At 37.6% G+C, this 72,089-nt stretch overlaps 2 protein-coding genes across 2 annotated transcripts; both read left to right on the top strand.

Annotated features, from left to right (window-relative positions):
• The first annotated feature begins 40,821 nt into the window (after positions 1-40,821).
• On the top strand, positions 40,822-41,417 carry LOC145113553 (uncharacterized). The gene is made up of 2 exons (XM_079049622.1): positions 40,822-41,247; positions 41,373-41,417. The coding sequence occupies exons 1-2, from the start codon at positions 40,822-40,824 to the stop codon at positions 41,415-41,417; spliced, it is 471 nt and encodes a 156-aa protein (XP_078905748.1).
• A 5,121-nt stretch (positions 41,418-46,538) lies between these two features.
• Positions 46,539-47,923, top strand: LOC145113552 (secreted RxLR effector protein 161-like). Its single transcript, XM_079049621.1, has 2 exons — positions 46,539-47,018; positions 47,753-47,923. The coding sequence occupies exons 1-2, from the start codon at positions 46,539-46,541 to the stop codon at positions 47,921-47,923; spliced, it is 651 nt and encodes a 216-aa protein (XP_078905747.1).
• Positions 47,924-72,089: the final 24,166 nt, after the last annotated feature.

Raw genomic sequence — 72,089 nt, 5'->3', positions numbered from 1 at the left:
TTACAATATAACATTATGCCATATACATATCAATATGACAGAAGCAAAGAGGGACAAGGAACAAGAAAGACAAGTGAGTATCATATGACAGGCTTTCCATATCAACAAATAATCTGATTCAAAGATATTCGATCAATGAGACATAACAATTTCAATACTTGATATACATCAATAAGACTTCAGCTCAAGTGACGCAGAAAATATAATTTCAGAATATCAATTTGCTAGAATACACAGGCTTTCGGCTCTGTCCTTGTATTTTGCTATTGCCAAAGTGATGCTTATGTCATACACTTCATGGCCACAGACTACATACCAGTACCCAAGTGATGCTTATGTCATACACTTCGTGGTCAAAGGTATAGCTCATTATCATAATAACATGGGAAAGCACATTGAACATATAACACATAACATAAAATTGTCCCTATATTGAACTCACCGTGAAATAACCGGGGGTTAAAATAGTAATTTGGGCAGCACTTCGGCTCTAAATATAACTTCCTTCGTTGAAAACCGAGAGATTTATTGAAAACCGGGCCCTGCGAGGGTTGGGCTTCAAAACTGAAAAAAAAAAATTCGGGGTCTTCGGGAACTTCGGGGCGTGTTTCGGGCGTTGGAAATAATCTCGGGGCTTCGGGGGAAGTGGAAGTAGTGGAAATATGAGTTTAGGGGTGAAAAAGGGGTAATTTCTCAAAATTAGCCGGGAGGTCTCGCACCCTTTATATAGGTGCGAGCCTCGGATCCGAATCAAGAGGAAAGGGGCAGGTGGCTGCGAAGCTGCGAGGCTCGGTACACATGGCAGAAGGGCGAGGCTCGGATGCGAGGGTCGGAATAGGTGTGCGCTTCGGACTGAGACACGCGTCGGTCTCGGATTGGGCCACGCTTCGGATGCGGGGGCTCGCCACCAAGGCCACACGCTTCAACATCTGATTGGACCGAACCTCGGACTCGAGAAGAACGCGACACGCGGTCGGACATGGGGCAAGCTGCGAGAATCCGGGTGACGTGTCCGAAATCTGACCTTATCCATGCGAGATTTCTCGGTTTTTGTGTCAAAAACTTTCAAAATTCATAACTTTCGCATACGAGCTCCGTTTTTGACGTTCTTTATATGCACGCGTAGGTAAAATTATTCTCTACAACTTTTGTTTAGACTTCGTCGTCTAATTTTGAATTTATTTTTAATATTCTTATTTTTAACAGAACGGGACACGAAAATCAGTTAAAAATTCATAACTTCTTCATCCGACATCCGTTTTCGTCAGTCTTTTTACCGTTGTACTACTAATGACGAGACCTTCGATTCTCGTTTAGGTTGTGTTGGCTAAAAATCACTCGATCTAAAATTCGAGTTTTTAGCTGTCTACTACTAAGCTGAAACTTAGAAAAATCATAACTTCCTCATACGAAGTCAGATTTTGGCGTTCTTTTTATCATAATTCTCGGTTTAACAAATACGACGACTTTCATTTAGATTACTAAGGCTAAAAATTAGTTTATCAAAAACTCACTTTTTACGTCATTCGGTGCGTGTCGGTTTTGTCGCAGATCTTCGATTAGTCATAACTTCTTCGTTATAACTCGGATTTCGATGAGGTTTTCGCCTAAATGTTTCTAACGAGATTCTTTACAACTTTCAATAATAAAATTCTACTTATTTCAAATTTTATATTCTCGTTAAATTTCAATATTTTAACTTTTAATTGGAATCTCATAAGACTTCCAATATTTTCCGAGTGATTCTAAACATAGTTTTACTTCATTTCTAGTAAAAACTATCTGTTAGAACTCAATACTCAATATCGCATAATATTTCATAATATTATTCATTATAAAACACGATAACTAAACGTGTATGTTACAACTCGCACAACCATTTCACGTAGATACTGCGGGAAATATATCATTACTTGCTGATAAAATCTATAGGGATTGTGTCATAGAAATTGAAGGCTATAATTTCCTTGCTAATCTGATTCCTATCTCCTTGCCCAACTTTGATATTATTCTCGGCATGGATTGGTTGTCAAAGAACCATGCAAAACTCTTATGCTATGAAAAGATAGTACGCATTCCTATTAAAGGGGAGAATCCTATTTATGTCTACGGTGAACAAAGAAGCTTAAAAATAATCTCTTTCCTAAAAACTCGTAAATTCATATCGAAAGGGTGTTCTATTTATTTGGCTATACCGTCGATATCTCAAAAAAGGAGAATAAAACAGTAAATGACGTTCCCATTGTTAATGAATATCCTGATGTTTTTCCCGAAGAATTGCCTGGACTTCCTCCAGACAGGCAAGTAGAATTTCGAATTGACCTTGTGCCTGGTGCTGCTCCGATTGCAAAGACTCCTTATCGTCTTGTGCCAGTTGAGATGAAAGAAATGATGATCCAACTGCAGGAATTACTTGACAAAGGCTTTATTCGACCAAGTACCTCTCCTTGGGGTGCTCGAGTATTGTTTGTCAAGAAGAAGGACGGATCGATGCGAATGTGTATAGATTACCGTGAGCTAAATAAGGTGACTATCAAGAACAAATATCTACTACCTCGCATTGACTATTTGTTTGATCAACTTCAGGGTGTTAGCTATTTCTCGAAGATTGATTTGAGATTCGGCTATCATCAGCTGAAAGTACACGAGCAGGATGTACCGAAGACTGCTTTTCGTACTCGTTATGGACATTATGAATTCCTTGTCATGCCATTCGGTCTGACAAATGCTCCTGCCGTATTCATGGATATGATGAATCGGGATGCCGTCCAATGCTCGATAAATCTGTCATCGTATTCATTGACGATATTCTAATCTATTCCAAGTCTGAATCTGATCACGCCATTCATATTCGTGAAATATTAGAACTTCTTCGAAAGGAGAAATTATATGCTAAATTCTCGAAGTGTGAATTTGGCTTCGCTAAGTTCAATTTCTCGGCCACGTGATTTCTGGTGACGGTATATCTGTAGATCCTACCAAAATCGAAGCCATTCAGAATTGGGAAGCGCCTTGTAATGCTTCTGAAATTCGCAGTTTCTTGGGTCTCGCGAGATATTACCGGAGATTCATTAAATATTTTTCGCGTATAGCCGTACCTCTCACGAGTCTTACACGAAAGGAAGCAAAATTCGAATGGGGTGAAGCCCAAGAAAAAGCTTTCTCAACTCTAAAAGATCTTTTGACTCATGCTCCGATCTTATCACTTCCAGATGGTGATAATGATTTTTTCGTATATAGCGATGCTTCAAAGTTAGGACTAGGTTGCGTATTGATGCAGCGTGGTAAAGTGATAGCCTATGCCTCAAGACAACTGAAGGAGTATGAAAATAATTATCCCACTCATGATCTCGAACTCGCTGTAGTGGTATTTGCCCTAAAACTTTGGAGGCATTATATTTTTGGTACAAAATGCCAATTATTTACCGACCACAAGAGTCTCAAGTACATATTCAGTCAGCAAACTTTGAATATGAGACAAGAACGAGCCATGGAGCTGATCAAAGCTTATGACTGTGAAATCTTGTACCATCCTGGAAAAGCCAATGTAGTTGTCGATGCACTTATCAGAAAGGTTTATCGTAATGGTATGTGTTATACTATTACTCACACCACAGTAAAGTTCACTATTCTTGATGAACTAGAGAAATGGCAAGAAGAGGCCTTAAAGCCAGAAAATGTGAAGAAGGAAGGGATGATACATTATAATGATGCTTTACTTGATGATCCACGATGATTGAAGGTATTTAAGAATCGGCTATGGATTCCAAAGATTGGTGGATTAAGACAGAAGATTTTAGATGAAGCCCATAAATCTAAACTGTCAATACATCCTGGTACAAGTAAAATGTACTATGATGTAAGAGCTGATTATTGGTGGCCTGGATTAAAGAGAGACATTGGAAGATATGTACAGGAATGCTTAGTATGCTTACAAGTCAAAGCAGAGCACCAAAAGCCTTACGGAACCCCAGAAAGTCTTAGTGTTCCTGTATGGAAATGGGAAGAACTGTCCATGGATTTTATTACCAAATTACCAAAAACTGCTAGACAGCATGATAGCATTTGGGTAATCGTCGACCGCCTGACTAAGAGCACTCATTTTCTTGCCATGCGTGAAACGGATCCAATGGAGAAATACGCACAAATATACTTGGATGAAATTGTTGCAAGACATGGGGTGCCACTAAAGATCATTTCTGATCGTGATACTCGCTTCACTTCTCACTTTTGGGCGAGTATGCAACGTGAATTGGGATCTCGAGTTGCTCTCAGCACATCTTATCATCCCCAGACAGATGGTCAGACGGAGAGAACAATCCAAACAGTAGAAGATATGCTTCGTGCATGTGTCTTGGAGTTCAGTGGTAACTAGGGATAAACACTTACCTCTTGTCGAATTTCCGTATAATAACAGTTACCACGCTTCAATCAAAATGCCACCATATGAAGAATTATATGGTCGTAAATGTCATACGCGATTATGTTGGCGAGATATAGAACAGAAGATCCTTGGAGGCCCTGAAATATTCAAGACACCACCGACAAGATTCAAATTGTACGAGAAAGAATGAAAGCGACCCAGGATCGACAGAAGTCCTATGCAGAAAAGAGGAGACGACCCATAGAATTCCAGGTGGGTGATTTCGTAATGCTGAAGGTATCCCCGTGGAAAGGCATTATGCGATTTGGGAAGAAAGGAAAACTAAGCCCTAGATTTGTTGGTCCTTTCAAAATCATCCAGAGAATTGGTAAACAAGCATACCGCTTGGAATTGCCGGAAGATTTGGCAGGTATTCATGATGTGTTTCATGTGAGTTATCTACGTAAATGTTTAAGCATATATGATGAAGCGGTTCCGTTATCCGAGGTGAAACTGGATAATAAGTTAACATATGTAGAAGAGCCTAAAGAGATCGTAAACGAAAGAACGACTAATCTATGTAATAAAGAAGTGGATTTGGTGCTTGTTAAGTGGAAACACCATCGAGGCCCAAATTATACTTGGGAAAATAAGAATGAGATAAAAATGAAATATCCTCATTTGTGTAAATCGTTGTAATTTTGGGGACGAAATCCTCAAAAGGAGGAGGTATTTGTAACATACACGTTTAGTTATCGTGTTTTATAATGAATAATATTATGTGATATTGAGTATTGAGTTCTAACAGATAGTTTTTACTAGAAATGAAGTAAAAGTATGTTTAGAATCACTCGGAAAATATTGGAAGTCTTATGAGATTCCAATTAAAAGTTAAAATATTGAAATTTAACGAGAATATAAAAATTTGAAATAAGTAGAATTTTATTATTGAAAGTTGTAAAGAATCTCGTTAGAAACATTTAGGCGAAAACCTAATCGAAATCCGAGTTATAACGAAGAAGTTATGACCAATCGAAGATCTGCGACAAAACCGGCACGACACCGAATGACGTAAAAAGTGAGTTTTTGATAAACTACTTTTTAGCCTTAGTAGTCTAAATGAAATTCGTAGTATTTGTTAAACCGAGAATTATGAGAAAAAGAACGCCAAAATCTGACTTCATATGAGGAAGTTATGATTTTTCTAAGTTTCAGCTTAGCAGTAGACAGCTAAAAACTCGAATTTTAGATCGAGTGATTTTTAGCCAACACAACCTAAACGAGAATCGAAGGTCTCGTCATTAGTAGTACAACGGTAAAAAGACTAACGAAAACGGACGTCAGAGGAAGAAGTTATGAATTTTTAACGGATTTTCCTGTCCCGGTCTGTTAAAAATAATAATATTAAAAATAAATCAAAATTAGACGACGGAGTCTAAACGAAAGTTGTATAGCATAATTTTACCTACGCGTGCATATAAAGAACGTCAAAATCGAGCTCGTATGCGAAAGTTATGAATTTCGGAAGTTTTTGACACAAAAACCGAGAAATCTCGCATGGATAAGGTCAGATTTCGGACACGTCACCCGGATTCTCGCAGCTTGCCCCGTTTCCGACCCACGTGTCGCATTCTTCTTGAGTCTGAGGTTCGGTCCAATCAGATGTTGACGCGTGTGGCCTCGGTGGCGAGCCCTCGCATCCGAAGCGTGGCCCAATCCGAGACCGACGCGTGTCTCAGTCCGAAGCATACACCTGTTCCGACCCTCGCATCCGAGCCTCGCCCTTCTGCCGCGTGTACCGAGCCTCGCAGCTTCGCAGCCACCTGCCCCTTTCCTCTTGCTTCGGATCTGAGGCTCGCACCTATATAAAGGGTGCGAGACCTCCCGGCTAATTTTGAGAAATTACCCCTTTTTCACCCCTAAACTCATATTTCCACTACTTCCACTTCCCCTGAAGCCCCGAGATTATTTCCAACGCCTGAAACACGCCCCGAAGTTCCCGAAGACCCCGAAAATTTTATTTTTTTCGGTTTTGAAGCCCAACCCTCGCAGGGCCCGATTTTCAATAAATCTCCCGGTTTTCAACGAAGGAAGTTATATTTAGAGCCGAAGTGCTGCCCAAATTACTATTTTAACCCCCGGTTATTTCACAGTGAGTTCAATATAGGGACAATTTTATGTTATGTGTTATATGTTCAATGTGCTTTCCCATGTAATTATGATAATGAGCTATACCTTTGACCACGAAGTGTATGACATAAGCATCACTTGGGTACTGGTATGTAGTCTTTGGCCATGAAGTGTATGACATAAGCATCACTTTGGCAATAGCAAAATACAAAGACAGGGCCGAAAGCCTGTGTATTCTAGCAAATTGATATTCTGAAATTATATTTTCTGCGTCACTTGGGCTGAAGTCTTATTGATGTATATCAACTATTGAAATTGTTATGTCTCATTGATCGTATATCTTTGAATCAGATTATTTGTTGATATGGAAAGCCTGTCATATGATACTCACTTGTCTTTCTTGTTCCTTGTCCCTCTTTGCTTCTGTCATATTGATATGTATATGGCATAATGTTATATTGTAACTGTTATTGAACTCACTAAGCGTCACCCGCTTATCCCTCTCAATGTTTAAACTATTGCAGGTGATAAGCATCCAGTATAGTTTTATACTGGTAGAAGATGTAGAATAGATAATATTATAACTTTTGTAATGTATTCCTGGGAATATATGTAATATATAAAACTTTGTAAAAATCTTAATAGTCGGTTTGTATCCAGTCTATGTAAATAAATTATCAATGTAAAATATTGTTTTATGAATATGCATGTAGCATGTTTTTGAGTAACAATGTTTTTAGAAATACGAAAGTTTAGAAAGTTAGGGTCTCTCAAAAACAGAGGGAACAGTCCAAGGAGAGTTATTTATTGTAGGACAAGTATCAATAGACTTTTTGGGAATGGGACTGACAACTTTATTTTTGAACTACGAAACTAGGAGAAATGGATGGCCTTTTAAGAATCTTAACAAGCGCAAATGTGTTATGGTTACTAGTGGTTGAGCTTACAGTCTGAGATACTTTCTTTTTGAAGTTCTCAATGAACCCGAAGTCGTTTCTTGACCTAATTTCCTTTTTGAGGGCATTTCTGGCTTCTATCTTAGGATCGACGACATCTCTTCTATCCAATGAACGTTTCTTCCTGGAATCAGATGATGACTTGGAAGTTTGGCCAGTAGATGGGTTGTTAAACATGGGTATAATTGGCACTATGGTGGTTTTTGAAATCACTTGAGAATCAGAAACAAAAGAATCAGATAAATATTCTACTACAATTTCTTCTTCAGCGTCACTATCAAAAGATGCCCAAACAAAATCTGATTTATCCGAGTCAGGTCCAGTTGTCTCCGAAATAATTTCATTAACAACACAATTATTAGGAGGATTGTGGTTCAGAATTTGAACTACAGTATTGGGAATGCTAGGGGAAAATTATGAGGGCTGATTCAGGTCAAGGGGTATCAGAGGCGGAAGAGGTGTGGAATCAGGACATTTGACAACTATTGGTTGAAACTCAGGAATCAGGGATCAGAATCGGTCCAAAGTCTTAGGAAGGGGTGACAGTGGTGAGACAAGGGTATCCGAATGTTTGTGGTTCAGAATGTCTCGCATATAAGTTAGATTTTGTAACTCCTTCAAAGGACGAGCAATAGTTTTCGGAAACTCTCTTCCGAGACCAGATACTGTGGACCAAGGATGACAAAAATTGTGAGTCCTCCGTTCATTTGCGTCAAGAATATCTATGGCATTATGCAAAGCATCTATTTTGGCATTGAGACGTTTGTTATCAAAAATTAAAACATTCTTTTCAGAATAAGTGATTTCACATTTTTCCTTAAGAATGACACATTCATCTTTTGACATTACAAGTTCATGTTCTAAAGACTCAATCTTAAGCTTCTTATCCTCGAAACGTAATCTAATACGACTTAGTTCACTCTCCATCTTCTCACTAGCTCCAATTGCAGACTCATAGGCTTTATAAATGATGTTCATATCTGATTGGATCTGGGTTAGATATGGTTCAAAAAGAGATAAATCAAAATTATTATTAGTAATCATAGATTTTACCTGTTGAACGATGCTTCTACCAGGTGGGTCGTTGGTCGCCATGTAGCAGTGGTTCGGTTCAGTATCATCATAATCTTCCTCTGATCCAGATGACCAGTAGCCTTCATCACATTCGATTGTTTGTCTTGCCATGATACACGTGTTTCTACCAGTACTCACATCATCTTTATCACCAGATGACCAATATCCTTCTACATCTCTCGACATAGTGATAACAAATGCTTTCTCACTAGCAGCAATCTCTTGGGCTCGACGTGCATAGTATGCAGAGTCCTTGATCTTGGGTTTTTGTGGCGCTTCTGCCAAGCAGTCTTTGGCATAGTGATTTGTGTGACAACACTTGTGACAAACGATCATAGGTTTTTCTGACTTCGGAGTTTCGTGAGATTCTGAGGTATGGTTTGGTGTGGAGATGTTAAGTTTTTAAGTAGGTGGATTTTCTGAAGTTTTGGGAAATGGATGGGGATTACTTTGACGAGGAGCCTGAAAGCGGTTGTGATATGGTTTGTGAGTGGGATTGAAATCATGCTTATATTTCATGGAAAGTAAAGGAAGCTCTTGTTGAAAATGTAGTTCGGAGTCCATTGCTTCAAGGTCGAGGTCTCCATGAAACTGATAGTTGGAACTGGCAGGAGCAGGTCAAGTTGGTGGAGAGGGTTGAATAGTTGTGATAGGTGGGATAACATCTTTGAATGGGTCCGAGACAGAGGGGTTCGGTACATGAGGATCGAAAGAACTAACAAGAGCAAGAGGACCTCCTGAGAGTTCTCTAATAGTTTGTGCAACATTTAATTCATGACCTTGAAGTTCGTCAAACAGCTGGTAAAGCTTCAACTTCTTCAGAGATTCATTACACCGAAGACATGATTTCACATTTCCCCATCCTTTACCAAGACTATTGATGAACTGTAGATTGTATTCTAATGGAGTTCGGACAATCCCATGAGTTGTCATGTTGTTGATGACGATTCGGTATTTGTTAGAGGTCAAGGCAACTTATTCACCGGGAGTTGTGGTGAAAGTATCGAACTCGTTGACAACGAAAGTCAAACACTTATCCGTAATATTTTCTAATCCCTTGAACAGGTCTTGGAGTGTGTCCCAAATCTCTTTAGCATATTTACACAAATTAATGTGCTTAAAGAGAGAAGGAGGAACACCAAACACCATTTCGGAAAAAGCAATTTGATCTACGTGCAATTTCTCGATAACATCAACAATGAGAGGTGCTTAACGTTGTTCTTCATGTCCCATGAGAGTTGTACCAACATCTCTCACAGTTTTTCTAACAGGAACATGTGGACCTTCTTTCACAGATCTCCAGATAGCTTCACCTTTTTCTTTACCAAGTAAAAACCTTTCCATTCTGACTTTCCAGTGATGATACTCTTCAACAAATAACAATGGGGCACGAAAAGGGAAACCCACGCTATTTTCTAGTTTCATTGAATACATTTGTTGAGAATTAGGAACAACCATTAAAGTTAAGATATTAGAGCAGAAGCGGTATATAGAAGAAGTTTTATCCTGAACACAGAAATGATCGGAATACCAAGGTAATTTCGAATCAAGTATAATCTGTTATTATTGATTCAAAGTGCAACCACTCAAGTTCTGATACCAATTGTGAGTACTAGAATCAATGGGCAAGGACAAGGCTTGAAAACTCAAACCTTGATTTAATCTTTAAGATCAATGGCTGCTCTTAATTAGATGTTCCAGTCGAGTCTGGTAATACCAGTCAAGACATGAATGAAATATTCAACAAAGTACTCAATATTAAATGAAGTAAACTAGGAGTATAATCAATGTAAAGACATTTAATGAACAAGATGAATGTTGTGAAAGATCTTCATTTGAGAGAAAAGTGAAAGTGAATTAAAGAGAAATTTTGCTATCTTTGGAGTAACATTTCACATATTTCTTGTCATTCAAAACACTCCTTAAATAGACTAAGGAGGTACACCGTACATATGTTGGAAACATTCCTATGACTGGTTAATAAACAACTACTGACAACTGATTATCTAAAAGATACAAATAGATAAGTCCTATGAAACGTTACATCAATATTAAGACAAGAAATATTAAATGTTCAAACAGACAATCTGATCTCGGATCTTCACTTCATTTCAGAATGATCTTCATTTTGGACTCCATCTCTATTTTGAACTTCATAAATCTCAGAAACTGCTGACTTCGGATCTTCATTCTTGTGTTTCCTAGAGGTTCACTTTTCATGTTTCAACAATATCAAGTGTCCATGGTTGTGTAGAATCACGATATATTGTAGGTCAGAACCGACCAAGCGACAAAAGTATACCTTCTTAGGTATAATATATGTAAGGAATTGGTCCATGTAGGACATTTTCATATACCCGTTGTCATAGAATAACTTGGCGTATTTGAATCTGAGACCATTCTCGGGTCTTCTTAAATACTTACGTTAATGATAACATGAAAACTGTCGAAGTCCGACAAAGGTTGAAACTCAAAAGGGACATAGAACGGTTAAGGTCGTGGACCCTATTATCCTTGGAGAAGGAAGAATAGTTATGAGAAGTCACTTAAGTAAAGGTGGTAATGGAATTAGGTCGACAGGTTGTTAAGTAGTCACAAAAAGAACCTAAAGCGTCATTTCACGTTTAAATACGAAAGAATTGGTTAAGATAGTACTGTGTGGAAACAAGTACTAAGGAAAATCCTTACTAGAGGAGTGAGAGACGACTTGGGTATTGTTATTCAGCATTGTTTTGTTGATGATTTCAGGATGTAATCATCCTAAGGGGGAGATAATTATAACGCCCGTAAATTTAGGCTAGACATCTAAAGGATAATAAGTAATAATTATTATAATTCAAAATCCTCCAATAGTTGTAGTAATTGCGATAAGGATTTTGTTCATGTAAAGAACACCCAAATCCGACTTCGTACGAAGAAATTATGCTTCTTCGAAGCTTCACAATTAAAATGACACGACTATTATGTCGTAATAAATGTATTTTAGATAGGTTGCTTATTAGCCTAAGTAATCTAAAAAAAGTCGTAGTATTCGTAAAAGCAAACCCGTACATATAAAGAACTTCTAAATCTAACTTCGTACGAGAAAGTTACGATTTTAAAAAGTTTCAGCACAACAGTGTCCAACACTGGTGTCGAAATTCATAACTGTCGATTGTTAGGAAAGACAACCTAAACGGAAATCAAAGATCTCGTTAATAGAAATCCGTCAATATAAAGACAGTTGATAACAGACGTCGGACGAAAGAGCTATGATTTTTTAACGAACTTTAACAGTTTAAGCCTATTAAAATATAAATTTAAAAATAAATTCAAAATTAGGCGACGGAGTCTAAATTATAGTTGTAGATCTCGTCGATAGCTACGTGTGAACATAAAACCGTCGAAAATGGAACTCGTATGAAGAATATATGATTTTTCTAAGAAATCAGAAATTTCCGCACGCAACCTTGCGCACAAACAAGATGCACGACACGTATCTGACACCCCACCCAAATTGCGACACATATCACCACTCAGGAATCATCATGTCACCCACTCCGACCAAATGCACGGCTTGCACTTTGGATGCACGACATGCAAATAATTTTTTTCCTATAAATAGCCATGCGTATATGCTCCTCAGATCTCACCCCTACAACCTCTATCTTTTATTTCTCCCTCATCTAGCCCATTTTCCTTAAGTTTTCTAGCATCCCGGCGAAGCCCTGCGATACCTAAAGTACCCGACTAGTAGTAGCTCCTGGGTCAGAGTTCTGCCCATATAGTTCCTGATTTTCACTAGATTACTTTGTAAGTTAAGCTACACTTATTTTATTTAAGTGTAACTTTTAAATATGTTCATAGTCGTTATTATGAACCAATAGTTAATATATATCAGTGATTCCAAGTTACTATACTGATTGATCTATTTACAGGAGTGATGTCTAGGCTGGATTTAGTGAGGTGTTTAAAGTGAGATTTCCAAACAGTATACTTTGTATACCAAACAGACCCTACATCCGATATGATCCTACCATGTTATCCTTGCTTGATAGATCTTGATGTATACATTAAGATTATTGAGGAATCTAGACTATAATTATTATAGTCACAAGCATTATGAAACTAGACTAAGGCTTAGTGCTTTATACGTCTAGGTCTCTTTGAAAGTGAGAAGCGAAGCGCTACCGAAATTTTCAGTTACCCATTTCATCAAGTGAGTACATAGTCTCTTTCACGAACATAATTTTAATGCAATTATTTATTGAATGTATTAAATATCTGTGAACTATATGATTATTTCTTGGAATATGTGGCAGGAATACATATATATATATCTATATATATATATATATATATATATATATATATATATATATATATATATATATAGATCCGGTAAGAAATTTTTTTTGGTAGGAAGGTAAGAAGTTTTTTTTCTACATATTTTTTTGATGAACAAAACAAATAAATCACTAGATGTATCAAAAATAACATGATTCACAAAAAAATCTCAAAAAAACATCTAGATGATTCATTTATACAATGATTTTGTTGTTATTCACTAAAATTGTCATAAAAGTGAATTTTTTCATAATTTACTTAAAAATGAATCATGAAGATGTTTTTTTTGGGAATTTTTTCTTGTGAATCATCTAACTTGTGAATCATCTAATGATTCATTTTGTTTGTTCGCTAAAAAATATGTAGAAAAAAACTTCTTACCGTCCTACCAAAATTTTCCTTCTTATTTGATCTTGACTATATATATATATATATATATATATATATATATATATATATATATATATATATATATATATATATATATACAAGGTGCAAACCAGATATGGTTCTATATGTGTTATAGTATATAGATAATATGATTACATTATAATAAGTAATCGAAGTATGATTAGTAAGAAAGATAAAGAAAATGTTAATACCTAATACTCTATGTTAATATTAGGATATGATTGCCTAAAATATAGTTGGTATTTCAAGAAAAGTTCATAAGTTCGGTAGTCTTGCCTATTAGGGAAGTAAGACTTATAAAGGATGTCCAGTTCAATCAATGTTGATAATGGCTAGTCTCATTCGGAGAATGTGTGTAGGTTAGGAACGGAGAGTAGAGTCCTGTTCCGTGACACTTTCAAGTGTCGATGTACGGTAGCTCCGTACCGATTTATATATCAGTATTCCATCTTGGGATTACCAAAAATGGTAGGTCCCGATTAGGCAACTACTAATGGTATGCCTGGTCATCCCCCAGAGTAGGATGACAACACTTGACCATTCTAGGTGATCCAGTGAATTACGTTGCTAGTGTAGACTTATAACCTACATACATAGATGTAAGGTAATATCCTATTCATCAAAATACTCTAACATCTCATGTGGCTTTATGACTTACACTAGCCAAGGAAGCCCTTAGTTGTGTAGTCAAACCATTTAAGCGGTTCATCGAGTAGGATAAAACTTCCTGATAATCGTGGACTAGGATTTGTGAGGATCGATTAGGATGGGTAGAGGGTTCTATAGATATTTAAACCTTATCTATATTATTTGGTAACCGTTGGTTTTGCAGGTCTGATAATTAAGGAATATTATCATTAAAATATTATGGAATTGAAATCCTTATGTATTCACCACGTTTCCCAACTTGACCCGCTCAATTTATATGCATCACGTGTATCAAGTCTTAAGCTTCTGGAACTTAATTAGGATGTTGAGTGATTAAGAGACAATCTCCAATAGAGTTCTGGACCGTTAGTTCTTTACGCTGTAACTTATGTTTCTGTATCGATTATTATATCCTTAGGATATAATTACATTGAGACAATCACTTGTGCACAAAATGTTTCAAATGTACTGGGAATTTCTGCATCAATGATAATATAATTTTAAAAGAGTAAAGAAAATTTTCAATTGGTTCTGAATATTAGAGGAAATCACATGGATCAACCGAATTCCATACTTGGTTATCCTTCATGGACTGAATTTCACTGTCCATCGCCTCTTTCCACTAGGCAGCCTCAGGGCGTGTCATCACTTCCTTGTAGTTAGCTAGCTCATCCATATTGACTGGTGTTTTATCACTAATCAATATGTTTCCTTCCACCGTTATATTAAAACCATAAAAATCGGGAGGAGCACTAACTTTACTAGATCTGTGAAGAGGTTAGGATATGTCTTTTGGATCAACAGGTTTCTCAACCTCGTATGAAGGAGTAATGATTTCCGCACGGATTTTAATTGTATAATCTCTATAAAAATATGAATTCAAAATAGAATGAGAATTAGTTGTTAAGATCTAAAGGAAATTTTTAGTACTCGGAAATAACTACGTGTGGATATATAGAACGTTGGAAATGGAGCTTGTATGCAAAAGTTATGATTTCTCAAAGATTTGCGAAAAATATATGTGTACGATGATGTGGCCGCCTGAGAGCGCGCCACATGGCGAGACGACAGCCTCTTCTCCCAACTGACACGGTGAGGTGTCACCATAGAATCTTCGACATATGGCCTCACCACATGATCACACGTGGAAAGGTTGGAACGGTAATAAACAAAGTGATGTGGCCCAACGACAATCGAACACGTGGCAACATATGGCAGGAGCAATGTAGACCAGGTGCGGCGCACCTACTGCTCAGGGCACGACACTCCCCCTGGACAGTCTATAAATAAATGCAGAATTTGCTCATTCTTCCTCACATCTCACTTCAAAACTCTCCCACGCCTCGAGTCTGATATTTCTGATGTTTGAGCACTTTAGCAGGGCTTTGAGCCATAAGAGAGCCCAGATAAATAGAGCTTTCGGTTTTGGAGTTCTCCTCGTGCAGATTCCGGTTCTTTGCTAGAAGCTCTATTATTTAAAAGGGATAAGGTTGTAGGATCCGAATGATGATGACAAATGCGGAATTGAAGAATCAATTCATAATCGATAAGACCCGGTTTAAAGTTTAAGCACGGTTTGTATAGATAATGATGAAAGTACAAAATATGTAGAAGCATGTGCTTGCTTACTACATTACAGTCTCTATCTAGAACTACTCTCTAGATATCTATACAATGGGATCTCTCTCAAACCTATACATGAAAACTATACAAGTATATATAGGCAAGAACAACCCAAAAACCCATATCACAAGGGTTAAGACTAAGACACCATCCAATGGAGAGCTTTGCACCCCTAACATTTTCCCCCTCAAAGCTTGGAATGGATGACCCGACTTCAATCTCCAAAAATAAGAAACAAGAGAACAAGACCTCAAGCGTGAGAAATGTAGAAACAACCAAAAAATCTTCAAATCTTCAATGGTGTTCTAATACGGGTTCTAGAATGTGAGACAATAGAATCCAAAGCATCAAAATGTAATTCGTGAGTCCTTGGGTATCCAAAACTCCAAGGAAAACTACACAAGTTTAAGCCAAAAAACACATCCTAAAAATCTTTATTATGTCCAAACCCTTCATAGAGTTGGAAAACCTGAACCATTACAAAATTTCCAACTCGAATCATTTCATAAGCAATTTTTCATCAATGCCATATCGGTCTCCAATCATAAAATGATCATTTGCCAAAAATGAATATCCAAAAACTAGCGATTTCGAATACCCATTTCATAATCTCTCTCCCTTTTTATAATCGAAATATGATTATAAAACTCCAAATGGGAATGAGAAAACGCTCAATGTGGATTTTTCATTACAATCCTCCCCCTCGATACGTGACAAAAATAAAGAAATGAATCCGAAAAAGCCGAAAAAATTTGTCAATTTTCGAAACTTTTACTTCTCGGACCAATTTTCTCCTCAAAAATGAACATAAATGTTCATCTTGCTGAAAAATGTCTTGCACAAATAACACTCTTGAAATCCCCCAATAGAATCTCCAAAATTTTGAACATTTTTAGTTTATGGGTAGAAAGTGCCATTTTTCTGAAACTTGAGGGACTAAATGTGAAAAATTAGTTATCTTCTTCCCAAAATGGTTCCACGCAAGAATGAACGAAGGCACGCAGCATGAGTCGAAACCTCAACTTTCGACAAAAAAAATTAACTTTCTAATCTCAAACCTTTGAACTTTCGACTCTTAAGCCCACTTCATAACTTTCGACTATCCAAACACCATTTTGACCATTCACAGTCGAAACTTCAAAGTTTCGATTCATAAATTCAATTCGACTACAATATTCAACTTTCGCATAACAAGTCATAAAACCAAAATCAAGTCTCAAAATTTCGACTATTAAACATATTTTCAATCTCCAATCATGATTTTCGACTCCACAACTTGATTTTAATTTTTCAATTTGAAAATTAAACCTTCACTGCCCATATGAGACTTTGAACTTTCGATGTCAACATAACCTTTCATATCCAATTTTCACATACAGTCTTTGGCATCAAGATTGACTTCGACTGTTCAATCTTTTCTCCAAGCTTTCGACCTTAGACCTCAACTTTCGATCACACAATCAGTCAATATTATCAAGTTTCGTCAAGCATTCATAGTTCCCATCTTACCATCGAAATCAACCATTCTATATCAACACTTAAAAGACCCAATTTTCAAATCCATCTCACTTTCGATCAGAAACATAAGTGTCGACTCTAAAATTCTTCAACCATTCGACTCTAAAGTCGATTTCAATCCTCCAGCCACTTGTAATCAAGATTCGCTAACTCTTTGTTCCGATTACGATTCTGAAACAACTACGAGACCCAAAATTGATTCAAATGCAAATCCTTTCAACACCAAAAATTCCAGTTGCAAGACTGTTAACCAATGACAAAACCATCAACTTGCGAGTCTTAATCGGATGAATCAATCTGCGAGACAGTGAGAGCCAACAATCACGAATCATTTGTTCCGATTACAAGACCCTTTCGAGATGCAAGACCCAGTAAATGATTCCAATTACGAGACCACCAATTCAATTCCAGAAAAACATCAAATTTATCTTTTTCAATATTAAATTTCAGATCAAAACCATGATTGAACCAATTTTATCACTGTCTTCGACTGTTCATCGTCTGTTCTTCATCGTTCTTCATTCTAAATCACAATCACACTTTGTTTCAATTCCAAAATTCAACACAATCATTAACAATCATCAATTTCGTGTTCAATCAAACTAAATGATTGATTTAATCGATTTGAACAGAAGGTATTTAAAATCAACATCGATATTAGATTAAATCGATCAAAAAGTCTACAATCCATAATGATTGAAAAACACAAAGTGAATCTGAGTTGTATGATAGATTAATACGAGATTGAGGATCCTTACAAGGAACATGATACTCGATCGACTAATTGGATCAGGAAACACAATAATGAATATTGATTCTATAGAAAGTCAAGAACAAACAAATGAAGTAATCGAACATAACAAAGAGATCACATACATCGATTTGGGCTTGTAATAATCTTCATGAATAATAATATATTCAGAACATGGGCTTAATTAAATAAAAATGAATCCAAAATGAATTTAGGGTAGGTTTGTTTCACATAACTCTTAAGGAATTAGAAAGAATTGGAAACTAAAGTATGTTCGAGATGGTGTTTGGGTTACAAAAGGAATGAAATTGGATTTCCATAATTATCATTTAATTTCCCATTTGAAAGAATTCTAATTCCTCCACCGTACATCAAGAATTTAAATTCAGTTCATTATCCTTATTTTATATTACACATTATCATACTATTATCTATGATATAAATTATAAAAATAAAAATAAATAAAAAAAAACCATCTAAGTGATTTTTGCCTTTTTTTTTTCTTTTTGCCTACGTGAATTTTTTTTGTGTCCCCTCTTTTCACCATTTATGTTTATTTTCTTGGAGAAAACGACAAAAGTTCTTAAATTCTTTAAAATCCATTACTAGTAACCACTAATTTCACATAAATCAAGTTGACAAATTGTTTAGCTTTTTACTTTCATCTACATTTCTATTTGATAAACTTGTTTTTTAAACTTAAATTTTGTTGAAGCGTTCAATAAAAAATATTGTAATTAAATAAAACATCGTCATGTTTATTAAAAAATATAATTTGTTGCAAAAAGTTATTAAGGGTATTTTTGTAATATTACAAAATTTATTTTCCAATTCATTTATGAAATCAACAAACCAATCAGAAAACAGATTTCATTCCATGTCAACCAAACGCATTGCAGCTTCTAGTATATTCAGATTCCAATTCCTTCAGATTTCAATTCTTTTGATAGATTTCATTTCTTTTAAAAACATTTTGCGAACCAAACGCCCCCTTAGGTTAAATGTTTGGGCTCGAAAATTGGATCAAAAAAATAGAAGACATGATTTGATTGGGCTGAAATAAAAGATAACTGGATCATCAAATTTGAAATTTAAAGCAAATAGATCTAATGGAATCAAAATAATCAAAAACGATTTCAAAGACACGATTCCAAGAATTTTTTGATAGATTTGAATTGAAAAAAAAATATTTGGATCAACAAATATTTAATTGAAAGCAAAAAGATCTAATGGAGAGACTTACCAAAAATTCGAATTTTCAAGTCGATTACACAGCAAAAATATTGCCATCTATGATCGTTGATCTTGAAAAAGTTGTTAAACCTTCAAGATTAAGCTCTAATACCACATGTAGGATCCCAATGATGATACAAATGCGGAATTGAAGAATCAATGCATAATCGATAAGACCCGGGTTAAAGTTTAAGAACAGTTTGTATAGATAATGAGGAAAGTACACAAGATGTAGAAGCATGTGATTGCTTACTACATTACTCTCTCTCTCTCTCTCTAGATCTACTCTCTAGATATTTATACAATGGGATCTCTCTCAAACCTATACATGAAAACTATACAAGTATATATATGCAAGAACAACCCAAAAACCCATATCACAAGGGGTAAGCCTAAAACACCATCCAATGGAGAGCTTTGCACCTTAACAAAGCTGAAGTATTAGCCGATGAGCTAGATTTCTCGAGGATCTTCCACCTCAATCGGGTAAGTGCATAGTTACTTTCATGAGCATGATTTGAATATAAGTATTTATTAAAAGTATTAAATATCTATTGAAAGTTTATATGTGAATTATATGCTTATTGATTGAAATATATGTTAGATGTATATATTTGATGACATACGTTGTGCAGGCTAGATATGGTTCTATATGTGTTAAGATGTATATATGATATTAATAATAGAAGTATTATTACTAAGAGGATTAATAATAAATACCTAATACTCTGTGTTAAATATATACACTAAATTAGGATAGTGTTGACTAAACAGAGCTGGTATTGGATGTTAATTTCGTAGTCTAGTTTAGTTTCTAAACTAAGTCGTATAAAGGATGTATAGATCCAATTAAGTTGGATAATATTCATACTCTATATTGGGATGATATCGTGAAGACTGTATTGACGATGAATAGTGAACTAGTCTAGTTACAAACTAAGGTTTGTCGAGGACATATTAGTTCGAGAAAAGTTGAAAGAGTGTTAATTATACCCCATATTATAAGGATATTACATAGACATGAAAATTTGTATTGGAGGTTGATTACGGGTATTGTAATCTTATCTTGTTATAGACTAAAACCCAAAAGATATGCTTAGTTCAATTAAGTTTGGTTATTGGGTAGCATCATATTAAGAGTGTGTGTAAGATGGGAACAAAGAGTAGAATTATGTTCAATGATATTTGATGTTTGATGGGGGTACGGGTGTGTACAGGAGTACTGGATTAGTATTCCTCCTCCTTTTCTTTTTCGACAATCGGAAATGGTAAGCATGTATCAGACCATTAGCATGTATGTTTGAGTTATCTTTCGGAGTAAGATGACTACTCGCTACTTTACATAACCTTGTTGAATATTACTACAAATTATTCCCATAGATGTTAATGAACTGTACGCTCATTCGATGGACTCCATTTCCCTTCATTTATTGTCTTTATTGATCCTCGTATGCTGCCAAGGAATCCCTAAAGTAGTATAGTCAACTCGTTGCTTACTGAGATCAATCATGATATATCTCATAAGATCACTGTATTAGGATGTGAGGATCGACGAGATGGGTAATTCAAGGAAAAATGCCTTATGGATGTTTATGATGTGTTGATTTGGATGACAGTTGGTTTTGCAAGTTTATTAATTATGGATTATTATCATAATAACATTATGGGATTGAAAACCCTATGTATCTCACCAGGTTAACCAACCTGACCCACTCAATTTATATGCATCACAGGTAGCAGTGTTAAGACTGTTGAAGATTTGAATAGGATGCTGGGTGATTGAAGAGAAGACCAGGAATAATATTCAGGAGGGTTAGGTCTTTATGTTGTAACTTATGTACTATATTGATTATGACATCCTTAGTTTGAGACAATCATTTGTATTCAAAATGTTTTAATATATTGGGATTTTCCGCAAACCAATATATTATGAGTTTTAAAGCGTAAAGATATTTTTTTTGGTTCTGGAAAATAAGGGATGTCACAGGTCCACACACATCCGTCTGTATGAGATCCAACAGTCCTTCACCTCTTTTTACATGTCCCTATGAATGGTGATATAGTCATCTTGCCTAATAAACAAGATTCATATACATCATCTGATTTTAAGTCGAATGATTCCAAGATCCCGTCTGATTGGAGCTTGGTGATGCATTTCTTATTTATGTGGCCAAGGAGTGTAACGTCAAAAAAAAGGCATGGTAAAAGTTTTATTTTTAAATTAACCAAAACCGGCCAACATCCATTCAATCCAATAAAATGATAATCAGAGTATGATAATGTATCCTCAAAACATCAGTGATAAATCAAAAGATAGTGTGGAATAAAACTTTAGGGTATGCAATGCGATCATGTCAAGCTCTTCCCTTTAAAACCAGAAGTACCTGAAAAACGTTTAGACACAAACCAAAAGCACAAAGCTTAGCGAGTTCCCACAAAACATCACATGCCAAACAAGTAACGGGCCCAGTCCAAAAAACATGCTTTCGGGCCCAGCCCACACCTTCGGGCCCAACCCATATAATCGTGCCTAGCCCATATAATTAGGCCCATCCCATATAACTGGGCCCAGACCATATAATCGAGCCCATCCCATATAATCGGGCCCGACCCATCATACATGCAAGAGTCACAAAGACAATCTAGCATGATACCATACAGTATGAAGACTCACCTGAACTACTCAACAGAAGTTCAACATCTACCCTAGCAACATAATAGCCAATCCAAGCTACCTAAAGCCAAACTGAGACCAATCCTTAGTCAAAAACTCAATGCTACCAGAGTTTGACCAAAAGTTAAGTTGGTCGAAAAGTCAACGGTCAAAGTTAACTCCAGCCGATGCCCACGTCGTGGCCAACCCATGGCCACACCGCGGCCACTCAATCCAGTATCGATCAAAATCTGCTACCACGTTGTGGCAGACATGCCACCACGCCATGGCAAAATCTAGGAAAAACAGTCGCGAATAAACTCGTCTCCATGCCGTGGTGAGCATCATGCCACGATGTGGGCATGTACGGAAAAAAAAGTCAAAACAGACATGATAAGTCTCGCCACCATGTCGTGGGCCTTCCTTGGCCACGCCGTGGTTTCCAGTCAGAAAATCTTTTCTTCAATACGAGCTTAATCCATAAGGACCGAAGCTCATGTCATTAGATATGGTTCCTAAAAACTTTAAAATGGATAAAGTTTCCAACTTTATCCGTTAGGATGACCCAAATCATCAAGATCTAGACTTTAAATCTTAAAGTAGCCAACAATGCATCTTTCTCAACTTAATCCAATAAGTCTAAGTCTCCCACTTTCAGATTTGAATCAACAAGATGTCTAGATGGATAAAGTTTCCAACTTTATCCATAATAATGTCACAATCTTTCAAGATCTACACTTTAATACACCAAAATGACCTAAAGGGCCAAGATAACTTGCATGGCTAAAAGGGAAGGCAAAAGATCATAACTTTCCTAGTCCATAAGGTCCAAGAAGCATTCCAAACGGATTAAAATATGTTAGAGTCCACTTAACTCCAAGATTACTCATAAAATGGACCAAAAGTGTTAAAAACCACAAATGAAGAGATCTAAAGAACTAAAGAGCAAGATTGGAAATTTATACTCATAATAGTACGGAAATGTAGTGCCTTTGATGGATCCAAACTTAAAACATCATTACTTGCAACCAAAAGAACCTTCTTGATCTTTAAGATTCATCAAAATATCATAAAAATCATCCAAAAGATGAGAGACGAGAGTAGAGGAAATCAAATCTTGAAGATGGAAGCTAGGGTTTCTCTCAAGGGGTTCTGGGTGTGATGGAGGCTCATAAAATGGCCAAAAAATTGGAATCTTATGCTTAAATACATTGAAAACCCTAAAAATCATGGGCTTGGGCCTGACAGACTGCCACTCCGTGGCAACGTTTCTCCACTCTGTGGCAACTGCCATGATGTGGCAACTTACTCACCACTCCATGGTGACTGCCACTCTGTAGCAACGGTTTTGCACCCAAATCCATTCCAACTTCAAATAGTCATAGTTTCTTCGTTTCAACTCCGTTTTCAGCGATCTTTATATGCACGAAAAGGTATTGACGACTCCCCAACCATATCTAATTACTTTTGAATTAAAACATATCGAAATGAAATCATTTATTCATGCAAGAAGTCTGAAGCATCACATTACCCATTTTACCCTTGGCTCCAAAACACATATCAAGGTTTTAGATCACATAACCAATATTATCAACAGCCAACAAGGTCTAAACCTGATTTCCTTGAAGCAAAGGTTTTTACATGATCAAATTACGGTCCACTATCCCGAAATATGAAACTTCTTGAAACAAGATGTTACAACACTCCCCAACTTAAACTGGATTTCGTCCTTGAAATCCGTCTTGGTTAGAATTTCTGAAAACAATGCCAACTTATTCGATAAGCTCACTCTGACCACTTCGAAATCAAGGCATCTATAAGTAAAACTCGATAGATTATTCGGAAACCATATTCGCCAACAAATGATCCACTCACTTGAAAAACAAATGCTCAACTGCAACAACTACCTCACTCTTCCTAATTGTAAGACCCAAATCACATCGACAAACACTCAAAGTGGGAAACTTCTCAAAAAAACTAAAACTACAAACTAACTCCATCAATAAACTCCCCAAAACCGGCAACCTATCAGTCTAAACCCCAGAAACCATACCCTAAGACTGATGATCATCTATTCGGCATACCTACCCCTAGTCCCTAACTAAGAACACCACCAAACCATGCAGAAAGAATACTCAAATCATACCGACTGTGAATTTCAACCGATCCCAAATCCGGAAATTGTGCCCAAAACCTTAAATACACACTTGACTTCCTGACAAGTCATCACCAACCCACTGCTCCCACGAGCATAATGATGGTTAATCCAAGAATCTCATGTTGCATCCAAATCCCTCATCAGCTTAGGTGTACAACCACTTGACAAATCATTCGAGACATTATTGTTGTTACATAAAGTGACCCTCTTAAACTTAAAGGATCTGCAATCGTACTTTTGTCTACCGCAGTTGGAGTTGCTACCGCAATCAAGATGTGTCTAACGTAGCCAATACTGAAGAAGTTATTCTGAAACCGTAGTGCTGCGTAGTCACTACCGCATTGAAGATTATTGAAGACTCTTATTATCTGACTTAGCATATTTGCATTACTTTGTCCAGTGAACCTTGCATGGTCACTTGAGTCAGTAGAATATTAGTTTTTTATTTCAGATGTAACTTTATGGAACTCTATAAATAGAGTCTCCCTTCTTCATGTAATTACACACCTCTCTACCACTTCTTAACGATCTCTTGAACTTTCACTGAAATACAAAGATCATTCTCTATCTTATCTAATATCCGAAATCCTCTTCATCTTAAACTGATCGCACTTACTAACTTGTGTTTGAATGCAAACCTAGTTATGAATCAGTTGGTTATACTTGATATAACTTGTTGTCATTTACATTTCCTTTACTTTTCTGCAAATAACTATCTAACATTTCTAACTTATTATTGTTGAACTTACTTGATCCTTGAGATTAACTGATTCCGCAATTATTATTGTAACATCCTAAAAATAAGTATATATTAGACCCACTTTTCGAAACCAATTGTCCAGGTATATTTTACGACATTACTAATCAATTATTAAATTAGGTACGTCGTAAAATAATATCTATTATGTATTTTGTGTTTATATATATAACGTCAAGTCGAATCTGTTAACATATTTTCGAAGACGACATACACAATATATATTTTTAACGAGTAGAAGATTTCAGAACCAAAATATATAATATTTTAAATATAATTTGGTTTAGGCAAAATTGTTTTAAAAGTATTATATTTTATGATACGTATATATGTGTTAGTTTATCAAAAAATACATATATGAAACTAATTGATTATTATAGGATTAAATTTAAAAAAAAAATCAAAGTAAACATATTAGTTTAAAACATTAATAAATAATGAATGATGGAAAAAAAATTACATAGCCTATACGTAATGATATCTAGTGTTTGGATAATTGATTAAAGGAAAGGAGGATCCGTGGTGGCCTATGATTGGTCAAATAAAGAAAATTTGATATGTGTTCTTTTAAGAAATAGTCTGTACATTTTTAGTTGGATGGTAAATTGAAGGGCTTTACGTGTTTATTTGGAAAATACGTGTCAAAATTTTTGGAATCATATAGATGATTAAGCGACTATATTGTATTGGACATGTTCAAAAAAAATTAGTATAAATAGAGACCGTCTTTCATTTAAATGGGAATGATATAAAAATAATATATTTTGGGAGAACGTGTTTAAGAGGTCGACGAGTTACTGTCAGAATTAATTACGATTTGCGCTCATTGTATGAGGTGAGTTATAAAACCTTGTAAACTAGGAATACATGGCTTGTATGTTGTGCTTAATGAAATAAGTGCTTATTAAATTTGTTGGCACTTAGAATGTATTGTTCAATTGATTATATAGCCGTATTGTGTTGTTACATAAATATTAAGTAACACAAGAAAAGATAAAGAGAAAAGATATTGCAAGCTTGTCCAAGGGTCCTTATGGACTAAGACGGGACCATTTGGATGATTTGTTCTCCAGTATGGATAGCCGTGAATTATTGACGGGACCATAATATGGATTGCCGTAAATTATTGTCGGGGCCATAATATGGATAGCCGTAATTATTGATGAGACTATATTTCGGTCGTTATGGTTTATAGTAATTTAATTATTGTATTAAATTATAACTCACCAGACATGTTGTCTGATAATTGTTATGTGCTATGTGTTTTAGGTTCAGTTACAAAACCTTAGTACGAGTGATGATAGTGGCAGCAAGAGTATGGACTGGATATAGATTTTGCACATAGTAATCTTGTTGCTTTAATTATGGTTTTGATATGGTTGTACACCCGCTAATTTTCTGGGAAAAATGTTATATGGTTTTTGGAAACTCTAGTTTTTAAATGATGTTATATAATACTCTAATAAATTTCTAGAAAATAACATTATAATATATGTAAAAAGTTTTGGGTGTTACAAGTTGGTATCAGAGCTATAGTTTAAGCGAATTAGGTTTGGGTTGTCCACACCTAGGCTTAAACTGTGAGGATTGAAAAGAACCAGAGTGTGGTAGGATCATTGTCGTTAATATTAGATAGTACTCTGATTATTATAATGCTTTGTATAAGATGTTTTATGTTAATAGTAATATTTATCAAAGACATACGATGAAATTAGTTTAATAACAAGTACCATTTCAGAAGATGGTACGTACTAGAAGCGCCCCAACACAGCCTCGTGAAGGCGAAGGGAGTACTGGAGGAAATCAAGGACCACAGCCGATCACTATGGAAGCTATAAAAAGGCTTCTGGAAGAAATAAAGGAAGATAATCGACAAGAAATGAATTGGTTGCTTGATGCACGTTTGGGACCACCTGTTCAACAACCTCCAGAAATCCCTGTAATTGCACCATCGGCTGTTGCTGCACCATCTATTGGTGGTGCACCATATGTTGTTGGTGCATAATCTGCTATTGGTATATCCCAAGTACAACAATCTTCTCATGCCGTTCATCTTCAAGAGAATACGAAGAAAGGTTTTTCTTTTAAATCATTTATGGGATGAGTCATGATTCAAAAGTAACTATGAAATAGATCATTGAAACTAATCGAGTTCTTAGAGCTAGTGGTTATCGTGATGAACAAAAAGTTATTTATGCTTCCCAAATGCTTAGGGGTCAAGCCATTATTTGGTGGGAAAGAGTATGCCAGACATTAGGAGTAGATGCAGAAGAAAACATGACTTGGGATGAGTTTGTCAAACGTATCAAAGCAAAGTATTGTGCTCCTCGTGACATTGAAAAATTGGTGGATGAATTTTTCGATTTGCAGAAAGGAGAGTTAACAGCAGAAGAGTATTCGAAAGAGTTTTCAGATATGTTATTGTTTTGGGTGATGTACTCCCAACGGAGAGGGTCGTATTAGTCGCTTTGTGAAAGGGTTACCCGCTGATTATGAGGTCGGAGTGAAGAAGGTGGAAACTCTTGATGATGCAATCGTAGCAGCTCTGTAACATCCGAATTTCCAGATACATTAATTTATGTGATTATTTTGAGATTCATTGAGTGACTCGACGAGTAGTGAGTCTAACTCGTCGAGTAGGGCCGAGATGAGCACGTGGGATTAGTGGTCTACTCGACGAGTCCGAGTGTCGACTCGCCGAGTAGACGCTGAGTGATGAAACCCTAAGTTCTCGGGTTTGGGACCTATTTAAAGGCACTTATAGCCTCAATTGCGGCTACCTTCCCCTGAGAGAAACCCTAAACGGCCATGGAGCTTAAAGAGAGAGTTTGAGCTTGCATTTGAGTGTTTTGTGCATTACTTTTGAAGTGAAGAGGAGGATTCAAGAAAGGAAAGTGAAGGAGACCAGTAGATCTGAGGTTATCTTGTCCAAGAGCTTCTGAGAGAGGTAAAAAGTGCTCACCTTTCTCCTTATGGTGACTAGATTTCCATGTTTGTGGTAGTTAGGGCTTTTTACCACCTATTGTTAGGACTTTGAATGCATAAGGTCCCTTTTGTGGTCTAGACTCCAGATTTGGACCTTGTGAGGTCCAGAGAGTCCCAAAGTTATAAGCTTTACCCAGCCATTCAAGAGTTATAGTGTGCAAGCACCTTGTTGGAATTGTTTTGAGCATTTAGAGCATCATATAACATGAGTGGACATAAAGATCAGAGCTTTACGTGACTTTTGGACCCTAGGAGGCTAGATCTAGGGTTTGGAATGATAGATCTGACTTTGGACGTCTGAATGGGAAATCAGATCGAAGGAACTCGCCGAGTCCATAGGCTGACTCGACGAGTCGGTGAGGGTTTGTCCCGATGAGCTTGTTCATGCGTTAACACGGCGAGTTGGGGACAACTCGACGAGTTGAGCTGGGCTTTTTGAGACTTTTAAGGATACGAGGGGACTCGACGAGTCGCAGGAGTGCACTCGACGAGTCGGGTCAAACATGGATTGTTGACTCGAGTTTGACTTCGGTTGAATTTGGAGTTTTGGTCAACATGAGTAATAGAGACCATGGAGGGGTAAAATGGTCTTTTATCCACTTCAAAGAGTTAGAGAGAGAAAGATTAGCCTTCGGTTACTTGAGTCGTGAAAAGAGTATTAATTAGAGATATTCATCCTTTGTGTTAGGCGGAGGCTAGTTCGAGATCCGAGCGCAAGGTTATCTGCTCACCTGCTTGCGAGGTGAGTCTTCTCACTATACAATACCTAGAGTGGTATCTATGTGCAGACCAGAGGGTCTTCTATGTTATGTGTATGTTTGAGATTATGTGCATTATGATATATGTATGCTATGTGTTATATAGACCGGGCCGGAGGGTCCAACAACTTACGAGGCCAGAGGATCCTCGAGTAGACTGGACCGGAGGGTCCAACGATTTAGACCGAACAGGAGGGTCCAATGAGCTAGACCGGACTAGAGGGTCCAACGAGCTACGGGACTGGAGGGTCCCACTGAGACACATTGAGCAGAGGGTCATACCGAGTTATAGCCTCGAGTGGCTTATGTGTTGTACGTGGTATTTTGGGGAACTCACTAAGCTTCGTGCTTACCGTGTTATGTGTTATGTGTTATGTGTTTTAGTTTTTTCTCAGGATCGCGGGAAGGCACCGGCTTGGTTGTACATACCAAAGGAAGAGTTATGTTTCGAGGATCCTGGATTATTAATCAAACAAACATGGGATGCATTTTGTAATTTAAATAAACGAGATTTTATAAAATGTGTTATGAAAAATATGTGATTCAAAAATGAAAAATTTGCTTTGAAAATATACGGTGTTACAAGTTGGTATCAGAGCCTTGGTTTGAGGAATTCGGATGCACCTCCGGGTGTGTTTGAACTCAAACTGGGGAATTGAGAAAGATTTTCGAAAGAGATAGATTTTTTTTCTAAAAATGAGAAAGAGTTTAAGAGAAAACGAGTTAGAGCAGTGTGTATAATCAGCCAGAGCCCGAACGGTGATTTCCCAAAAATACCCTTACTTTTGTGTTATGAGATATGTATGAGATATTTTATGAGATATTATGCATGCTAGAGATAGGCTAGGTATTACATATTTTTGGACTAGTGTTGCCTGATTTGTGATGCCTTAGCCTAGGAGTTGATGTTATCTATGATGTGCTTTTGAGTATGTGCTGAGTAGAGTAGTTAGATACCTTGAGAGGTAGGATTGCCTTAGTCGGCAATGTCTTTTGAGTTGGGAATAGAGCAAGAGGAAGTATATGCCAGAGTGGCTTTATGTGTTAGTAGGGGTGATTCGATGCTCGAATGCTGCTTGCTTCGTGCTTTGTGGAACTCTTGATGATGGGAGACAGCGACTAAGTGAATATGACGATATTCAGGAGGTAGATGGCTGGCATCATGAGGAGTTCTTCAGCAGCTGATGGCAGAGAAGTGTGAGAACCTAGGAAGAGCCTAGGGAGTGGACCTAGTCAGATGAGTACGCTGACGGAGGAGAGTATTCGCTGGAGGGCGAACTTGCGTATCGAGAATGGTGATCGAGAAGGTTGAACAACTACTTAGGAAATCTGGGATGATCTGTGTGGAAAGTATGGGTAGATGTGGCAGGTAGTATGGCCCGTACTACTAAAAGCAGAGGACCCATACTCGAAACAGGGAGAATTCCAGAAGTTCTAAGTAGCAGATTGAGAAGAGAGAACATGGTTCGAGTACCATGATTCGTAGCAGATTGAGAGGAGAGAACATGGTTCGAGTACCATGATTTGTAGCGGATTGAGACGACGGAACATGGTTCGAGTACCATGATTTGTTGCAGATTTAGAGGAGGTAACATGGTTCGGGTACCATGATTCATAGCAGATCGAGAGGTGGCCACATGGTTCGAGTACCATGACTCGTGGCGATTAGTGCTTCTGGTTTTCCAGTTATTCTGTTGTAATTGTTTAGATTGAGATCATATGTGATACAGTGTGGGGCCAGAGGGCCATGTTGAACAAGTTTCAGTGGGACCTACCTTGAGAAGGAACTGGAGTTAGTTTCGAGAGATTTTACTGGTGAGGCGCCAGTTGGAGTCGCAAGACTCAGGGATGAGTAGGGATGAGGCTTTATGGAGGACTGCGGTCTGAGTTGAGCAGTCAGCCTGTAGATGAGGTGTCACATTCTGTGACAAGAGTTGCGCTTTTTCCGTTTCATGTTAGAAGCGAAGGAGATAACAAACTTTTGGTTTCCGAGTTGGAGGTAAACCCTGTGGGGTAGCATATGGTTGTGATCTTTTCACCAGAGTATTTGAGCAGCATGTCTACTGCGAAGTATGTCCCATTCCATGAGAGAGTTATTAGTGAGGACTGAGATGTAAGAGAACAAGGAAGTACCTTCCTGGGTGAGGCAAACTTTTTAGCAGCAGTTCCAGGAGATTTCGAGGAGATACCGGGGCGGTGGCCCTCGTTGCTTATGTTGTGTATCGGTTGTGAGAGCGGAGTCTCATGTTTCTTTGATGATCCACACGATGGGACGTTGGAGGAAGGATTGGATACGAGAAGTGTGATAGTGCATTATTTCCAGATTGAGAGACGGGACTAACTCGGGACAGTTAGGATATCCGGCGGGTGTTGGTCTGAGATTTCAAGATTGCTGGAGACAGTCTCGTGAGGAGGTTTATGAGATTTGTGGATTTCGGGATAATTGGAGTTATGTGGTTATTATCCGGAAGATCGTCGAGCGCGGTGTGGTATATTCCATGAGGTGGAATTGGTGCATCTGGCAAGCCAGTCTGTGGAGTAGACTGTGGTATACAAAATGGTGATGCTTCGAACCCTGAGTAGAGGAGAACTGGATTATTTACTGAGAGAATCAGATAATTGTTCTAGTGCGGTTAGAGAACTGGACATGGAAGACCTGCGGTGCGGATTCATGAGATCATGGTTATTGGTGATCAAGGCGAGGTGCAGGGCGAGATAATGCGTGTTGTGCGTGCTTAGGGAAGGAGGAGTGTTCCCACAACGAGTAGCCGTCGGGCAGGCGCCTTAGGGTGAAGAGAGACTCTTCGAGGTTGTAATGGTCGAATTCGAGGCGGTTGGCTCGTAAGGATAGTTTCGACGGTTGAGAATTTCCAATTCGATGTATGGGTTGTTATGTTCACTTTGGGAAGGGCAGAAGTTGTTGGGCAACCAACTTCGGAGTCGGTATGAATATTCTTGCAGAGGTTTGAGCAACAGAGGAGGAAGTTTCGGATCGTCGACAACGTGTTCTGAGTCATCGACAATTTCTCTGTGTTTCAAGTTGAGGGTTGGGATTTTCAAAGTTATAAGATGTGTGAGATTCTGACAGGGTGCATTGCGGTATCTGAGCATGATGCTGTGAGTAGGAGATCAGTGGTGGAGGCAAGACATCATGAGATTCTGTGATGGTGTGCCGAGGCATCCGGGTATGATGTCATAAATTTCAGATTATTTCAAGACTTGAGTTATGAGATGACGAGTGGTGTATCAAGTGTCTATGGTTCCGGTGGGGGCCCTTCAGCTAATTGACATCAAACGGGATTATCTGAGAATGTGAATTGCAGCGAAAAAAAGGGTTTTGTCATGGCGGTGGTCGTCCGAAGTAGTGATGTTTAGCCTGGATGGGTGTGTGTACCTATCTATGCTGGGCCGCAGAGCATGAGTTAGTGAACGCAGGGTGGCGTCGACTTGAGGATGAGATTGTGGGGTGGTAAGAGAAAGCACGGTAAGACTACAGGGAGCTGTAGCATCCATGAGTTAGTGCGAGAGAGTGTGGTGATACTGCGGGAAGCCGCAGTATTCGCCAGTCAGCGAGCGAGCATCGTGAAACTGCGGGGAGCCGTAGCTTTCACTAGTCAGAGAGAGAGGGTGTTGTGATACTGCGGGGAGCCGTAGTACTCACTAGTCAAAAAAAGGGTGTTGTGATACTGCGGGGAGCCATAGTACTCACTAGTCAGAGAAAGGGTGTTGTGATACTGCGGGGAGTCGTAGTACTCACTAGTCAGAGAGAGGGTGTTGTGATACTACGGGGGGGGCGTAGTACTCACTAATTAGCGAGAGGGTGTTGTGATACTGCGGGGAGCCGTAGTACTCACTAGTCAGCGAGAGGGTGTTGTGATACTGCGGGGAGTCGTAGTACTCACTAGCCAGTGAGAGAGTGTCGTGGTGCTGCGGGGAGTCATTTTATTCGTTAGTCAGAGCATGACACAGGAGTGTTCCTAGGCTTGAGTAGCCTTATTGGATTGAGTCTTGGGGTACCCGGTGGTCAGACCAGGAGAGAGGCGGAGGTCTCCATAATGGTCGAGAATCAGTATATTATGAGTTAGGTTGTGGAGACCGAAATCGGAAGGAATCGGAGAAGTGGCATATGCGTAGGTTGCGGGTCATGGGTCGCGAGTTGAGTGTTTCGTTGGGTCGAGTGGTTCCAATTCTGTGCCGAACCAGACTCTCGAGTTGAGTTCGATTCTAGTGGTGTATTGAGTAGGCGGAATGAGATTCCGGATTCAGAGATGAATTTCATTTTGAAGGGGGTATTGTTTTCATCTGGTGTCTTAGACATGAATGGGTCAATTCGTTGGTATGGGGAAAACCGCGAGGTTCATGGAACTTATGAGTAGTAGACGACAAAGGTCGAGGGTGAGACGACTTCCGCATCCGCTTGAGGTAAAGCGAACTTCGTGACTTGTGTGTCACACTGGGCCGAGATAGTTGTATTGAGAAGGAAGTCAGTGAGACGTTTTGGGACATGCAATGGGTAACCTTTGGAGGTTCAGCTACTGGGTCGGGAGATGACTTGGTGCTCAGTCTTCAAAGGGATGTTGAGAAGGGAGCTGAGGTTTATGTTTGTCAGATGTCGGGGGACGCATATGAACAAGCATGATCAGTTTCTGTGCCTGAGGTCAGGGTGTTGAGGGTTCGTTGTTCAGATGGGTTTTGATTGCAGTACAATGGATGGGTCCCTGGTGTGAGGTGATCCTTTCATTCCTCGGTATATGATCTGGATTGTTTATCATGTCTGGGATGGGTGATCGGTAGCCAGTTTTGGGCATGGACTTGTTTTTATTGGTCCCAACTAGAGACTCAGAGGGGCAGTGAGTTATCGGGGTTCGTTATTCGAGGAGCGAATAACGTGGTGATATCTTGAGAGGGTGGTCTGGCTATGTGACAGGCCACTAGAGTTTCCAGATTTTGGAGAGACAAAATGGATAGCGTAGTGGCAGACGGGTCTATCCTTTTTCCAGGGAGGAGTCCCTGTTTGGATTCAGGTGTCCAGAGAGGAAGATAGTTGTGTGGTATGAGATCCTTTCGATGGTGCTGTTCGGTTATTCGATTAGATCTATATGTTGTTGAGGAGCGATTTCGAGGGCGAAATCTAATTCAAGTGGGGGAGAATTGTAACATCCGGATTTCCATATACATTAATTTATGTGATTATTTTGAGATTCATTGAGTGACTCGGCGAGTAGTGAGTCTAACTCGTCGAGTAGGGCCAAGATGACCACGTGGGATTAGTGGTCTACTCGACGAGTCCGAATGTCGACTCGCCGAGTAGACGCTGAGTGATGAAACCCTAAGTTCCCGGGTTTGGGACCTATTTAAAGGCACTTATAGCCTCAATTGCGGCTACCTTCCCTGAGAGAAACCCTAAACGGCCATGGAGCTTAAAGAGAGAGTTTGAGCTTGCATTTGAGTGTTTTGTGCATTACTTTTGAAGTGAAGAGGAGGATTCAAGAAAGGAAAGTGAAGGAGACCAGTAGATCTGAGGTTATCTTGTCCAAGAGCTTCTGAGAGAGGTAAAAAGTGCTCACCTTTCTCCTTATGGTGACTAGATTTCCATGTTTGTGGTAGTTAGGGCTTTTTACCATCTATTGTTAGGACTTTGAATGCATAAGGTCCCTTTTGTGGTCTAGACTCCAGATCTGGACCTTGTGAGGTCCAGAGAGTCCCAAAGTTATAAGCTTTACCCAGCCATTCAAGAGTTATAGTGTGCAAGCACCTTGTTGGAATTGTTTTGAGCATTTACAGCATCATATAACATGAGTGGACATAAAGATAAGAGCTTTACGTGACTTTTGGACCCTAGGAGGCTAGATCTAGGGTTTGGAATGATAGATCTGACTTTGGACGTCTGAATGGGAAATCAGATCGAAGGAACTCGCCGAGTCCATAGGCTGACTCGACGAGTCGGAGAGGGTTTGTCCCGATGAGCTTGTTCATGCGTTAACACGGCGAGTTGGGGACAACTCGACAAGTTGAGCTGGGCTTTTTGAGACTTTTAAGGATACGAGGGGACTCGACGAGTCGCAGGAGTGCACTCGACGAGTCGGGTCAAACATGGACTGTTGACTCGAGTTTGACTTTGGTTGACTTTGGAGTTTTGGTCAACATGAGTAATAGAGACCATGGAGGGGTAAAATGGTCTTTTATCCACTTCAAAGAGTTAGAGAGAGAAAGATTAGCCTTCGGTTACTTGAGTCGTGAAAAGAGTATTAATTAGAGATATTCATCCTTGTGTTAGGCGAAGGCTAGTTCGAGATCCGAGGGCGAGGTTATCTGCTCACCTGCTTGCGAGGTGAGTCTTCTCACTATACAATACCTAGAGTGGTATCTATGTGCAGACCGGAGGGTCTTATGTGTTATGTGTATGTTTGAGATTATGTGCATTGTGATATATGTATGCTATGTGTTATATAGACCGGACCGGAGGGTCCAACGACTTACGAGGCCAGAGGGTCCTCGAGTAGACCGGACCGGAGGGTCCAACGATTTAGACCGGACCGGAAGGTCGAACGAGCTAGACCGGACTGGAGGGTCCAACGAGCTACGGGACTGGAGGGTCCCGTTGAGACACATTGACCAGAGGGTCATACCGAGTTATAGCCTCGAGTGGCTTATGTGTTGTACGTGGTATTTTGGGGAACTCACTAAGCTTCGTGCTTACCGTGTTATGTGTTATGTGTTTCAGGTTTTTCTCAAGATCGCGGGAAGGCACCGGCTTGATTGTACACACCAGAGGAAGAGTTATGTTTCGAGGATCCTGGATTATTAATCAAACAAACATGGGATGTGTTTTGTAATTTAAATAAATGAGATTTTATAAAATGTGTTATGAAAAATATGTGATTCAAAAATGAAAATTTTGCTTTGAAAATCTACGGTGTTACAAGCTCAAAATATTGAAGATATGATTAACCGAAAGGCAAGAGAGCAACAAAAAGCAGGTGAGAAACGACCCCAGATTGAGCAAGTAACTCCTAATAAGAAAGCTCGATTTTCAACTGGAAACTCAAAGTTTAAGGATTCTCCAAAATGTAAAAAGTGTGGAAAATTGCATCGGGGCGAGTGTCGGGTAGGTAGCAATATGTGTTTCAAGTGTGGTGATCTGAACCATAAAGCATTTGAGTGCAAAGTTAGAGACACGAAGGATGTGGAGTGTTTTTCATGCCACGAAAAAGGTCATATTAGCCCAAATTGTCCAAATAAGAAAACCGAAATGAGGGCCCCTCCGGCAAACAAGAAGTTTGAACCAGTAAAAGTTAAGGCGTGTACTTTCCAGTTGACAGGTGATGAGGTCAAGGAGGCACATGACATGGTGTCAGGTACAATACTTGTAAATTCCCTAACTACAAGTGTCTTGTTTGATTCGGGTGCTGATTATTCATTTATATCTCATGAATTTCAAAATAAATTTGATAACCCCTTAGTACCCTTAAAGGAAATATATAATAGAAGTAGCAACTGGAGAACATGTTACAATACGTCAGGGCTACCGAGATTTTTGTGTAGAAATAGACGGGGAAAATTTTGAGGCCAACCTATTACCGATTGGAGTAAAAGGATTTGATGTGGTATTAGGAATGGATTGTCTCGCAAAATATCATGCAAAGATTGCATGTAACAGTAAATTCGTGTCGATAAGGGCACCAAATGGCAGAAAAATAATTATTTATGGAGAAAGAAATCGTCGAATGCAAGTGTAATCACAACGATTAAAGCTCAAAAATGCATAAGAAAAGGTTGTGAGTCATTTCCGGCATATGTTCTTGATACAAGAAAAGAAAAGAAGAAATTAGAAGATATTAATGTTATACAGTAATTCCTGAAGTTTTTCCAGACGATTTACCCGGCTTGCCACCTGAAAGGCAAGTCAAGTTCTGCATCGATTTAGTACCAAGTGCTACCCCAATTGCTCGATCTCCGTATCGTTTCGCTCCTTCAGAGATGCGAGAGTTGATGTCTCAACACCAAGAACTACTTGACAAAGGTTTTATTCGACCTAGTTCCTCCCCGTGGGGTACACCGGTATTATTTGTCAAAAATAAAGACGGATCAATACGAATGTGTATTGACTATTGTGAACTTAATAAAGTCACCATTAATAATCGGTATCCATTACCAAGGATTAATGACTTGTTTGACCAATTGCAAGGAGCAGATTACTTTTCAAAGATTGATCTTCGCTCCGGGTACCACAAGGTTCGTGTAAGAGAAAGTGATGCTGCAAAAACGGCATTTCGAACCCGTTATGGTCACTATGAATTTTTGGTGATGCCATTTGGCCTTACAAATGCTCCTGCGGTGTTTATGGATCTTATGAATCGAGTCTGCAAACCATTACTTGATAAATCGGTCATCGTGTTTATCGATGATATTCTAATCTATTCCAAGACAAAAGAAGATCATAAAAAGCATCTCCAGGAAGTATTACATGTATTGCAAGATGAGAAATTATATGCTAAATTTTCAAAATGTGAATTTTGGTTACATGAAGTACAATTTCTTGGGCATATAGTATCTCATGCTGGAATAATGGTAGACCCCGCAAAAATCGATGCAGTGATGAAATGGGAGCCTCCAAAGACCCCTATTGAAGTTCAAAGTTTTCTTGGGCTAGCTGGATATTATCGTCGTTTTATTCAAGATTTTTCTCGTATTGCGGTACCTCTTACCAAATTGACGAGAAAAGAAACAAAATCTGTTTGGGGTCCTTAACAGGAAGAAGTATTCTCAATTTTAAAGAAAAAGTTATGTGAAGCACCAATTCTTGCACTGCCTGATGGAACAGAAGACTTTGTTGTGTATAGTGACGCTTCAACAAAAGGTCTCGGTTGTGTCTTGATGCAGCGAGAGAAAGTTATTGCATATGCCTCCCGACAGTTGAAAGAAGCTGAAACGAGATATACAACCCATGACCTAGAACTAGCGGCTATTGTTTTTACACTAAAGATATGGAGACATTACATGTATGGTACGCACTGCAAGTTATACACTGATCATATAAGTCTTCAGTATGTATTTACCCAGAAAGATTTGAATATGAGGCAAATACGGTGGATTGAACTAATTAATGATTATGATTGTGAAATAATCTACCATGTCGGCAAGGAGAATGTAGTTGCAGATGCATTAAGCCGGAAAATACGTGAAGTCGGTATTAAAGGAAGGTCCATGAGAATAGAGTTGATATCTACTCTATTGGATCAAATCAAAATGGATCAGGTAGAAGCAATGAAAACTGAAAATATTAAACAAGAAAAGCTGCAAAAAAAAGATAGTATTTGGAGAAAATGAACGAGGCTTAAAGACATTTAAAGACCGAATTTGGATTCCCGTGTTTGGGGACACTCGAAAAATGGTTATAGAAGAAGCACATAAATCTAAGTACTCCATTCATCCTGGGAGTACAAAGACTTACAGAGAGTTGAAACAGATGTATTGGTGGCCTAATATGAAGCCAAATGTGGCCAAATATATATCATAATGTTCAACATGTGCTCAAGTCAAATTTGAGCATCAGGCCCCGTATGGACAATCATAATCTCTTCAAATTCCAGCTGGAAAATGGGATGAAATCACTATGGATTTCATCATGGGTCTACCAAGGACTAGTCAAGGACATGATGCCATTTGGGTTATTGTTGACCGCTTGACAAAAAGTGCATTGTTTTTAGCAATAAGGGAAACAACTCCTTTAGAGAAACTAGCGAAGTTATATGTCGATGAAGTCGTAAGACTTCATGGAGTTCCTTTGACAATTGTATCAGACAGAGATGCCAGATTTACTTCTAAATTTTGGCAAGTTTTACAAAAAGAACTGGGAACAAAAATCCACCTAAGTACAGCATATCATCCTCAAATTGACGGTCAAAGTGAACGCACAATTCAGACTGTTGAAGACATGTTGCGAGCATGTGTTATCGATTTTAACAACAAGTGGAACGAGCATCTTCCACTAGTGGAGTTCGCCTATAATAATAACTACCATTCGAGCATTGGAATGCCCCCATATGAGGCATTGTATGGGAGAAAATGTAGAACACATTTGTGTTGGCTCGAAGCAGGCGAGAGAAAGCTTACAGGTCCAGAATTGGTAAGAATTACCAATGAAAAGATTAAAAGCGTTCAAACACACATGAAAGCGACTCAAGATCGACAAAGAAGTTATTGGTGATTTAGTAATGTTGAAAATATCACCATAGAAAGGCGTAATGCGTTTTGGCAAAAAGGGTAAATTGAGCCCAATGTACATCGGACCATTCCAAATATTGAAAAAGATTGGGTCCCAAGCTTTTAAGCTCGATTTACCCCCAGAACTTAATGGAATTCACGACGTGTTCCATGTCTGTTATTTGAAAAAGTACCATGGGAAGGATGACGAAATTGTTCCGTTGGATGATTTGAAGGTTGAAACTTCCAACAAGCTAATTGAAGAGTCGGAAGCTATTATCGAGTCGAAAATAAAGAAACTAAGAAACAAAGAGATAGAGATAGTACTAGTCCAATGGAAGCATTCCCCAAGACCAAATCTTACATGGGAAACAAAAAGTGAAATGATGAAACGCTATCCTAACATAGATTTTGAAAAGATTCCGAGGACGAAATCCTGTTAAGGATGGTGTATTTGTAACATCCTAAAAATAAGTATATATTAGACCTACTTTTCGAAACCAATTGTACAGGTATATTTTACGACGTTAGTAATCAATTATTAAATTTGGTACGTCGTAAAATAATATCTATTATGTATTTTGTGTTTATATATATATATATATATATATATATATATATATATATATATATATATATATATATATATATATATATAACGCCAAGTCGAATCTGTTAACATATTTTCGAAGACGATATACACAATACATATTTTTAACGAGTAGAAGATTTCAGAACCAAAATATATAATATTTTAAATATAATTTGGTTTAGACAAAATTATTTTAAATGTATTATATTTTATGATACGTATATATGTGTTAGTTTATCAAAAAATACATATATGAAACTAACTGATTATAGGATTAAATTTAAAAAAAAAAAAATCAAAGTAAAAAGTATTAGTTTAAAACATTAATGAATAATGAATGATGGAAAAAAATTGCATAGCCTATACGTAATGATATGTGGTGTTTGGATAATTGATTAAAGGAAAGGAGGATCCGTGGTGGCCTATGTTTGGTGAAATAAAGAAAATTTGATACGTGTTCTTTTAAGAAATAGTCTGTACATTTTTAGTTGGATGGCAAATTGAAGGGCTTTACATGTTTATTTGGAAAATACGAGTCAAAATTTTTGGAATAATATGGATGATTAAGCGACTATATTGTACTGGACATGTTAAAAAAAATTAGTATAAATAGAGACCGTCTTTCATTTAAATGGGAATGATATAAAAATAATATATTTTGGGAGAACGTGTTAAAGAGGTCGACGAGTTACTGTCAGAATTAATTACGATCTGCGCTCGTTGTATGAGGTGAGTTATAAAACCTCTTAAAGTAGGAATACATGGCTTGTATGTTGTGCTTAATGAAATAAGTGCTTATTAAATTTGTTGGCACTTAGAATGTATTGTTCAATTGATTATATAGTTGTATTGTGTTGTTACATAAATATTAAGTAACACAAGAAAAGATATTGCAAGCTTGCCCAAGGGTCCTTATGGACTAAGACGAGACCATTTGGATGATTTGTTCTCCAGTATGGATAGCCGTGAATTATTGACGGGACCATAATATGGATTGCCGTAAATTATTGTCAGGGCCATAATATGGATAGCCGTAATTATTGATGAGACTATATTTTGGTCGTTATGGTTTATAGTAATTTAATTATTGTATTAAATTATAACTCAACAGACATGTTGTCTGATAATTGTTATGTGCTATGTGTTCTAGGTTCAGGTACAAAACCTTAGTACGAGTGATGATAGTGGCAGCAAGAGTATGGACTGGATATAGATTTTGCACATAGTAATCTTGTTGCTTTAATTATGGTTTTGATATGGTTGTACACCCGCTAATTTTCTGGGAAAAATGTTATATGGTTTTTGGAAACTCTGGTTTTTAAATGATGTTATATAATACTCTGATAAATTTCCAGAAAATAACATTATAATATATGTAAAAAGTTTTGGGTGTTACAATTATCTTGTACTAACGTTTCTTGTATTAACGTTTGTTCAAGTGTTATTCCCAAGTTTTTCTCTAAAAAATTGGTATCATTGCCAAAGTGGTTGCGTTTTAAACAAAACTCTGATTTTGAAAAGTCTTCTATACCACTAAAAGTTCATTCTTCAATAAAAAAAAAACAAAAAACAAAGGAAATATGGCACAAGCTTTATCACTGAATGTTTCCAACAGTGTTGAAGGCTCGAACAGAGCACCAATACTTGTTGCAAATGAATACCACCATTGGTCCCAAAGGATGGAAATGTATCTTAAAAAGATCGGAAGAGATGTGTGGAGATTTGTTGAAGAAGGACCTCATGTTCCTATTCTTACTCATATTCAAGCAGATGGTGCTCAAGCAGGACTGGGTGGAGGTCAGGCCGCAATGAATCGACCAACCAAAGATTATCTTGACAAAATGGAGAACGATGCCATAGCCTTCTATGAAATCTCTTGTGGTGTTGCTCCTGATAACTTTGACATCACCATCAACTGCAAATCTGCTAAGGAGATCTGGGATGTGCTGAAATATCTCTATCAAGGGTCAGAACAAGCTCAAGATAAGAAACTCACAACAACTCTCAATGAGTTTAACAACTTTAAAGCTCTTCCCGGTGAAAGTCTTGACGACTCATTCAAACGATTCAATCTTATCATCACAAAGTTATCAAATGCTGGAACAGTTCAAAGCAACCATGAAACAAATATACAGTTTCTCAATGGTTTGGGAAGACATTGGTCTACTGCAAAGATGATTGTGCAAGGAGATAGAAAGATTCATACTTTGTCATTGTTCAAGTTGTACAGAGAACTTCAGGCACAAGAATCAACTGTGCTGAAAGACTGTTCTGATCTTGGTGGTCCACTTGCCCTGATAGCTCAAACCCCACAAGTCAAAAATCAACAATACTCATATCCTACTGAACCATCCTACCCACTTTCATATGAGAACCCACCGCAGTCATATGAAGCTGATGCTGAAATGGATAAAGAAGAAGAATTCCAAAATGCCATCACGTTGGTTAGCCAACAGTTCAACAGGCTACCACCACCATCATTTCGTAAAAAATAGCAGTTCACAAAACCACCTTTTAACCGCAATTTCAATCCGCAGTCAAACCACTCACGATATCCTCGAAACCCTCACCATCCACCGCAACCACAAAATGCACATCATTCCAAAGAGGGACCGCAGTCCAACAAACCATCAGACTCCGGTACCTCAACTGAAGAGAAGAGTGAATGGCCGAAGTGATGGAAGAAAAAGAAAAGGCAAGAGCATATGTTGCTCAAGTGAAGAGGGATCATCAAGTGTGGTCATCCGGAGATGAGGATGAAGATCTTAACAACAACAAGAGAAAAAGGAAAGATATGCATGGTTGCAACTACTGAAGAGGATGGATTGACAAACTTGGAAAGAAACTACTGCTACATGGCCAAAGATGGCACTCTCAGCATCGTCAAACAGGTAAAAATCATGATCCATTCTAATAATTTATGCATGCATGATTGTGAACCATACTTAGAAAGACTTAATGACACGTGTGCCGCCATCCTTTCAGACTACAACAAAGCACTAGATGAAAAGAATAAAGCGTCCCAAGAGCTATGTCATGTGAGAGGAAGACTTGAGGATAAGAGACTTAAGGTTGCTATGCTAGAAAAAGATTTGTTGTTAGAAAAAGATGCTAAAATGTTGAGTGAAACTCAGTTAGATATTGCTTTAAATCAACGGGATCTTGCCCGAAAAGAAATTGTACATTTGAATCGATTAATAGAAAAGCTTTTTAATGAAACTGAAGCAATTGAAAACCTAGTGAACAATGGGACCGTAGATAACACCTATAACTGGGGATGGTCCAATGGGTACTCAACCGATGAGAACTCAACTCCCCGGTTCAATGCTGATCGACCATATGTCCCACCGGAGCGTGAGTTTCATTATCCAGTCAATGATAAAACGTTCCCCGAAGACATAAGATGTCACTTCGGTAAACTTCATGAGCTGAGAAACAATTGTTTCACAGAGGAAATTCTTCCTGGATCCTCTGGTAATCCAAGTGATCAATTGCCCATCATTGGCACAGTTTGTCCCGATTCTCAGTCATCTTCAGATGTAGATGAAGAAATCATTGTGGAAGGACCAGAAGTAGTTGTAAATTGGCCATCCCTGCCTTCCATAAAATGTCCCAGTAATGAACCATCCTTGACATACTCTGCGGTAGTTCAGTCATCCGCACCGCAGACCGCAGTCAAAAGCTCAGTGACCATTCAGCCCATTCTTCATGAATTACCAATTGAAAATTTTGAATTTGGCCATTGTTCACAGAGTCCTGAACTTTCTAGTTCAGATGACTCAAGTCCTCGTTTTTCAAATCATTCAAAGGTTTTCAAGAAACCGCAGTTAAACATTTCAGACTGCGGTTCTCCAAAGACTCAAGAAAAATTGGCTTTCAAAGAGGAACTCTGGTCCCGAAGTAAAAAAGTGGGATGCCGATCTCAAAAAACAAAACTGTCAAACAAGCCAAATTTTCAATTCAAAAAGGTTTCCAAAAACCCACTACTGCTAAAAATCTTTCAAAAATCACAGCAGTCAAAGGATCAAACAAAAAGGAATGTACATTAACAAAAACTTTTTCAAACACTCCTACAAAATCCCAAAAGAAAGTCACATCTTTTCAAAAGTATTCTTTTCAAAGTTATTCCTTAAATGATCCAAAGTGGAAAGGCATCTTACCAACTCTTGAACCATCAAAATCACATCAATCTGTAGTCAGGTCAAAACCGAGGAGTAATTCACATGCAAAAGCTTTTTCAAATCCCAAGGGCACTGTAACCAAATCCCACCCACGGACCGGTCACAACACTCAAACTACACCCACCGGACCGTTGACCAAGTACGGTGTCTGGATAAACGAGAAAAATCTTTCCTTTGGATTCTACCTGTTAAAAATGTCTCGTCCAATCCAACCTCGTAGGATCCCAAAAGTTACCAAACACCCAAGACTAGGTCAAAAACTGACACAAAATATGTACCTAAGACTCACGTACATGCATCCAGTAAGAAAGTTTCTCATGTGACTCCGTGCTCCAAACTTGTTTGGGTGCCCAAACTAACCCGTTAATTTTCAGGCAATGTGCAAGGAGGAACAAGAAGAGGAGTGGTTAATCGATAGTTCTTGCTCCTTGCACATGACCGGAAAGTTAGAATACCTTCGCGACTTCAGGCCTATCTGTAATGGTGGACACGTCACATTTGGGAAAAATGCAAATGGAATCATAAGGGGTTACGGTGTATTGACCACGGGAAGTTTCTCAATTCAAAAAGTTGCTTACGTAGAAGGCCTCGAGCATAATTTAATCAGTGTGGGCCAACTATGCAAAGCTGGTCATCAGGTTGAATTTGATAACGAATATTGCTACATAATGACGAATGATGGAAGCACCTGCTTGATCAAATCCAAATCCGAAGGGACAATGTATCCTTTGGATGTCTCACTGATCATTGGCAAACTGCAGTTGTGCTTTCTGTCAAAAGCAGTATTCGAAGTTAGTTGGCTATGGCACCGCAAGCTAGCTCATCTGAACTTCCGGTATATCAACAACCTGGTCACCGAAGAACTCGTCTGTGGTCTCCTAATTTTGAAGTACAAGAATGATACACTTTTCCCAACTTGTCAGTGTGGAAAGCAAACAAAGGGAAGCCATCCACTGGTTATCGATTCTTCAATTGTTGAACCATTAGAGCTACTGCACACTGATCTCTGCGGTCCATCTACTGTACCCAGTCTCCATCACAAAAAGTACATTCTGATTATAGTTGATGACTTTACACGTTTCACTTGGGTCTTCTTCTTAAGACTCAAATCCGACACACCGCAGATCATGATCAACTTTATAAAAGAAATAGAGCTCCAAATCAAGTTACCAGTTAGAAGAATATGAAGTGACAATGGAAGCGAATTCACTAATCATCTCTTGAATAGTTTCTTGGTTTCCAGGGGCACCAGTCACAACTTTTCAGCTCCCTACAACGGCAACAAAATGGAGTAGTAGAGCGAAGAAATCGCACATTGGTCAAAGCAGCTAGATCAATGTTACGAACCTTCCTCTCTACTTATGGGCCGAAGCAGTGGCAACTGCATGCTTTGTTCAAAATCGAAGCATCATTTGCAAGCGTCTTAACAAGACTCCATATGAGGGCCTCAACAACCGCAAACCCAATGTCCAATTCTTCCATATTTTTAGATGCAGATGTTTTGTGATCAACAACAAGGATCACCTCAACAAATTTGCACCAAAATCAGATGAAGGCATTTTTCTTGGCTACTCAACCAATAAGGTGGCCTACAGGGTTCTCATTACATGTACAAGACTGATAGTCGAAACCTTCGATGTCAAATTTGATGACTATTATGTCCGCAACACTGCTCTGTCAAGTGAAACAAAAGCTATCCTGGAAAGTGATATCACAGCCTCTTCGGGTCCCTTAAACATAGTTGAAATCAACTATGATGATCTTTTTGACCCCGCAGAGACAACTCATCTCTCCAAAATCTTGGTCTCTCCGGTAGCTCAACAACAACATGCTGAAGTATCTGGTCCAACCTTATCTGAAGATGTGTCAGTCAATACTTCCACCTCGCCGGTTGAGGGGGGAAGTTCAACTCTGGTTCCAGTGACAACCATCGAGGTTCCAATACTAGAAGATGCAACTCTGGTGTCTACTCGCAGAGTCACTATCCAATCAAACGTCTCTTCAGACTCTGAGGATGATGAAGTTGAAAACATAGACACAAGATCAGATCCAAGGGTTATCACTCATTCATCAATCCAGGGGGAACCATCTTCGGTTTAGGGGGAACTCTCATCCTCAATTCAGGGGGAACCTCCTTCAACTGCTGTTATTCAAATTCCTACAGTCCAAGATACTTCTGCGGGCTACTCCCAAGTCGAGGGGGAACTACCTTCTCCAACCGTAGAATCTTCTGACGTTGAAGATATTCCCTCTACCGCAGCTACAGATCACCAAAAAACTCGTCTTCACATTTGGACGAAGGATCACCCACCGGGTCCAATCATTGGAAACCCATCCGTAGGCATACAAACTCAATCCTCTAGTGATTTAATGGACCACTGCCACTATGCAGCTTTCATGTCCTCAGTCGAGCCTCGAACGATAAAAGAAGCACTCATGGAGCCCGACTGGATCACCGTGATGCAAGAGGAATTAGCTGAGTTCGAAAGGAACAAAGTGTGGAAACTGGTACCGAAGCCAAAAGGCCATACAATCGTTGGTACTAGATGGGTATACAAAAACAAGCTTGATGAGTCTGGTGCGGTAGTGAGAAACAAAGCAAGGCTAGTGGCTAAGGGGTACAACCAACTTGAAGCCGTTGACTACGATGAAACTTATGCCCCCGTAGCAAAGAATGGAAGCAATGCACATTTTCTTAGCGTATCCGGCACATAAGAATATCAAAGTACATCAAATGGATGTAAAAGTGCCTTTTTGAATGGAGAACTGAAGGAAGAAGTTTACTTGCAACAACCTCCAGGCTTCGAAAGTCAAGAATTCCAAATCACTGCTACAAGCTAGAAAAAGCAGTATACGGTCTTAAACAAGCACCAAGGGCATGGTATGAGACTCTTTCTGAGTTTCTTGTCATGTCTGGATACAAAAGAGGTGTGATTGATCCCACGTTGATAAAAAGAGCAAATGGTACTCACTTGATGCTCGTCCAAATATATGTGGATGATATCATTTTTGGATCCACAGATCAGGGTATGGTGAATGACTTTGCAAAGCTCATGACAAGTAAATTCCAAATGAGCATGAATAGAGAGATTAAATTCTTTCTAGGACTTCAAGTGAAACAAGTCCCTCAAGGGATATTCACTCATCAAGAAAAATATACCACTGAGCTGTTGAAGAAATTCTCAGTGGACAATTGCTCTTGAGCCAAGGTCCCGATGGCCTTCGGATACAAGATTTCAGCTGACCCTACAAGAGAGACAGTTGACCACAAAACGTATCAACGAATTATTGGGTCATTGATGTACCTCACCGCAAGTAGACCAAATATTGTCTTTGCAACAGGCTTATGTGCTAGGTACCACGAGGATCCCAAAGTATCTCACTTGACTGTAGTCAAGCAAATCCTCAGATATTTAAAGGGAAGCAAAGTGTTAGGTCTCTGGTACCCCGCAGGAAATGACTTCAGCCTTCAAGCATTCACAGATGCGGATCATGCAGGATGCAGATTAGATCGAAAAAGTACTTCCGGTGGTTGCCAATTCTTAGGAGGAAGACTAGTCAGCTGGTCTTCAAGGAAGCAAGATTGTGTCTCGTTGTCTACCGCAGAGGCAAAGTATATGGCTGCAGCCAACTGCTGTTCCCAAGTTCTATGGATGAAGACTCAGCTCATGGACTACGGATACAGAATGTTGCGGGTACCAATTTTCTGTGATTTAGAGAGTTTTATAGAGATTTCTCATAATCCTATTCACCATTCTAAGACGAAGCACATTGAACTACGGTACCACTTCATCAAGGATCACATCCTCATGGTAACATCGAACTCATCTTTGTTCCAACTCACGAAGAAATAGCTGATGTTTTTACCAAGGCACTTGATGCTACAAAATTAAATAGCTTTCTGGAAATGCTAGGAATGATGAATCCAGACCCGCAATTCTTTTTAAATTGATAGATACCACAGACCACATCTGGTCCTCAAGCGTGACGAAATTGCTTCTTTTCTTTTCAACTTAAAACTCTTGAAGCATTTTCCTCACTGCGGTTCTAAAATAATATATTCATCATATATCTTTTCAGTATACCTAGTATACCGCAATCATATATGATCTATATATTCTTCTGGTCCTTAATTTCTTTTATTTCTAACTTTTTGATCAAGTGTTCTTTTAGCTTATGCTACCGCAGTCACACCGCACACCACCGCAGTCATCTGAATTCAACCGCAGTTGCAATAAATGATCCCGCAATCACTTCAAAAAAACTGGGAACTTTGTGTGCTATTTTATGATCCTATTAAATAAAAAAAACATTCCTCATAACATTCATTTTGTAGCATACAATGTTTCAGTCTCTTTCAAAAACACTTTTCTTAGTCAGGCCTATTTTAGGATAAAGTTCAAATAAATCGTTTTTCCATAAAACGCAGTCTTTTAAGAAATCTCTTTTCTCAACCAGCGATGTCTCACAGCCGTTTATTGTCAAATCCATTTCCACTTCCCACTTTTTCACAACGGATAAAAACCCTTCACCACACGATCTACCGGCGTGTGATCATGGACCTGACATGCATTTAATGCTCCGCTTTTCTAGTAAATAAATTTCTTTTGATTTTCTTTTATTTGTGGCCGATAATGGTAAAAACCCAAGGGTTTTTAACATTAACAGCTGTAAATAAATCAATTACAATAAGTTTTGAAATCCGGAGGTATAAAAACCCCCAGTTCTTTCCAAGAACGCTTTACGCTTTCTGAATCCTTAAAGACGATCTTCATCTTCTCCATCTTCTTGCTCCAACTTTTTCCTGCAAGTTCTAAAATCTTTTACTGCAATCATGGTGAAATCGGGAATTTCCAAGAAACAATCGAAGGCATCTGGGTCTGCTCGTCCCACTGGCTCTGAAACCACCATTAAAGACCAATCGCCATCCATTGCTTCAAGAAACTTCAGAGCTGTGTTCGAAGATCATCCTTCATACAATGAGGCTATCAGATTGATGATCAAGTTCCTCCCTAAACACCCACTGTATGGTTCTTTCAACTCTTTCACAGAAGTAGTTCCATTACCGACTTTGTTCAAGTGCGCTTTTTCTGCATTCCGTCCAAGCCACAACTTCAAGAAGTGCATCTCAACTTGGTGGATGATTCACTGGTTGTTCTAACCAAAAACAAATTTCTGAAAGCAATCAACCTTAGATTTCTTCCCTCAACAAAATTCTACTCACCAAGCCATAATGACGTGATCTCAACCCTGTACCAGATGGGTTACCAGAAGAAACTGAATGGGATCAGAGAATTCAAAAAGAATAAACTCCCGGCGTTGTGGCAGTTTGTGTGCCACTTCGTTATCAGAAGTTTCTCCGGTCGTACAGGTGGAACGGACAATATGGGGATCAAGCTTATGGAGCTGGTTTGGAGCATTTACACCGGTAATGATATGAATTATGGTCAAATTCTATGGGATGACTTCTTGCAGTACGTTCCTAAGAAAGCTCCAAGAGAAGACGCAACCACGCTCACCTTTGATCGTTTCTGGTCACTGTGCATCTTGGATTTTCAAAAGGATGCCAAGCTCAATATAGGTGATAACACAACTTTATTTGCTACTCGCGATCTGAAATGGTACACAGCCTCAAAAGATCAAACTATTTTTGGACCCCTTAGGAGATTTCCTAGATATATTTTGGAGTCCATTGGACTCACAAGTCATGACGTAGCTGACCATATTGTGGCTACGAGTGGTATTGACCCATACCACTCTTCCCCGCCCAGACCAAGTAAAGCTACCACATCCATCACCGCAACACAGGTTCCTCCTAGTACCGCAGTCCCTACCGCAACCCAGGTCCCTCCTACCGCAGACCAGGTTGTCCAACCGAGACTTAAACGAGTCAAGAAAACTGTGACTTCAAAGAAAGCACCCCGTAACACAGTTAGAAAGGGCAACGATCCTTCCAAGAAACGTAAGTCCAAAACCGCAGAATCCTCTGCTGCGGTTCATCACTCTCCATCTAAAACTCAGGATTCCCCAGTCAATGTTGAAGATGATACTCATCATCAGTCTTCAGCTTCAGGAGATGTGTTTAGACGAAAGTGTTGGACTAGGTGTCTAAGCCCATAACTATTATTGGTATGTACTTGACCCGATTATGAGCATGGTCCTTTTGGGTTGCCTTCACTCATGCAACATGATAGGATGACACAAGAAGAGAGAGTAGGATTTATTATATGAATAATAAATTGGTACTCAAAATGGTTTTATTAATATATTACAAGATTAATATATTATTTGGAAATCACATTATTTAATTAGTATTGATCAGAAATTAATTTGGAATTAATTTTGTGGTCAAAAGAGACTGATTAAATAATTGGGGACTGATGTTGCAAATCACTGATAGTTGCAATTGGGTTGATGGATCACCTTGGAATAAGGTTGGACGAATTTTATGGGAAGCCCATGAAGAATTCGTCTAAGGGGTATTCTAGAAGGTGTCCATGGGCTGCTTAAGGCCTAAGCAGTCATATTAGGGTTTCCACCTAAAACCCTAGCAGCCACAAGTATAAATAGACACCAATATTAAGGATTTTCTCCCCATGCTTTATGAAACCCTAAGGTGGCCGAAATCCTTCTCTCCTAAGTCATTCTTCTTGCATTGGGTGTTTGTGACTCCATTAGAGGTGCAACAGTTGGGGCACTAGGCTTTCAGAAGTCAAGATCAAGAAGGATTATTCTTGTTATTGCTACAAAACTAGTATGGTAAAGTTCCTAACCCTAATCATATGTGATTTTCGAATTGTGTATGCTAGTTCATAGGGTTATTGCTTTGGTATTCATAGTTGTATGTTCAATAGAGAAAAACCTAGATCCAAAGCAATTAGGATTCCATGTACACCATAGGAATGTTGTTTTGCACAAATCCCATCAGTGGTATCAGAGCCTAGGTCGTTTTTCAATTGAATAGATGCAAAAGTGAACTGCCAAAGGATCAAAAAGTCGAATATTGTGATGTCTGACAAGCTGACTCGACAAGTCCATGTATGGACTCGACGAGTTCCATAGTGGACTCGACGAGTCGTGTGATCTGCTGCCGGGATTTTCGATTTTTTGGCCAGTTTTTGATTTGAATAATTACCATAACTCGTTTTTAATGCCTAAAATCGATTTTTATGATTGGTATGAGATATCCTTATCAAAATTGGTGGATTTGGTTAAATATGGATAATATAAGATTATTTTGATTCAAATATTTAACCTAGTAATTTTGAAAAAGTTTTAAATTACACCCGTTTAGTTTTATTGTTTAGATTTGAAATTAAAAGTTTTAGTTTTTGAAAAATTTAAATAGTTAAGCCATAATATTTTGAAAATGTTTCAAAATTTGTCCTCAAGTTTTGGAATTTAAAAATTTAATTAAAAGGTTTTAATTTTGAAATATTAAATTCTAAAACCCTAGTGCTTTGAAAAGTTCAAATTACACCCTTATGGGTTTTATTAAATTAATTAAGTGTTTAATTAAAAGAGAGAATTAATAAATCCATAATAATTTGGTTTAAGTTTAATTAAATTAAAAGTCTAATTTATAGATTAAACCACCTAGTATTTTAAATGTATAAAATATACCCTTATACTATATAAAATTAAAAGTCTAATATATTATATATGTATGTGTTAAAAGTCAGTCTTACCGTTATAATTATAATGAAATACGAAGTATAATGACCGCCTGAAGAGGGTAATCCTCAAGATAATGAAGTTCAAGAGCTGGTCTATAAGGGCTATTTAAGGAAGCGACGTATAAAATGACCGCCATTAGGTATCCACTCTTACCCACCGCACCCTTGACTAGTGGAGGGTCGTTAGCCGAACAGGTAGGATAGGACATAAATTTCCATTATAAGTATAATGAAATACGAAGTAACTAAATATTTTAAAAATTCCCAAATCTTAGTTACTTTAGGAAAAATGTGAATTTGGTGCTAATCCATGAAATTGTGCATTGCACCTTGTTGGTCGTTAGTGGAGCGTGTGTGGTTAACCGGCACACTAATATGGGACTAATGAAGGATGGAAATGGGTAGCTCGTAGATTATCATAGATCAATGGAGCGTGTGTGGTTAACCGACACATTGATTAGGTTATAAACGTCTTCGAGAGTACCAAGTTAATTTGCATGGTTATTCACACCTTGTTTGTGATCCTCGGTATCCCAGTCACAAACATGAAGGGCATAATCGAGATTAAACATGCCATTGAAAAGTTCAGTGAATCTCAAAAGATCTAGGAATTTCAATTCATTTAAAACCTAATGTTCATTTTCATTTTTCATAGTGGAAATTGGTAAATCGTCATTTACCTACCTTCAAATATTTTGCAATTGGATTATGGCATCCCTCTTCCGAATTGTAGAATATTGTGTTGGGTCCTAGCCTTAATATTTCATTTGGGTTTCATTTTAAGGACTTGAATCAACTAACTTGAATTTATCCCTCTTGTAGATGTCTAATTCTGACAACTATGGTCTTCCCGAATCTTTTGGAAAAGGCTTTCCTCACGAAGATGATGTTCCATGTTTGGATCGTGGAAATGGAAATAATACTTCACTTCCTCCACCTTCTCCAATAGTTCTCCCTAACCCACGTGTTCGAAAGCTTGAAAATTTCAATGTCACTCAAGCCCTATTGGCAAGCAAACACGAAGATGGAAAGTCTGTATGTGCTCACGTCTTGGAGATGAAATTGCATATTGACAGGCTGGAAATGTTGGGTGTCGATGTCTCTAGGAAGCTGGTTGTTGACTTTGTTCTTAAATCACTTCCTAAGACATATAGCGGGTTCATTAAGGACTACTATATGGAAGACTACGATGTGACCCTCATTGATCTAACCTATTTGCTTATTGCTGCTAAATCAACAATGATTTGGCGCACTGGTAAAACAAATTTGCTTGGTATAAATAGACCCCAATATTAAGTATTTTCTCCCCATGCTTTATGAAACCCTAAGGTGGCCGAAATCCTTCTCTCCTAAGTCATTCTTCCTGCATTGGGTGTTTGTGACTCCATTAGAGGTACAACACTTGGGGCACTAGGCTTTAATAAGTCAAGAACAAGAAGGATTGTTCTTGTTATTGCTACATAACAAGTAAGGTAAAGTTCCTAACCCTAATCATATGTGATTTTCGAATTGTGTATGCTAGTTCATAGGGTTATTGCTTTGGTATTCATAGTTGTATGTTCAATAGAGAAAAACCTAGATCCAAAGCAATTAGGATTGCATGTACACCATATGAATGTTGTTATGCTCAAATCTCATCAGTGGTATCAGAGCTTAGGTCGTTTTTCAATTGAATAGATGCAAAAGTGAACTGCCAAAGGACCAGAAAGTCGAATATTGTGATGTCTGACAGGCTGACTCGACCAGTCCATGTATGGACTCAGCGAGTTGCATGAACTCGACGAGTTCCATAGTAGACTCGACGAGTCGTGTGATCTGCTGCCGGGATTTTCGATTTTTTGGCCAGTTTTTGATTTGGATAATTACCATAACTCGTTTTAATGCCTAAAATCGATTTTTATGATTGGTATGAGATATCCTTATCAAAATTGGTGGATTTGGTTAAATATGGATAATATAGGATTATTTTGATTCAAATATTTAACCTAGTAATTTTGAAAAAGTTTTAAATTACACCCGTTTGGTTTTATTGTTTAGATTTGAATTAAAAGTTTTAGTTTTTCAAAAATTTAAATAGTTAAACCATAATATTTTGAAAAAGTTTCAAAATTTGTCCTCAAGTTTTGGAATTTAAAATTTTAATTAAAAGGTTTTAATTTTGAAATATTAAATTCTAAAACCCTAGTGCTTTGAAAAGTTCAAATTACACCCTTATGGATTTTATTAAATTAATTAAGTGTTTAATTAAAAGAGAGAATTAATAAATCCATAATAACTTGGTTTAAGTTTAATTAAATTAAAAGTCCAATTTATAGATTAAACCGCCTAGTATTTTAAATTTATAAAATACACTCTTATACTATATAAAATTAAAAGTCTAATATATTATATATGTTAAGTTAAAAGTCAGTTTTACCGTTAGTAGGACTTATTCACGAAGCTGGTCTATAAGGGGCGTTTAAGGAAGGGGCCTGTAAAATGACCGTCATTGGGTATCCTCTCTTACCCATCGCACCCTTGACTAGTGGAGGGTCGTTAGCTGAACAGGTAGGATAGGACACAAACTTCCATTATAAGTATAATGAAATACGAAGTAACTAAATATTTTAAAAATTCCCAAATCTTAATTACTTTAGGAAAAATTTGAATTTGGTGCTAATCCATGAAATTGCGCATTGCACCTTGTTGGTCGTTAGTGGAGCGTGTGTGGTTAACCGGCACACTAATATGGGACTAATGAAGGATGGAAATGGGTAGCTCGTAGATTATCATAGATCAATGGAGCGTGTGTGGTTAACCGGCACATTGATTAGGTGATAAATGTCTTCGAGAGTACCAAGCTAATTTGCATGGTTATTCACACCTTGTTTGTGATCCTCGGTATCCCAGTCACAAACTTGAAGGGCATAATCGAGATTAAACATGCCATTGAAAAGTTTAGTGAATCTCAAAAGATCTAGGAATTTCAATTCATTTAAAACCTAATGTTCATTTTCATTTTTCTTGGTGGAAGTTGGTAAATCATCATTTACCTACCTTCAAATATTTTTCAATTGGATTACGGCATCCCTGTTCCGAATTGTAGAATATTGTGTTGGGTCCTAGCCTTAATATTTCATTTGGGTTTCATATTAAGGACTTAAATCAACTAACTTGAATTTCTCCCTCTTGCAGATGTCAAGTTCTGACAACTATGGTCTTCCCGAATCTTTTGGAAAAGGCTTTCCTTACGAAGATGATGTTCCATGTTTGGATCGTGGAAATGGAAATCATACTTCACTTCCTCCACCTCCTCCAATAGTTCTCCCTGACCTACGTGTTCGAAAGCTTGAAAAGTTAAATGTCACTCAAGCCCTATTGGCAAGCAAACACGAAGATGGAAAGTCTGTATGTGCTCACGTCTTGGAGATGAAATTGCATATTGACAGGCTGGAAATATTGGGTGTCGATGTCTCTAGGAAGCTGGTTGTTGACTTTGTTCTTAAATCACTTCCTAAGTCATATAGTGGGTTCATTAAGGACTACTATATGGAAGACTACGACGTGACCCTCATTGATCCAACCTATTTGCTTATTGCTGCTAAATCAACAATGATTTGGCACACTGGTAAAACAAATTTGCTTGGTAGATCTACTTCCCAAACTTCCATGGACATAGGCAATGACAACGATTGTCCAGAAAGGATTTCTTCTCCTAAGCGAAAGAAATCTTCCATAGTCAAAAAGTTTGATCATAAGAGAAAGGCGAGTTATGAGATAGTCCATTGTGTCATTCCCAAAGAGTCCATATGCTTCTATTGCCAAGAGAAGGGGTATTCGATGCGATGCTGCCATATTTACCTGAAAGATCGCAAGGATGGAAAAGTCAAGATGTATGACTCCACTTCAGGTAAGTCCACTATCTAACTCTATTAAGTTCCTATTTGTAGATTCTTAATACATGATGTGATACGATTGCATTTTGATGTTTTGTAGGATCGAAGAAAAGAAAGGGGGCTTAAAGGAAGAGTGAGCTGAGTCTGATCACGAAGAAATGGATTTCGATCGCATGGTTCAATGATTGGATTTTTGAGCTGCTACTTAGGAGTTAAATAGATTGCTTAGGAATATTTAATAACATAGTTTTCATTTGTAATTGCGTTGTAAGGACAAGTATTTCCGCACTTTTATAAATAAAGAAAAATTTTGATTTTTGTCTTATTTTATATTTCCTTGCAATTGTATTTGTGAAAAATTGGTGTTTATATATTCTTAGCAATATTGTGAATGGATTTGATTCTTTCATTTGTGGTAGTGTCAAAATTTACCAAATAAGGAAGGATTCTCATCACCCAAGTTTCAATTGGATAGAAACTTGGAATCATGTGACTTGTATTGTATGATGAATGAGAACCTTCATCTTTGGGAAATTAAGACTGATTCCTTGTTTACATATGTATGTAATTCAAGTGAAAGATGAAAGGATCCGGTACACATTGATGTGCACTAGTCAGATCCACCACAAAGAATGATAATACTGTTCGTCATGATTTACTAAAAGTTTAGTGGACATGGTTATAGTTACAAGATTAAGTGTAATTCTAAATCATTGGAAAAAGTTTCGATGTATAGCAGAACGAATAAGAAGAATCAATTAGGCAAAAAGATAAAAGTTTCTCCAATCTGAAAGGAAAGGAGAGTACTTTAGTATCGTGTTTTATTATCATCTTAGTGATTATGAACCATATCAAAATTGATCCTGTAAGGACACCTTGGTACATTTGTGTGACCAAAAGAGGAATCAGGAACTGTTGAAATGGTTAAATCAAAAGGATGAGTCATACTTCGTTCCAAAATCGAGTCTTAGCGTCATACTCCAAGATTGAGCATTGAGTGACATAATCTTAAGAAGGTTTATAACACTCATCAAATGTGAAGTAGAAATGTTTTTTACTCTTGCACATTTGAAATTGGTAAGTTGTGATGTCTTGGATAAAACAAAGACCAACTAAGACCAATCGTGTGAAGTGTTTGTTTTGATAAGAACCCGCACTAACTCTTGAGTATTTGTTTGTCAAGGAACGTTTCTTGACAAAAGAATCTTATATGTCAAGAAGTCAGTGGGAGTCTTAATGGTCTTGAATAGCTTCAGGAACAAATCAAGAATAAACCTATTGTCTATCACTAGCACACGACTTGAGGTTTATAACATATCGTGTTGACATATTCTTGTTTTCTATGCCATTCCAGTTGATTTGACTATGCATATGAGTCCTACGAGTTCTCATTTGATTGCATACGGCAAAACACCTTGATCAATGGAAAGTACATTGATCTGTAGGGGTGAGCTGTTCAGTGACCAGGAAGCAATGGTAGGACCCTATACTACTAAATGGCAAGAAATTAAGATTGAACAAGGTCAGTCCATATGAGTTTGGTTTTGTCAGAAACCTCGTCTTGTGATTATGGTTATGACAAATTCACATGGATAGGAACACATACACCATAAAATCTAAGTGACATAAGGTTTCTCTCCGCTTCATGAAAATGATTGTGAGGAAACGCTTTCACTAAGTGGATTTTAAGGAGATGGCAGTTGTGTAAATTGCATTCTCAAATTCAAGTATGATTACGGCATCCCTCTTCATAGTTCGAATTATGAGAAGTGGTAAATAGTCTGAACATTCGGGACTTATTGTTGTAAATTGTTTAGACACACACATGAGCCTTCTAATGAAAAGTGTATGGGCTTGAGAAGCGTAGATAAAGGCTTATCGAAGCATCTCGTATCAGAAATCTGGATTTCTGGGTACATGTCAAAGCTGGTGGGAGCATAAGTGTTATGCTAATAGGAATGTAATTATCATGATAGTGGGAGCATGATTATTATGTTAAGTGTTGTAGGTTTGCAATATTGGTTATAGGAAACACAGGTTAAAAATGTTGCAAAGTTGTAGAATTTGAAAAGTTGTTTCGCTATAATAAGGGAGAGGATACTCATACTTTATTTCGAATGTAAAAGCTTAGATTGAAATATTAGTCATGGACATATATGATTACCTTGTTGGAATGTTTCAACATGGGAAATCTATATATGGAAATATTATAGCAAAAGACTGGTAAAGTATCATGTCTTTTATGTAGGACATTATGAATCGTATTCCATATGCTTCGGGTATAGGATCGATTGCATATGCTATAATATTCACGTATTCTACTTTTCAAATGCCTAGGGTATTAAGAAGACTAGAACCAGATATGACTAAAGCTATTAAACAACTGTCAAAGGACGATCTGAGGTTCGCTAAAGATTTATCGCTTGCAGTATGAAGTATAGTAATGGATGGACTGTATCAACATTATTATGAATAGACATGATTCTATTAATAATGAGTTGTCATATGGCATAGTGGGAAATGGATATTAAGAATCTATGTGTAGGTTAGAAACTTTTGTGCAAGAAGGATGTTCAAAGGAATGTACTTTGAATGTGAGACTTCATATCTATGGAGTTGTCTTATAACAATCTCCAATAGAGCACTTTGTAATCTCATTGTCAAAGTCTTTGTGACTTTGGTGCTATCACATTACAAAAGGATCATTGCGTAAAATGTTAGATTATAACACATTCTAATAGTGGCAAGAATTTAGTATTCTTACACTTGTGATAAAGATTTGGAATTGTGAAATGAGTACATTGGAAATGTTTTCAATAGATCTATTTCACAAAGAAAGGACCATAGATAAACATAGTGTGCATGCTTGGAGCATGAGATAACTATTGTTTTAATTCAAGTATTAAGTTGATTACTCGAAACATTATGCAATGAATAATGTGCAATCAATATGGTGATTAAATAATAAGTGTTTTATTTATACTCAAAAGTGTTGAGACCATATTGGATTCGATTATTCTTGTGTTTCACTTCGCATGTTTTCACTTCCCGAATAATAAGATTATTCAAACATCCACAATCAATCATACTTTGGAAGTAGGCAATGAGGTAAGAGTGTCATGAATCTGACTGTAGATTGTCTGAAGTGTTTAGACATAGCAAAAGTCCGCTGCAGTGTTCATTAGAACTCCTGAAATAAGATTTGAGTATTGGATTAAACCCACGCTCATGTGAATCACTTCATGGATTTTATCACGAGTGATTGTGAGACAATAATATATTATATTCTTGAAACAGAGACATATGAGTTGTTGTTTACAAGTCGGTTACACATTGATAATACGTAAACGCATCAGTAACTTGATGTTATAAAGTATTGTTGTATGTGATTTGATGAGTAAATAGTACAATCATATGAGTCGAAGTTTATCCGTTCCTTTTACCCAATGTGGGATAAAAGCGATATCTGTGGGCCCCTCGATGATTTAGTGATGACAACCCTAAAGTGCTTGGCCTAGGGTGGACTATTTGATTTGTTCAATTAGTCAGTCGTCATAAATCGGAAACCGGGAAACAACACATGAACAGAGATAATGATTATAATCCATGTCTCAGTACATTCGATATCTTGTAGAATGGAGGAATATATGATCCCTTATCTGAAGGACGCGTTACTGATAATATCAGAGTTTGACAACGTATTTTGAAAGCTACGATTGCTAATCAGGTTCTGAAGTCGTACTTGCAATAATAGTTATTAGACTTATCCAAGTGGGAGACTGTTGGATTAGGTGTCTAAGCCCATAACTATTATTGGTATGTACTTGACCCGATTATGAGCATTGTCCTTTTGGGTTGCCTTCACTCATGCAACTTGATAGGATGACAAAAGGAGAGAGAGTAGGATTTATTATATGAATAATAAATTTGTACTCAAAATGGTTTTATTAATATATTACAAGATTAATATATTATTTGGAAATCACATTATTTAATTAGTATTGATCAGAAATTAATTTGGAATCAATTTCGTGGTGAAAAGAGACTGATTAAATAATTGGGGACTGATATTGCGAATCACTGATAGTTGCAATTGGGCTGATGGATCACCTTGGAATAAGGTTGGACGAATTTTATGGGAAGCCCATGAAGAATTCGTCTAAGGGGTATTCTAGAAGGTGTCCATGGGCTACTTAAGGCCTAAGCAGTCATATTAGGGTTTCCACATAAACCCTAGCAGCCACAAGTATAAACAGACCCCAATATTAAGTATTTTCTCCCCATGCTTTATGAAACCCTAAGGTGGCCGAAATCCTTCTCTCCTAAGTCATTCTTCCTGCATTGGGTGTTTGTGACTCCATTAGAGGTACAACACTTGGGGCACTACGCTTTCAGAAGTCAAGATCAAGAAGGATTGTTCTTGTTATTGCTACATAACAAGTAAGGTAAAGTTCCTAACCCTAATCATATGTGATTTTCGAATTGTGTGTGCTAGTTCATAGGGTTATTGCTTTGGTATTCAAAGTTGTCTGTTCAATAGAGAAAAACCTAGATCCAAAGCAATTAGGATTGCATGTACACCATATGAATGTTGTTATGCTCAAATCTCATCAGTGGTATCAGAGCCTAGGTCGTTTTTCAATTAAATAGATGCAAAAGTGAACTGCCAAAGGACTAGAAAGCCAAATATTGTGATGTCTGAAAGGCTGACTCGACCAGTCCATGTATGGACTCGACGAGTTGCATGAACTCGACGAGTTCCATAGTGGACTCGACGAGTCGTGTGATCTGCTGCCGGGATTTTCGATTTTTTGGCTAGTTTTTGATTTGGATAATTATCATAACTCGTTTTAATGCCTAAAATCGATTTTTATGATTGGTATGAGATATCCTTATCAAAAATGGTGGATTGGTTAAATATGGATAATATATGATTATTTTGATTCAAATATTTAACCTAGTAATTTTGAAAAAGTTTTAAATTACACCCGTTTGGTTTTATTGTTTAGATTTGAATTAAAAGTTTTAGTTTTTCAAAAATTTAAATAGTTAAACCATAATATTTTGAAAAAGTTTCAAAATTTGTCCTCAAGTTTTGGAATATAAATTTTAATTAAAATGTTTTAATTTTGAAATATTAAATTCTAAAACCCTAGTGCTTTGAAAAGTTCAAATTACACCCTTATGGATTTTATTAAATTAATTAAGTGTTTAATTAAAAGAGAGAATTAATAAATTCATAATAACTTGGTTTAAGTTTAATTAAATTAAAAGTCCAATTTATAGATTAAACCGCCTAGTATTTTAAATTTATAAAATACACCCTTATACTATATAAAATTAAAAGTCTAATATATTATATATGTTAAGTTAAAAGTCAGTCTGACCATTAGTAGGACTTATTCACGAAGCTGGTCTATAAGGGGTGTTTAAGGAAGCGGCCTGTAAAATGACCGTCATTGGGTATCCTCTCTTACCCATCGCACCCTTGACTAGTGGAGGGTCGTTAGCTGAACAGGTAGGATAGGACACAAACTTCCATTATAAGAATAATGAAATACGAAGTAACTAAATATTTTAAAAATTCCCAAATCTTAGTTACTTTAGGAAAAATGTGAATTTGGTGCTAATCCATGAAATTGCGCATTGCACCTTGTTGGTCGTTAGTGGAGCGTGTGTGGTTAACCGACACACTAATATGGGACTAATGAAGGATGGAAATGGGTAGCTCGCAGATTATCATAGATCAATGGAGCGTGTGTGGTTAACCGGCACATTGATTAGGTGATAAATGTCTTCGAGAGTACCAAGCTAATTTGCATGGTTATTCACACCTTGTTTGTGATCCTCGGTATCCCAGTCACAAACTTGAAGGGCATAATCGAGATTAAACATGCCATTGAAAAGTTTAGTGAATCTCAAAAGATCTAGGAATTTCAATTCATTTAAAACCTAATGTTCATTTTCATTTTTCTTGGTGGAAGTTGGTAAATCATCATTTACCTACCTTCAAATATTTTTCAATTGGATTACGACATCCCTGTTCCGAATTGTAGAATATTGTGTTGGGTCCTAGCCTTAATATTTCATTTGGGTTTCATATTAAGGACTTAAATCAACTAACTTGAATTTCTCCCTCTTGCAGATGTCAAGTTCTGACAACTATGGTCTTCCCGAATCTTTTGGAAAAGGCTTTCCTTACGAAGATGATGTTCCATGTTTGGATCGTGGAAATGGAAATCATACTTCACTTCCTCCACCTCCTCCAATAGTTCTCCCTGACCTACGTGTTCGAAAGCTTGAAAAGTTAAATGTCACTCAAGCCCTATTGGCAAGCAAACACGAAGATGGAAAGTCTGTATGTGCTCACGTCTTGGAGATGAAATTGCATATTGACAGGCTGGAAATATTGGGTGTCGATGTCTCTAGGAAGCTGGTTGTTGACTTTGTTCTTAAATCACTTCCTAAGTCATATAGTGGGTTCATTAAGGACTACTATATGGAAGACTACGACGTGACCCTCATTGATCCAACCTATTTGCTTATTGCTGCTAAATCAACAATGATTTGGCACACTGGTAAAACAAATTTGCTTGGTAGATCTACTTCCCAAACTTCCATGGACATAGGCAATGACAACGATTGTCCAGAAAGGATTTCTTCTCCTAAGCGAAAGAAATCTGCCATAGTCAAAAAGTTTGATCATAAGAGAAAGGCGAATTATGAGATAGTCCATTGTGTCATTCCCAAAGAGTCCATATGCTTCTATTGCCAAGAGAAGGGGCATTGGATGCGATGCTGCCATATTTACCTGAAAGATCGCAAGGATGGAAAAGTCAAGATGTATGACTCCACTTCAGGTAAGTCCACTATCTAACTCTATTAAGTTCCTATTTGTAGATTCTTAATACATGATGTGATACGATTGCATTTTGATGTTTTGTAGAATCGAAGAAAAGAAAGGGGGCTTAAAGGAAGAGTGAGTTGAGTCTGATCACGAAGAAATGGATTTCGATCGCATGGTTCAATGATTGGATTTTTGAGCTGCTACTTAGGAGTTAAATAGATTGCTTAGGAATATTTAGTAACATAGTTTTCATTTGTAATTGCGTTGTAAGGACAAGTATTTCCGCACTTCTATAAATAAAGAAAAATTTTGATTTTTGTCTTATTTTATATTTCCTTTCAATTGTATTTGTGAAAATTGGTGTTTATATATTCTTAGCAATATTGTGAATGGATTTGATTCTTTCATTTGTGGTAGTGTCAAAATTTACCAAATAAGGAAGGATTCTCATCACCCAAGTTTCAGTTAGATAGAAACTTGGAATCATGTGACTTGTATTGTATGATGAATGAGAACCTTCATCTTTGGGAAATTAAGACTGATTCCTTGTTTACATATGTATGTAAGTCAAGTGAAAGATGAAAGGATCCAGTACACATTGATGTGCACTAGTCAGATCCACCACAAAGAATGATAATACTGTTCTTCATGATTTACTAAAAGTTTAGTGGACATGGTTATACTTACAAGATTAACTGTAATTTTGAATCATTGGAAAAAGTTTCGATGTATAGCAGAACGAATAAGAAGAATCAATTAGGCAAAAAGATAAAAGTTTCTCCAATCTGAAAGGAAAGGAGAGTACTTTAGTATCGTGTTTTATTATCATCTTAGTGATTATGAACCATATCAAAATTGATCCTGTAAGGACACCTTGGTACATTTGTGTGACCAAAAGAGGAATCAGGAACTGTTGAAATGGTTAAATCAAAAGGATGAGTCATACTTCGTTCCAAAATCGAGTCTTAGCGTCATACTCCAAGATTGAGCATTGAGTGACATAATCTTAAGAAGGTTTATAACACTCATCAAATGTGAAGTAGAAATGTTTTTTACTCTTGCACATTTGAAATTGGTAAGTTGTGATGTCTTGGATAAAACAAAGACCAACTAAGACCAATCGTGTGAAGTGTTTGTTTTGATAAGAACCCGCACTAACTCTTGAGTATTTGTTTGTCAAGGAACGTTTCTTGACAAAAGAATCTTATATGTCAAGAAGTCAGTGGGAGTCTTAATGGTCTTGAATAGCTTCAGGAACAAATCAAGAATAAACCTATTGTCTATCACTAGCACACGACTTGAGGTTTATAACATATCGTGTTGACATATTCTTGTTTTCTATGCCATTCCAGTTGATTTGACTATGCATATGAGTCCTACGAGTTCTCATTTGATTGCATAAGGCAAAACACCTTGATCAATGGAAAGTACATTGATCTATAGGGGTGAGCTGTTCAGTGACCTGGAAGCAATGGTAGGACCCTATACTACTAAATGGCAAGAAATTAAGATTGAACAAGTTCACTCCATATGAGTTTAGATTTGTCACAAACCTCGTCTTGTGATTATGGTTATGACAAATTCACATGGATAGGAACACATACACCATAAAATCTAAGTTACATAAGGTTTCTCTCCGCTTCATGAAAATGATTGTGAGGAAACGCTTTCACTAAGTGGATTTTAAGGAGATGGCAGTTGTGTAAATTGCATTCTCAAATTCAAGTATGATTACGGCATCCCTCTTCATAGTTCGAATTATGAGAAGTGGTAAATAGTCTGAACATTCGGGACTTATTGTTGTAAATTGTTTAGACACACACATGAGCCTTCTAATGAAAAGTGTATGGGCTTGAGAAGCGTAGATAAAGGCTTATCGAAGCATCTCGTATCCAAAATTTGGATTTCTGGGTAATGTCAAAGCTGGTGGGAACATAAGTGTTATGCTAATAGGAATGTAATTATCATGATAGTGGGAGCATGATTATTATGTTAAGTGTTGTAGGTTTGCAATACTGGTTATAGGAAACACAGGTTATGAATTTTGCAAAGTTATAGAATTTGAAAAGTTGTTTCGCTATAATAAGGGAGAGGATACTCATACTTTATTTCGAATGTAAAAGCTTAGATTGAAATATTAGTCATGGACATATATGATTACCTTGTTGGAATGTTTCAACATGGGAAATCTATATATGGAAATATTATAGCAAAAGACTGGTAAAGTATCATGTCTTTATGTAGGACATTATGAATCGTATTCCATATGCTTCGGATATAGGATCGATTGCATATGCTATAATATTCACGTATTCTACTTTTCAAATGCCTAGGGCATTAAGAAGACTAGAACCAGATATGACTAAAGCTATTAAACAACTGTCAAAGGACGATCTGAGGCTCGCTAAAGATTGATCCCTTGCAGTATGAAGTATAGTAATGGATGGACTGTATCAACATTATTATGAATAGACAGGATTCTATTAATAATGAGTTGTCATATGGCATAGTGGGAAATGGATATTAAGAATCTATGTGTAGGTTAGAAACTTTTGTGCAAGAAGGATGTTCAAAGGAATGTACTTTGAATGTGAGACTTCATATCTATGGAGTTGTCTTATAACAATCTCCAATAGAGCACTTTGTAATCTCATTGGCAAAGTCTTTGTGACTTTGGTGCTATCACATTACAAAAGGATCATTGCGTAAAATGTTAGATTATAACACATTCTAATAGTGACAAGAATTTAGTATTCTTACACTTGTGATAAGGATTTGGAATTGTGAAATGAGTACATTGGAAATGTTTTCAATAGATCTATTTCACAAATAAAGGACCATAGATAAACATAGTGTGCATGCTTGGAGCATGAGATAACTATTGTTTTAATTCAAGTATTAAGTTGATTACTCGAAACATTATGCAATGAATAATGTGTAATCAATATGGTGATTAAATAATAAGTGTTTTATTTATACTCAAAAGTGTTGAGACCATATTGGATTCGATTATTCTTGTGTTTCACTTCGCATGTTTTGACTTCTCGAATAATAAGATTATTCAAACATCCACAATCAATCATACTTTGGAAGTAGGTAATAAGGTAAGAGTGCCATGAATCTGACTGTAGATTGTCTGAAGTGTTTAGACATAGCAAAAGTCCGCTTCAGTGTTCATTAGTACTCCTGAAATAAGATTTGAGTATTGGATTAAACCCACGCTCACGTGAATCACTTCATGGATTTTATCACGAGTGATTGTGAGACGATAATATCTTATATTCTTGAAACAGAGACATATGAGTTGTTGTTTACAAGTCGGTTACACATTGATAATACGTAAACGCATCAGTAACTTGATGTTATAAAACGTATTGTTGTGTGTGATTTGATGAGTAAATAGTACAATCATATGAGTCGAAGTTTATCCGTTCCTTTTACCCAATGTGGGATAAAAGCGATATATGTGGGCCCCTCGATGATTTAGTGATGACAACCCTAAAGTGCTTGGCCAACGGTGGACTATTTGATTTGTTCAATTAGTCAGTCGTCATAAATCGGAAATCGAGAAACAACACATGAACAGAGAGAATGATTATAATTCATGTATCAGTTCATACGATATCTTGTAGAATGGAGGAATATATGATCCCTTATCTGAAGGACGCGTTACTGATAAGATCAGAGTTTGACAGCGGCTTTCGAAAGCTACGATTGCTAATCAGGTTCTGAAGTCGTACTTGCAATAATAGTTATTAGACTTATCCAAGTGGGAGACTGTTGGATTAGGTGTCTAAGCCCATAACTATTATTGGTATGTACTTGACCCGATTATGAGCATTGTCCTTTTGGGTTGCCTTCACTCATGCACCTTGATAGGATGACAAAAGGAGAGAGAGTAGGATTTATTATATGAATAATAAATTTGTACTCAAAATGGTTTTATTAATATATTACAAGATTAATATATTATTTGGAAATCACGTTATTTAATTAGTATTGATCAGAAATTAATTTGGAATCAATTTCGTGGTGAAAAGAGACTGATTAAATAATTGGGGACTGATATTGCAAATCACTGATAGTTGCAATTGGGCTGATGGATCACGTTGGAATAAGGTTGGACGAATTTTATGGGAAGCCCATGAAGAATTCATCTAAGGGGTATTCTAGAAGGTGTCCATGGGCTACTTAAGGCCTAAGCAGTCATATTAGGGTTTCCACCTAAAACCCTAGAAACCACAAGTATAAATAGACCCCAATATTAAGTATTTTCTCCCCATGCTTTATGAAACCCTAAGGTGGCCGAAATCCTTCTCCCCATGCTTTATGAAACGCTTGGGGCACTACGCTTTCAGAAGTCAAGATCAAGAAGGATTGTTCTTGTTATTGCTACATAACAAGTAAGGTAAAGTTCCTAACCCTAATCATATGTGATTTTCGAATTGTGTATGCTAGTTGATAGGGTTATTGCTTTGGTATTCAAAGTTGTCTGTTCAATATAGAAAAACCTAGATCCAAAGCAATTAGGATTGCATGTACACCATAGGAATGTTGTTATGCTCAAATCTCATCAGTGGTATCAGAGCCTAGGTCGTTTTTCAATTGAATAGATACAAAAGTGAACTGCCAAAGGATCAAAAAGTCGAAAATTGTGATGTCTGACACGCTGACTCAAGAAGTCCATGTATGGACTCGACGAGTTGCATGAACTCGACGAGTTCCATAGTGGACTTGACGAGTCGTGTGATCTGCTGTTGGGATTTTCAATTTTTTGGCCAGTTTTTGATTTGGATAATTACCATAACTCGTTTTTAATGTCTGACATCGATTTTTATGATTGGTATGAGATATCCTTATCAAAACTTGGGGATTTGGTTAAATATGGATAATATAGGATTATTTTGATTCAAATATTTAACTTGGTAATTTGAAAAAGTTTTAAATTACACCCGTTTGGTTTTATTGTTTAAATTTGAAATTAAAAGTTTTAGTTTTTGAAAAATTTAAATAGTTAAACCATAATATTTTGAAAAAGTTTCAAAATTTGTCCTCAAGTTTTGGAATTTAAAATTTTAATTAAAAGGGTTTAATTTTGAAATATTAAATTCTAAAACCCTAGTGCTTTGAAAAGTTCAAATTACACCCTTATGGGTTTTATTAAATTAATTAATTGTTTAATTAAAATAGAGAATTAATAAATCCATAATAATTTGGTTTAAGTTTAATTAAATTAAAAGTCTAATTTATAGCTTAAACCACCTAGTATTTTAAATGTATAAAATACACCCTTATACTATATAAAATTAAAAGTCTAATATATTATATATGTATAAGTTAAAAGTCAGTCTTACCGTTAGTAGGCCTCATTCACGAAGCTGGTCTACAAGGGTTGTTTAAGGAAGCGACCTGTAAAATGATCGTCATTGGGTATCCACTCTTACCCACCGCACCCTTGACTAGTGGAGGGTCGTTAGCCGAACAGGTAGGATAGGACATAAACTTCCATTATAAGTATAATGAAATACGAAGTAACTAAATATTTTAAAAATTCCCAAATCTTAGTTACTTTAGGAAAAATGTGAATTTGGTGCTAATCCATGAAATTGCGCATTGGTCGTTAGTGGAGCGTGTGTGGTTAACCGGCACACTAATATGGGACTAATGAAGGATGGAAATGGGTAGCTCGTAGATTATCATAGATCAATGGAGCATGTGTGGTTAACCGGCACATTGATTAGGTGATAAATGTCTTCGAGAGTACCAAGCTAATTTGCATGGTTATTCACACCTTGTTTGTGATCCTCGGTATCCCAGTCACAAACTTGAAGGGCATAATCGAGATTAAACATGCCATTGAAAAGTTCAATGAATCTCAAAAGATCTAGGAATTTCAATTCATTTAAAACCTAATGTTCATTTTCATTTTTCATGATGGAAATTGGTAAATCATCATTTACCTACCTTCAAATATTTTGCAATTGGATTACGGCATCCCTCTTCCGAATTGTAGAATATTTTGTTGGGTCTTAGCCTTAATATTTCATTTGGGTTTCATATTAAGGACTTAAATCAAATAACTTGAATTTCTCCCTCTTGTAGATGTCTAGTTCTGACAACTATGGTCTTCCCGAATCTTTTGGAAAATGCTTTCCTCAGGAAGATGATGTTCCATGTTTGGATCGTGGAATTGGAAATCATACTTCACTTCCTCCACCTCCTCCAATAGTTCTCCCTGACTCACGTGTTCGAAGGCTTGAAATGTTCAAGGTCACTCAAGCCCTATTGGCAAGCAAACACGAAGTTGGAAAGTCTGTATGTGCTCACGTCTTGGAGATGAAATTGCATATTGACAGGCTGGGAATGTTAGGTGTCGATGTCTCTAGGGGGAAGTGAACAAGATTTTTTGAAGATTCAAGATTGGATGTCCCAAATACTGGGTTGACTCCTTTAGCAATGCTAAAACAGTCTATGATATTTTGAAGATTCAAGATTGGATGTCCCAAATGGAAACAACAGTTCAGCAAGCTCAAGTTCTAGAAGGAGGTGTTGGTCCATCTAAGCCTCCTCAAAATGATGAAAACCATGACTCCAACGATGACGGAACCGCAATTGAGATCAGCTCAGGTCCAATGTGCGATTTTGATGATATCCATCTTGAAGATGTTCAACAGCCCCCGCATTCAGAAGAATTCATGATGGTGTTCGAAGATGAAGAGTCGAGTGGATCCCAACACTCCACCTCAAAACCCAAGGCAAAGAAGAAGAAGAAGCTTGCAGTCACAAGAAAGGAATTCCTTAGCCTCCAATGAAAAGCCGACCAAATCTTGGCCGCAATCACCACCAACCAACCGCAGAACATAGAGACTGTCACACCGCAGTCACTAGCTGAAAGGGTGGAAAGACTTGAAACTAGGGAGTGCATGGCCGCAGAACGCTTAATTATAAGAGTTGAAATGGGAATACATGCCTTGGACAACAGTCGAACTGTAGACCACAAGGAGTTCATGGCAGCTGCTGAAAACCTCATCAAGGAGGTAACTGCATTAAAAGAAGAATTCAAGACCTATCTTGACAACCAAGCAGCACATTCTAAATAGTTGGTAGAAGAAACTCACAACGCTTATGAATCAACCAATACGGTTCTCCAATCAACCATCAACATCTTAAGGCGATCACTCTCTGCCAATTCCCATGCTGATGAGATTCTTAAACTCATCAAGGAAATACATCAACTTCTTTTAAATAAAGAAATCCCCAACAACCAACTGTTGTGTGACGCAATGAATTCCCAATTCAATTAAGCTTTTTCACAGATTGATGGCCTAACCCAATGGTTTGAGGAGAAACAAATTGTTCCTTCCTCAAAAGAGGGGAGTGAACTAGATCCCTCAATTCAACTTCAACAAGATCCTTCTCATTCCAAGACTCCTTCAGTCCATCAAACTCCTCCAAAAAATCCAACTCCGCAACCATCTCCAAAACAAACAACTCTGGTGCCATCTCTTCAACAAACTCCACCGCGGCAAGACCCGCAACAATCCCACCCCGAAGGCTCCTCGATGATGATTATAGGCCCATCTTGACTTATGTTGAACCTCCATCCGATGGGTATTGGGATGTTCTAGTTTCTCCCAACTCCAAATTCTTCCCCGTCTTTGAGCCTTTTCATCTCAACCTTCCGGATGATCAAAGACTCCCCCTTGAATTCGAACGCCTAAACCAGTTTCATGCTAAGCATGGAACTGCCTTCAAAAAGATCTGGTCTAATGACAGACCATCAGGGGTGAAAAATTATAAAGTGAGGAAGTTCATGATGACTGACTTTGTTCAGTATACACTCACTAGGAGAGGTGATGACTACATCAGGACGCATGCTGACTTTCCCTGCATAAACCCCGAAGAAGTGTTCCTGATTGCAAGATTTTTCCAAATCAAGGCTGAAAAACACCCAAAAATGAAGATTGCTTGTGAGTTTCTGAAGGCAGTGGTCTGTGATTTTGGAAAAATAGATGCGGATATTTATCCTATACTTGCCAAGAAGTTCAACTTTCCATATTTTAATTCCGCACCAAGCTTCACTGAAGGCTACCAAGAATTTCTCTCGGTGCAACAAAGTTCCTGGAATTAAGAGTTGTGTTCAATAAAGCCAACAGTGATCTCAAATACTTCATTCCTGTTACCGCAATGCATAGATTGACTCGGAAGCAACTGAAAGTGACTCTAGCTTCGGTTCAAAGATCCAAGAAAGATCCAAGAACGCAACAGATGAAGTTAAGTTTGAGATAACAAGAAGAATTCACTGGTTAGGCGAAGTGAGGGAATTCTGGTGGATCCTTATCAAATTCCTGAAGCTCGACAAGTGAAGAAGAAAGTTGAAGAGGTCACTGTGGGGGAAAATGTTGTTACATAAAGTGACCCTTTTAAACTTAAAGGATCTGCAATCGTACTTTTGTCTACTGCAGTTGGAGTTTCTACCGCAATCAAGATATGTCTATCGCAGCCAGTACTGAAGAAGTTATTCTGAAACCATAGTGATGCGCAATCACTACCGCAGTGAAGATTATTGAAGACTCTTATTATCTGACTTAGCATATTTGCATTACTTTGTCCAGTGAACCTTGCATTGTCACTTGAGTCAGTAGAATATTAGTTTTTTTATTGAAGACTCTTATTCTTCATGTAGTTAAACACCTCTTTACCACTTCTTAATGATCTATTGAACTTTCACTGAAATACAAAGATCATTCTCTATCTTATCTAATATCTGAAATCCTCTTCATCTTAAACTGATCACACTTACTAACTTGTGTTTGAATGCAAACCTCGTTATGAATCAGTTGGATGTATACTTGATATAACTTGTTGTCATTTACATTTCCTTTACTTTTCTGCAACAAACTATCCAACATTTCTAACTTATTATTTTTGAGCTTACTTGATCCTTGAGATTAACTTATTCCGCAACTATTATCTTGTACTAACGTTTGTTCAAGTGTTATTCCCAAGTTTTTCTCTCAACAATTATCAACAATCTTCATGACCCGAAGTTTCAGATCCAATACCCATCTCTGGTACCAACTCCTAATAATAGCCTACAACCCACAAATGCAAACATTCCAGAACTGAATTCTGATGCACAACTAATACATCAAACATAGCTAACTTTTACAATCCACATGATTCAAACCAGCTGGTCACTGAGCCTCCCAACTCCCTGACATGTCCCTACACACAATCATGCCAATAAGACTAATGATTCGAGACCTAAGAGTCTCAATCAAATGACTACCGGGTCCTAGCCATATGATTCATAAAACCACTGGTTCACATTACATCATGACACCCTCTAACCACTAGAACGATAAGCTCATGGTACTATGCCGATCTTGTCGTCATTCCATCACTGTCCTGAAGACTCACGACCAGAACCACATGGGCCTAAAGGTAGTCAACCATCAACCTACCAACTTGTAGGAACCCACTAAATATCCCTCTCAACACAACACAAACCATACCTTTCTATAACGCACAATTCATTTCATAAAACAGGCTGCTACTAACATAAAATTCAGATGAAAACATGGTCGCACACAACCAAAGAATGAGGTAGGCGGTTGTACTCTTGTTCCAATTCAAAGGCTATAAACCAAATAAGAATCATGCCAATAACTCAAACCAAGTGTTCTCATGCTATCATACTCAGTCCACATACACCCCCATCATGACCATATTTGATGAACTACCACAATATACACCCCAAGGGAAACACAGAACCAACGCTAGATCTACTGCATTCCTTCTTCCTCAAAACCTTACCCAAAGGGTGAAGTACCAATAGATCTAACGAAATGACGAACCTTAATTGTTAACATAAACATCCTCATGAGCAACTGAATCAAGATCCCACACTTTGATTGAAACTGATCAGATCCCACCAATACGTAACTAGCTTGATAAAACTTCCAAAGTAATCCAGAAATGATGTGAAAATCCTCGTTGGATCAACCCAAATACCAACCTTGCTAACACGACATGCCAATATTGGATACTACGTAGATCTAAATTCACATCTTCAAAACTGACAACACTTCCCCAACATCCAAACTTCCAATAACCAAGGACATCTGCCAAACTTGAGCCTGCTATGGACAATAATTCCAAAACCAACAATTAAAGTTAAACATACATAGAAGCCAAAATATACAACATATAAAAACTTGACGATAGGCTGACGCATCCATTAAACTTCTACTGATACAACTCGAAACTTTCGAAGAACCTCTGCTATTCACGATGAACGAAATGACCAACGACCGAGAATGCACTGACAACTAATCCTATGATCCAATACATTACTGAAAAAAG

This window comes from Lactuca virosa, chromosome 5 (genome assembly GCF_052849685.1).
Source record: "Lactuca virosa cultivar CGN04683 chromosome 5, Lactuca_virosa_CGN04683_v6, whole genome shotgun sequence".
Classification (NCBI taxonomy): Eukaryota; Viridiplantae; Streptophyta; class Magnoliopsida; order Asterales; family Asteraceae; genus Lactuca; species Lactuca virosa.
The sequence above is the reverse complement of the archived record's forward strand: the minus strand, read 5'-3'. Positions and strand labels throughout refer to the sequence as shown.

What these genes read in the sequence shown, in the direction of transcription:
- LOC145113553 (XM_079049622.1), top strand. Translation starts at nt 40,822, where the DNA reads ATGGAAATGTATCTTAAAAAGATCGGAAGAGATGTGTGGAGATTTGTT. An exon ending in AGTTATCAAATGCTGGAACA is followed by an intron (nt 41,248 to 41,372) that starts GTTCAAAGCAAC and finishes CAAGTTGTACAG; the next exon opens with AGAACTTCAGGCACAAGAAT.
- LOC145113552 (XM_079049621.1), top strand. Translation starts at nt 46,539, where the DNA reads ATGGCCTTCGGATACAAGATTTCAGCTGACCCTACAAGAGAGACAGTT. An exon ending in ACGGATACAGAATGTTGCGG is followed by an intron (nt 47,019 to 47,752) that starts GTACCAATTTTC and finishes CATAAAACGCAG; the next exon opens with TCTTTTAAGAAATCTCTTTT.